We start from the raw sequence: 60,948 nt of genomic DNA, 5'->3' as shown, positions 1-60,948 counted from the left end.
TTTCAGATGTCTCTAGATATTTACCTTCCAAGGGGAGAGAAGGCGCACAAGTGCTATGTGAATATAGTGCCAGTATTGAACTGATTTCTAATTGCTATAAGCATAAAGATATAAACAAATAGATAAAAATAAAATATATTTTGCACTAAAGCAGTACTATTGTACTGCAGGTATTGTAAGAAGATAAGAGAGCAAAGCTTCGAAATCAGGTTTAGCTTATGCAAAGTTTCTACATATTTATTCCAGCAAGAGTTATAATCACTTGGTTGTGTCAAAATTAAGTCCTGATATAGTGAGTCACAGCTCTGGAAAACTGAGATTTACAGCGCCGAATGTCTACTTACATCTGTGGTGAATTTTTTCTGTTGCTCTTATGTTATCTTAGAAAATAATGACTGTCACATCCTGAGAACTTATCATTGTACCATTAGTTCAGCATGGGATCACCCACGTCTGCCATAACACAGAAATATCCACAAAATAAATGCTTGTCATAATAATTCAAAACAGAAGTGTTTGCTGGTGCTTTATTGCCATAATATATATTCACTTTTTCATCTGTTCTCTTTCCATAAACAGTGACACTTTGATAATATCTTCATTTCCTCCTTGCCTTTATCTTTTCTGTACATTGGATTTTTTTATAAAATAAGCACCACAGATGTGTGTGGGACAATTCTTTCATTAATGGATGCGAATTGAATAAAGGACTGTACAAAAAAAAAAGATTTCAAAACTTGCTGCCTGCAGACAAAATTCAAAACTGAGTTTTACAAAGTCCTCCATAACATTTCACCATTTCCTTCCATGTTTGAGTTCACATCTCTCTGATGAGCACCATTGTGTTTCTCTAGCACAAAAAGGATCTGTCTGCTCTAGAACTGGGCAACACTTTGAATTCAGAATCGGGCTTTTGGAGGCCTGGTCTTTTCTCCCCTATGGAAAGAAGAAAAAGTCACTGGAAAAGGTATAAAGAGCTTTCCTGATGTGTTTCCTCTCGTAACTTTCTGTTGGTTTTAATGGTATGGGAACTTGAAGGAAGGTAAAGAATGGAGCTGATGTTTTCCAAGCAGCACAGGAACAGAATGGGTGACAAGTTATTGACTGGGAAGCTACTCCAAGGGATGGAAGAAGATACTAGGACGGTTAGCCAAATTTTCTGCTTTAATTGGACAAAAGAGCAGGTAGAGACTGTGGATTTTAGACTTGGACTGAGAAGGATACTCCATACTCCTTGTCTCCTGAGGACTAACTGGCCATCCAACAGAAGGAGTTAAGTCTGAACAGGATAATTATTTGGAGTTACTGAGCTATCATGTTCATATGCTTCAGTCAGTAAAATTCCTATTGTGATTCACGAGCGGAAGTCTATTTACACAGTAAATACACAGTATTTGAGATACGGCCTCACCAGTGCCGAGTACAGGGGGACGATCACTTCCCTGGTCCTGCTGGCCACGCTATTCCTGATACAGGCCAGGATGCTATTGGCCCTCTTGGCCACCTGAGCACACTGCTGGCTCATGTTCAGGCGGCTGTCAACCAACACCCCCAGGTCCTTTTCCTCCAGGCAGCTCTCCAGCCACTCCTCCCCCAGCCTGTAGCGTTGCATGGGGTTGTTGTGACCCAAGTGCAGGACCCAGCACTTGGCCTTGTTGAGCCTCACACAGTTGGCCTTGGCCCATTGATCCAGCCTGTCCAGGTCCCTCTGCAGAGCCCTCCTACTTTCCAGCAGATCAACACTTCCACCCAACTTGTTGTCATCTGCAAACTTACTGAGGGTGCACTCGATGCCCTCGTCCAGATCATTGATAAAGATACTGAACAGAACTGGCCCCAGTACTGAGCCCTGGGGAACACCACTTGTGACCAGCCCCCAACTGGATTTGACTCCATTCACCACAACTCTTTGGGCCTGCCCATCCAGCCATTTTTTTGCCAGCAAGGAGTACACTCATTCAAGCTATGAGCAGCCAGTTTCTCCAGGAGAATGCTGTGGGAAATGGTGTCAAAGGCCTTACTAAAGCCCAGGTAGACAACATGCACAGCCTTTCCCTCATCCACTAAGCGGGTCACCTTGTCATAGAAGGAGATCAGGTCAGTCAAGCAGGACCTGCCTTTCATAAACCCATGCTGACTGGGCCTGATCGCCTGTTTGTTCTTTATGTGCTGTGTGCTGGCACTCAAGATGATCTGCTCCATAAACTTCCCCAGCACAGAGGTCGGACTGACAGGCCTGTACACCCAGGGCCCATAATCTGATACAAAAATGGTTGTTGTTTTAGATCAGTGCACAGCCATGCTGACAGAATTTGAATTACACTTCTGTATAAAAATCAGTTCCTATGGATCTGACTGCAGGACATGTGGCACGGACTGTAATTGCTAAGGAAAAGGTAGCCACCTTGTCTCAGTTCTGTCATGTACCTATATAAATAAATAATACTGGGGAGGAAGCTGGAACTCCTAGATAACCTAAGAAGTCAATGAAAGGCCAAGAAGAAACCGTCTTGTTATGCATTTGTATTTTTCTAATAGGAAAGAAAAAGTAAAAGCAGACAGCAATTTTGTGGAATTTTGTTCATAAAGATTTATTCTCGAAAGTTTATCCAGAAAGACAGTGGAGCTTAAAAGCACTTTTCCAGTGGACAAACATCACACAATCCTTTGCCTATTCTTGTAAATGTAATTGTTTGTTAGTTTGCATGTGAGATCTCTGTTGGTTATAATTCAGGGAGAAAATGATGAAATTATTTCTCTTAGTTTTCATTTCTCTGTTTCATGCCATATAGGAACTATCCTTCTCACTTAGCACATAAGTATTGTTTTTGATCAACTGCAGAAGAGATAGAGCTGAGTTTTAGCAGTGTCAAACTGGCACGTTAAGCAGCTGTGCCAGAAAACTGCAGATAAGCGTTTTGACAAGAAAAAAATTAAATTACTCCTGCAATGGACAAAGCTGATGTGAACAAAACTTAGTTAATGGTTGACAATATCAATTCTTAACCCTCATGTTTTTTTGTCTTGGAAATACTACTGGGAAGGCAAAAGGCATTGGGAGAGAGGGATTAAAATAAGGTGTTAGCTATTATGGCCTAAATGGGTTCCTCACTGGAGATGAGTGACCTGTTTCTATTTCACTTAACTGCTTTACTGTAAAAATGAAGGCAGTATTTGCAGAGAGATCTACCGTAGCTCTTTAAAATTTTATGACTGCCTATGCAGTCCTTGTTATGCATTCCCAGGATTAATGGATCAGCCATGGGGATGTTCTTGGCATTTCGTAGCCTGACCTTTTGACTGTTATGATTGTGTAAGAATAAAGAAAAATTGTAATAACATAGCAGATTGGCATGTTTTGCCTAAGTGTTACTTCCATTATTCTTCATTTTTTATTCCACTGAAAAATTGAATGTGAAACTGACTGCTCAGGGGATACTCCTAGCAGTCAACCACTCAGTGGACTTTGGCTCTTCAGTTACTGTAGAGTGTGGAGCTTTCTGCTGATAATTTACTGGTTTTACTTTCACTGAATACAGAGAAACAGTATAACATTTGCAGATACCTGGCCACTAATTCGTTCTAATATCCTGGTTCTTACACCACTACTATTCATGGTAACCATGAGTCCCTGATTTATGAAGCATTATAATACTTCGTTTCAAAGCCTGTGGCTTTACATAAAACCTTATTATTTTTTATTTCATGTTCATACATACAAAATCTTGAAATTCCTATAGGGTGATAGAACTTAAAATGTGCTACTCTTTGCCTTAGTTCATGTGTTGATTGTAGCCACTGGATAGCCCTTACTCCGCTTGTTTGCTAAAGCACATTTATCTTGACTGTAACTCTACTCTGTTTCTTCAAAGCAGTCGGTGTTTCCAGCAGTCTTCTGCTTTTATTTTATTGCACAGACTGAAATTAACAGACTGAAAACAGAATTACAAGTTCCAAAAAAAGAAAAATGTAAAAGCAGTAACTACTCATTTGTCCAAGGTTTTACTTTCCTTTTTTCTATAAGAGCCCATCTACTTACTTTTGTAGGTAAAATGAGCTTTCCAGCTTTTTACTTTTAGACCTACGGAGCAGGTTGAGACCTAAGGGGAAGACCAAGCATCCTAACTTGTTTCCCCAGTTTACAGAGGTGTTAACATAGTCTGAGCTGTGGAGTCTTCCTTATCAGTAGTGATGCAGACTCAGTAAGAACCCAGCTTAGGCAGCAGACTGAGCTTACAGGGCTTGGCAATGTAAGCAAAAAACGGAAAAACAGCTGAAACAGAACCCAAAGTAAAAACTGAACAGCGGTGACAGTTTCTAAGACAGTGTCATTTGAGGCAAATTTAACAGAAAGCTCTTCACTGACCGTAAAAAATTACAGTGTCTCAAAGGCAAAGACAGTAGCCTACCAGATTGTCTTGGCAGAGAAGAAGGAGAGAGTATATATCACACAAGTGCTCTTCTGCCAGCAACACACTGAAGCTTGTTCAAAAAATTACTAAGAATCATCCCAACGGTTGCAGTGCAAGTTTTCCTGCTGTCAAAACTCAGATCGAGAAAAGAGAGAGTTACATTTCCAAAACAAATGTCCAAAATCAGATTTTTAAATTCATTCTAGTACAGAGGTGGCCTGACATTCAGTGAGAGCAAGATTCCCGATGTTCCACTGAATTATGTTCTGGATTCAAACACTGTCCTTATTTTAGAGAAACATGTTATTTTTCTTCTATTCACGGATCCTTCTTTTTTACTTCACATCTCTTCAGAGCTTTTTTTTTCAGACCGTCAGGCAACCAAACCCTTTGCCTTCTCCCTGTTGTGATGCTGTGCCAGCATGTCAGTACTTTGTTATTAACATTTTTTTTGCCTCTGTGAACCATTCCCAGCATGGTTTCAAGAAGGGAAGGGCAGTTGTGACCAGGGTCTGAAGATCTGCAGCTCAGGGAACACGGGCTAAAGAAGTGTGCGTGGTGTTGTGCAGAAACCCTGCGTTCTTCTGCCACAGTTTTGTCCATCGAGCACAAGTCAACTTTGTAAGACTGTTTTTGTTTTGTTTCCGTGAGACCAGCGTCAAAGGTGGCGTTAGAATTTGAAACACTGGAGTTTCGATTCTCCCTTTGGATTTCACGCTCTATCTTTTCATTAAAAAGAGCTCCATAACACCAGACATTCACCAAGCCATTTTAGATAGCAGAAGTTTTATAAAAAACATTCAAACAGAAGGAGTTCAGTGGGAAGCAAGAATACACTTGCTAAATATTTGTGTAATTAATGTAAACTCAGGACACCCAAATTTGCTGACAAGCTGATTTAGCTTCCAGTAGAGGATATAATCTCTACCAACTGGGTATACCTGCAGCAAAATTCATTTATATGAAGCAAAATAACTATAGCTCATACGCACTCAGAAATTTTGTACTTATTCAGACAGGCCTTTGTGTACCTAACTTGCATTCTCTGGCACTAATGTTAATATTTAGAAGTGAATTAAATGCATGTTGTTATATGAAAATGAAGAAATTATTGGTGAAAAACAGTGTGAACAGCACAGGCCTTTTCCAGGTCCAAAACTACTTGCTTTGGATTGCAGACAAGAAAAGGCTAAACTGGTGAAAGAAAAATTGGGCTAAATGTGAGAACTGCTTTTCTTTTTACTTTAAATGTATCATTAAGCAATCATAGAACAGGAGGTTGCCAAAAAAGCACTGAGTGGACTGTTTCCCATTGCCACTGCAGCCTATAGCCCGTTGGCAGCTTTTGGCCTTAAGAAGAATGGAGGAGGTCAAGAAGTTTATCTGTCACGTAATACTATTTTCCTTTTTAGCTTCAAGTGTGATTCATCCAATCATATACCCAAAAAATTGCTCTGGGTTAGTCCGTAGGATTATGAATAACTTGGCTAAACTCCTACTAACCTACTATATGAATGCATGTAAAACTTGCCTATAAAGTTTCTGTAGCAGACGCTTCTTTGTTCAGTTTTATGCCTTGCTTTCCTCCATAAAACCTGGGGTTTAATGTGACCTGCTGACCTCTGAGGGAGTCGAATTTGGGCCTTTGAAAAATGGCAAAGTGAGCTGGAGCCACACAGGGGTGCAGCCACACAACAACTTCTGCTCAGGCAGCTTGGGGGCCTGTAACCTCGGGCAGAAGGGGAAGGCAAACAGCAAGGGCCAGTGACCCTGCAAACTGCCACAGCAAGATTTGCCGGAGTCCCTCTAGCGCGTCCCCTAATGGTGTTTACATACCTTCAGCTGACATATGTTGATTAGTGCAATATTTAAAAATACTTTTAAAGCCTATTCCAAGCCTCAAATTATCATCATTTTAAGCTTTGTGCAGACTTCAGGGAAGTGAATCCTTATGTTCAGATCATGTTTTCAAACATTTTTGCAACTCTTGTAACCATTTTTTTCATTCCTTTGAAAGTCTGTATTTCTGCAGCAACGTGCAGCTTCTGCAAATTCAGAAAGTATCTGGAATAAGATGGCCACACATTTTAAAAACATATAGGGGCCATGCAAAAGGGTAAGAGCCCTTCTGGTTCCACCCAAGGAGCGAGACAAGCTGCGGAGAACGTACCGCCTGCCCACGCAGCCTGTGCGCAGCGCTGGGGAGGAGAATCGTGTTAGGTCAACAGAACTAAGTGCTTGTGCCACACACAGTGTAACAACATCCCAAATCCACACTTCAATGTATTAACGTTGAAGCTGCCTTCCTCTGTGAAGGAGAGGCTGAGAAACGGGTATGCTCAACCACTGAAGTTAGAGCTGCAGCTGGGGTTCGGGTAAGCATGGTCTACCATTGGCCAAAAGGCTGTAATTACTTTTGACAGCGGTAGGGACTGCTGGGCTAGATTGCAGTCTGGCGTGGAAGCAGCGCTGGTCCAAGTTGCAGGAGAGTGCTAGAAAGTGGGTTGCATTTAGGATTGGACAGGAATGATCCGGTTAGCTAAGATGAGCCCTGAGCTGTGCAGGGGATGCAGTGCTTGAATACTTTGAGGGATGGCAGGGATCACTAGGCAAAGTCTGGGGTTTGGAACAGGGCTAATAGGTGACTTGCAAACCTCAATTACAGCTTAGTAAACAAAGGACCACTTGATCCTGGTTCAGGGATAACTACATTTGGATTTCTGCCTGGCAGCAGCTATTGGATGCCTGAGACTATGATTAATATTTGGTTCAGGATTTGGCTTTGTGAGAAGCTGAGTTTAAGGCTGAGTGCAGATTGGGGCATTACTCTGTGATAAGACCTTCCACGTGGTTAGTGGCTCTAGGGCTTCAAGTCATTACTGGGCTATGATTAAAATTGAGATTAGGTTTGAGGTTAACGTTTGTCATAAAGAAGGCTGACAAAGAAAGTAGAGACAGAAACGGTGGCTGGGGTAAATAAGGAGCTGGCTAAATTTAACTTTGAATCTAAATTTGGGGTCCAAGGGTTAACTGAATAGTGCTGGGTCTGGAAGGGGGTCCCGAAGCTAATGTAAGGCTGGTGATAATAGGGCCCAGATGGCAATCCTTTATGCTTCTTTATAAAGGGATCACTTAACACTGCATAAATGTCAGATTTGGGTTAAACAACTATGATATGATCTAGGCAATGCAGACACTGTTGTCTGGGCTAAGATTTGGGTTAAGATTTGGTGCTAACTGCAGCTTTCAAGCTACTTTCAGAACTGGGATCCAAAAAGCTTCAGACAGATGCTGATAAACTGGAGTTATTCCTAGAAAATGAAGGGCTGCTTGAGTAGCCTTAGGTTTGTAGCTGAAAAGCCTTAAGACTGTTAAAACCTGAAATAGGCATATGCAATGTCTCATTCCAGTTCTAACTGTTCAGCTAGGCTTATGTGGCTGGACCAAAACGGTTCCCACATGATGCTGTGGCAGATGCTGGCCGGTGTCTCACAGCTGGTTTTAGAGGTGGGGCTTGCAGGAGTCAGTGCGTAAAAGTTAACATGAGAATTAGGCTGAGCTGAAGTAAGGCTGGTAATTCATTGTCTTCCACTTTGAATGCTCAGACTCCTGACTAAGAAATCCGCCTATGATTTCTGTGGGTCAATTAGAAGTTGACCCCAGGGAGACATATTCTATGGAAAGTTCTTTCTGCACGACAAAAAATGGGAAGAGTGGCAGTGACTCCTTGAATGAACGTAATCAATCATTTCTGATCTTCAGGAAGTCAAACAGTAAGAATGTCTCAGCAGTTTATCAGAAAGCACTTTTTTTCATTCTAATTATACTATATTATTACCTTGGCAATACCTTGATATTACCCTGGTATTACTAAGGTAATAATATAGTATAATTAGATAAATTGTGGTTAAATATGAATGTTTTCAAGTTTATGAGCTGAAGATTGTATTGTATGAAAATGCTATTTAAAAATTAGGAAAAGTACAGTTCTTATGCAGGGTTGCAAAAAATATTTTAAAAGACAGCGTTAGCATTGGAGAAACTATCTGTGTATTTCAGCCATGAGATTTTCACAGTTATTGTGAACATCTGCTTTCATAAAGCAGCACTGGTTCCTGTTCTAAAGTGCTGGCATAACGTTTTTCTTTGTTTCTTGCTCTCCTGTTTGCCTGTCCTCATCCCTTCCCCTTTCTCTTTTTCCCTTCTCAATACCTATTTTTATTTCACTTCATCTCATTCTTTTGTTTCTAAAAGCACTTCTCCATTAAATTTCAGTTTGAAGCATTCCCCAAAATGCTGTTAAAAACCACTTCCACGAAACTGTTATAATGCATAAATACCTCATAAAAAAGTGGCCACACACTCTACATCTTTTTGTCCCTCAAAACCTGTGCTGTTTGCTGTGTGAGATCCCAGGAGCTTATTAATCTTTAGACACCAGTCTTGCAATAGCTCTTTAAGTCCTGTTCAGCTATGAACACGTTTTGCTTGTGGCCATCCACATACGTAAAGGAGGTTAAATGGATGCTGCAGGTTCCTGTCCCTTGGAACGGGGAGATGCCTCATATCCTGTGTAAATCAGAAGAGAAGCATCCTGTTGGCCAGATACAGGACAAGGGGTATCAGGGCTCACAGCTGTTGTCTGTAGAGCAGTGGTCTCCAAACTGGGGTTCCTGCACAAGACAATCCAGTGGGGTACAGGAAGAAAGTATTCTTTTACCATTAAAAAATAAAATAAAAATTTAAAATAGTATTTATTTTATCTTTATGTTATCCTTTTTAAATTTCTGTTTTGTGTATATTTTATTATGTACATAACAGTAGTACAGTAGTATATGTATATAATCTATAAATAAATATACATATATTGGAGTGCATACTCAAAAATTTTGTACTTACAGGGGCCTGTGATGAAAAAAAGTTTAGAGACCGCTGCTCTAAAGCATCTAGATCACCGTGAGCACTATGTAGCTATTGCATCTGTCATGAATAAAATACACGTATAGTTCTCTACTTAGGCCTCTATCTGTGGCATGAAAGAGAAATCATATCAGCCATTGTAAAAACAAGTATCTCCTTTCCCTTATAAAAATAGGCTAAATCAACTTACAGCTGTGCCTGGTTGTGCAGCGCTTGCTCGTCCTTTGCAATTAAGATACAGTGGAAGCTGAGGGCAGGATGTTTGGACTCCTGCTGTCTCATAAGGATTTCATGTCACAAAACACACATGGGGCCTATTTAATTGGTTTTGGTATTCAGCTTATGAATGGCTGAACCTGTGATCTGGGCTCACAAACAGAAGGAAGCATGGAATGTGCACGGACAGTTTGCCATCTTTTCTTTATGTAAACTGGAAGAGTTAGGGATGCATTACTTGGCAACCTCACCCAATCTGAGCATTGAAAATTATCTTTTCCAACTCAATATATGTTATTCTTACAGGCTACTTTGTTGGTTGGTTGTTTTTTTTTTTTTTTCCAATTGTCATCGATTTTTTTTTCTTCTGAAGGTGGTATATTCAGCACACACTAGCAATAGTACCAATAATTATGTCTATTGCTACAAAATTATGCCCTTCATAATAAACAACAACTATATTAAAAATAATAATCACAGCCATCACAACAGCAGTACTTAGGGATGACAAGTGCAGAAGGTCTAATCCTGTACCGCTAAAAGAGCTTCACTCACCGCTGGAAACTGCCTGGAAGGAACCAGAGTGGGAGGACTGACACAGCTGGGGGAGTGTGAGGAGTACTCAGCAGGAGCACAGACCTCAAGGGTAGTGAATACACCAAATTATAATTCGGTATTAGCAGTAGGTCCGAAATACAGTGTCAATCTCTTCTCTACAGGTATAGAAGAAAGCCAGCCTTTCTGTTCCCCTCCGTTTACTTAGTCACCACCAGTGCTAAGAGCTCCACAACCTCTTTTGATGGGAGAGACACACGAGGATGCTCAGAGCAGCCTCTGCGCCTCCGGAGAGCTGCCACGCTTTAGTTTTGCAGTAGTTTGGCATAAATAAGCATTGCCATCTGATGGCGGAGCCTTGGTACTGCACAGCAGCTCTCTGCCAGTGGAAAGTTGATGTTAAAGCAAGTCGCATTTTCTCAAAGGAAGTGTCTGTGACTAAACACCAGATTTCATTTTTTCCGACACCATTTTATGATGATTTTCTCATGATGAAAATCCTGTTTTCCTGAACTAAGCAGGGTTTAAGCAGCAGGAAAGGGATCGCTTTAATATTTGCAACATTAGAAACGCTTTTCATCCCTGATCACTGTGTTTCTAGCTTTTCCTTAGAGACGGGATGCTGGAAAATGTTGCTCTGCTTTTGCTTTTTCCTTCTCTGGGCTTTCTGTGGTGTCACTCATGGCCATTCAGACAAGCACAGGGTGGTAGGCAGTGAAACCTCTCTGAGTGCACGTACTGTGATTTTGGATGTTTGGCATTTCCAGGTGCCATGCTATTGTTTCAGGTGGGAGCGTGTCTTGTGCTTGGACAGACACTCTTGATAAAGACCTTAGTGCTGTATTTCAGCTGCCAAGAGTGGTGGTTTCATTCTCCGCTATGCAATTCTGACAGTGATTTGTGTAATTGTGTCTCAGCCTCACCACTGTAAAGCTGATTTTCCAATGCTGCCAGGCTTATGGAATGGCACGGGAAGCCTGCCCTTCCATTCAGAACTCTGCTCCCACTTACAGATCAATAATCATCAGAGGAGACATACTGATGATCTTGGTGCTACTGCTAAACAGAGACAGATTGAAACAGCATTGGATTTGGGACTTGGAAAAGGGAAAAGTTTGATTACTACTAAATTATTTTAGGAAGAGAAAAATAAGTAGCCTGCAATTCTATGTCATATTCTGTGCTGGGATATCAAAGTGCTTTGCTAACTGATTATCTTCACAGCCTATCCTATGAGTGAGGCAACTCTGGTGTATTGCATTTCTCTGAAAGCAACAGCAAAGACCACGCAAATAGTTCAACTTTTGTAGCACACAGCTTTTCAATTCCTTGATTTGGAAGATGGCGCTCACAACTTTGTAGCCTTACCAATTTCCTACTGGGAAGACATGAGGTATTGAGATTATTTCTCCAGTAGCATGGAAAACACTGTTAATTAGCTCATGCAGAGCTCCATGCTGCTAGCAAGATTTAACATAGCAAGTATAAAACCAATGCATATATATTTCTGTATGGTAGTGCAGACGCACATATGCAAAACCCACAGTCATTTGAAAACTGGAACATACCTCAGTCACTTGACCCTTCTAGAACATGACCCTTAGGTTTAGTATCCTTTGTCATGCATGGACTTACTGTTGTTAGAGCTCTCACTGTTTTAATTTGTCACCTGGAAAGCACCATCTCACCTTTGTAAAAATATATTGCATTTAGACGGGAGCAGTGCTGTCTATAAATGCTGGATATCTGCTCATGTCGTATTCAGCATACTGTACCGTATTCTGTAATAATGGCTTTCCAGAGATTGAAAACAGAGGTGTAGGACTTCTGTTCTCATTCGTATGCACAAACATTTGACTTAAGTGGAGATACAATCCAAATCTGTTCAATGAACCTTTTGCCTCAGCCTACTGCAGCCTGCTCCTAAGTATCGTATTGAGTATTTTCTCTAAAGCACAACAGCCCTACTAGATCATGGCTGTTCTCTTGCTTGGTTTTGCAAGTTGTTCCCCTCTATTTAACTCATTTCATTAGTGAAATGCATGACTTCTCCCCCACGTTTTCTGAGGTGTTTCTGTTTCACAGAGACCAGACTGCAATCATCATCATAAGCAATGAGCGGTGCAACTGAAATAATGGAAAACAGGGAAAACAGACTAAGCACCTACTGGCAAGACAGAGCTTTGAATACTATGTTTCAATACATCCAGTCCAGCCTTGCATACAAAGAAAATCCATCTTCATTATGGCCTCTACTCAAAACGCTGAAGCTTTCCTCCACCATTACTCTGTAACATACCTGTTCCAGCGTACTGCAAACTGAACCTTCCTCTTACCAGAGGTCATGCACAGCATATCATGTGAAGACGGGTACAAAACAGGGAATCAGTCAGCTGAATTTATGAGCAATTTCACCAATAAATTCTTAGCCTTAATTAATAACAAAAAGCTCTGCCATTAAAATTAATGAAATTTCAGAGCCATTGATTGATTTGAACTTCCACATGCTGCTTTGTCTCTGTAAGCGCTAGGATCTTGAGCTTCAAGTTTTTAGCCCTACTGATCTGTAGTTATACTCTCCTAACAACACTGCAGAAAAGACTCCCTGTCGAGATTACAGTTAATTTTTATTTATGATTTTGTACCCTTCCAACAGATGGTTCAGGCAAGGAAACTACACCTCGTAGTTACAAACGTCAAGCAGTATTACAGAAGAAAGAGAAAAAAATAGAGAATATATCTTTTCCACCATACTGAATTATTTAATTGCTGTTACTCTTTCTGTCACTAGTAAAATGTCTGTGAGTGAAGCATAGTCTCGAAGGATACAGATGTGTACATGTTACCTGCTTGCACCAGTATCATTATCCATACCAGCATCATTATCCCATTTGTTGGAAGCTGTGAGTGTGAAATTTTCTCCCGCTACCCTGATTTTTTATCTTAGTCTCAGACTGTGTGAAAATAGTGAAGTGTCATCTCTAACATGCCCAGGAAATAGTTACCTACCCGCAGTTTGCAGTGAGTTTTCTCAGCTAGTGCTATTCTAAACAGGAATAAACAATGGTTTACGAATTGGAGCATCTCAGTGCCCTGGACCTTAGGCCAGCCCTAACTGCAGGCACTTCATATTTGTGAGATCATCAGTTGCTGAACAGGATCAAATAAAGACATGAAATACCACTTTCTGCAAGGAAACGTTTAACTTCTGGTCTACAAGGATGGCTTAAGCAGCTGTGTGTTCTGCATGGCAAAGAAGAGCAGATGGGATTAACATGAAAGGTTGTTCCTAATGTCAGCTTGCCATGGTGAAAGCAGTTCTAAATCTCTATGCTGGTTTGCATCTGCAGGCATGGTGCTGTACTATATCCCTATCCTGATTGTCATGGGCACAAATAGACCAAACAGTGTTTTGTGTTGAGTCTCAATTCTTCCTGCATATTAAAAGGATATTTTTCTTGGCAGGTGCATGAAGGCAGCAATCATCTGCCTCAGTACTGAACACAGATATAGTTATCTATATGTTACTCTGTCAAGGTGTGTTTACCCTGAAGAGACTGCTTTTCTCCCCTTCAGTGTTCACGAGGGTAGTTCTTCATGCTAGCTGTTTTCGCCTACACTCCTTTCCGGATTTCCCACTGACCCAGCTGACAGCTGCCATCATCTGACAGCACCTTCTCAGACTTTGGCCTTCTGAGCCACTTTTTGCTCCATCACGTTCTGTCTCTCCTCTGAGATTAGAGATCAGGCTTCCTTCACCTTTCTTGTGATGAAATACACTTTTCATGATCTTCCAGATGCTCTGCGGCCGGGCAGACATCACACATCACTGCCCCAACAGGTCTGGTTCTCATCAACCCAGAAAAACTAATAGGCTTCCAGTCATGCCAGCCCCACTAGAAGTGTGTGCGTGTGCACGTGTGCACGTGGGGGTGCGCACATGCGTACTTCTCCCGTGCTTCAGTGTCAGCTCTGCAGTTGCACTGCCCTGACCCCGCTCACCCCGTGGCAGCATCTGGCCTTAGTGGAAGACTTCCTTCAGTGCCACAGCACTTCTGATCTTTCCTAGTCTCTCCCTCTAATCATTCATACTCGCTCTTTTAAGAAAGGGGTTGGAGAAGCCATTGCAAACGTGTCATCAAAAGTGATATATTTTGCTGAGGTGGATGATGCAACAGCCAAATATCCCCTGTGGAATTAGCGTGCACTGGAAAAACGATGACATGTCTATGTTCCGAGGTAATGGGCTGGCATCCCTTTTCGCTCTTTCCAGTCAATGCTGAATCTCCCGTGGGCAGCACTGAGCAGTCTTGAATACCTCTTGCACCACAAAATTTCTATCCAGTGCTATGGACTCTACAAGCCTCACCCCGCCATTACTTCACATGCTAGCTTGGACAGCTGGCTAATTTTTTTAAGTTGTTTCTAGGGGCAGAAGAACCGGCGGGGAAACCAAGTATTTCTGTGATACCTACAAGGCCATGGTGTTACATTGTGACCAACAATTTTCATCTAGAAAATAAGCATGTCACAGCAATGATGGCCGCCACATGCAGTGCCAAGATCCTGCTGTACCATGAGGCAGAGTGTCTTGGGAGCCACTGCCTCTCCCCTGATCTTCAGCATCTTGTCTCAGGGGACAAAGGCACCTAACTTACACCTCTCACTAAGCCTGGAGCTTAGAAGGAGCAGGGAAACACTGGTACTCAGAGCAGGAAGATACCACCTCCGTAAAAAGGAAGAGATCCTGGGTAAGCATCAGTGCTGAGTTCCCAGCTCAGCTGGAGACACCACCTCATGTGGAGGCTAGATCTTGGCTCTCTTGGTGGCTCTCGCTGGGTGCCACAGGATCTGGGAGCCAGTCAAGATGCCTCTGATACACTCAGAGAAGCGGGGCCCTACAGCTCCTGCTGAGCTTGAGCTGCATCCATGCATTTTTTCCTCTTCTTCAAGCACTGATTGCTATCCTGTTTCCTTATAAAAACCAGAGTAACATTTTGTCTCCTTCAAGAACAGGAAAGGGACTGTGGGATAGTTTCTTTGCTTGTTGTTCAGATCTCTCTCAGCCAGCATGCATATAAAAATCTCTCTTACTATTTCCTCGGAATCACACTAAAAAAGTGGTTCTCCAGCTGGATCCTTGAAATCCTTGTTGCCTTCTCCGTGTGTACATGTTACTTTTCTCAGACTCACAGAAATGAGTTCAACCAGCAACCCCTGCCTTTGTTATCAGGCTCCTATGGTGGCAGGGCCATACCTTGCAATGCGCTAGGGTTTAGGTTATGGCTTCCTATTAGGTTATCTATCAGAAAAATACCTGGACAGTGAACACTAAAGCAACAGGCAGTGATGCACCTTCTAACATCCCTAGTCCAGTTACATATGGAGGGAGCAGGAGGGGAAAGGAGTGCAGGAACGGCCAGGCTCACACGCTCTCCTAAACAGAAGCTCTGGCTGCTACTGCCGGAGGTGGACCCTGGGCTGGATACGCCCCTCGGCTCTCTTACCTATGTTCTGAAATCGGCTGGGAGCCAGTACGCCTGGATACTGGAGGCTGAGCAAACTGAAATATATTTCCCAGTGATCAAAAGCCTGATTCTGACATTGCCATCTGCGCTGGTTTCTCCCTGTCTTGATACATACTATGTTTTGGATATCAGCTGTTGATATCAGCTGATATTTGTGTTGTGTGATGAACGGGCACTGGGAGCTGTACTAGCATATTTGCAAAGCGAGGGCTGGGGTTTAGCCTGCACAGCCCATTCACACCTGCGTGAGTCATGAAACTAAATCAGTCTTAAAAATTGTCCTTTTAATTTTAACCCTACATGTGTACTCATGCAGATGTTAATTTTACAATAGATTGTTTGATCAGAACAAAATAAATTAAGGTCAAGACAAAGTTGCTCAGCATGCATCTCAAGCAAGACTGATGACAGTGCCTCTTCTGTGTTGCAATACTGCCTACAAGGTTCAGTTGCAGAATCCCTCGCATGCTAGAGGCTGTACAAAGCAAGCCATACTAAATGGCTATACATGTGTGACACTTATTATCAAAGGAAATGTTTTTGCTACTACTGCCATCAGTAAAGTGAGCCTACCTGCAGCAACGATGCAAAGTTGTAAGATAAAATCTGACTTTAGAACAGGATTTTATAGCTATCTAATGACTAGTTAATGGAAAAGGATTTTGAGCTACTGCTTTTTAATCCTCTCACAATCAAATGGACTCTATAGCAATCTAAAGTACAGGTTTCTTTCTACCCAACTCTCACTCCCATTTTTAGTCATACCATCTTGCAGTGGTGTCCTAGCTGTATGGGTTGAACTTTCTTGCTACTTCTCCAGAGCTGACCCAGTATGTGCTTGTCATGTCCCTTTTCTACTTTCTTCTGTACTGTCTGTAATTGTATCACCAAAGAAATATCAAGTTAGTAAAGCAAAAGGAAATACGTAGAAATGCAATTCTTGTACTGTTGAGTTAAATGCTTCCTTTTCCCATTTTCTTTCACTCTTTCTGAAACTGTGTGAATTCCCAAAGTAATCAGCCAACTTTTCATTCTGGCACAAATTTCCTCTGTGGCCCAGGATAAAGTTTTTTCTTTGACTTTCTTTACTTGCCTACCTGCACCACAAGGCAATTATATTGATTAGCTAATGCTTATCCAGAATTTTGAAGCTGTGGCAAACTATGCAAACAATGGATAAAATTAATTTTTAAAATCTAATAGTTATCAGTCATTTTAAATGGTTTTATTGCCTGTAGTTTTGACATGGAACAGAATACATATGGTAAAGAACAACAGGGAATAACCATGTAAACAGTCACTCAGACTCATTTGTTGGCCATATTTTTCAGAGGCTTACACAAAAGAAGAATTTTGTGGATATTACGCTGCATTTCTGCATCATGCTTTATAGTATGGATTTCACTAACAAACAGAAGAATTTCAGGTCAGACCTTCCTCACACTGCCAATAAAGTTGGAAAAGCCAGCCACTTTTTCTTCTGTACCTTTATGGAAGAAAACACTTTTAATTGTGCTGAAAATCATAGAATCATAGAGTCGTTAAGGTTGGAAAAGACCCTTAAGATCATTGAGTCCAACCATTAACCTAGCACTGCCAAGTCCACCACTAAACCATGTCCCTAAGCACCACATCTACCTGGCTTTTAAATACCTCCAGGGATGGGGACTCAACCACTTCCCTGGGCAGGCTGTTCCAGTGCCTGACTAACCTTTCGGTGAAGAAGTTTTTCCTAATATCCAACCTAAACTTCCCCTGGCGCAGCTTGAGGCCGTTTCCTCTCGTCCTATCACTTGTTACTTGGGAGAAGAGACCGACCCCCACCTCGCTACAGCCTCCTTTCAGGTAGCTGTAGAGAGCAATAAGGCCTCCCCTCAGCCTCCTCTTCTCCAGACTGAACAACCCCAGCTCCCTCAGCTGCTCCTCATAAGACTTGTGCTCCAGACCCTTCAGCTTCATTGCCCTTCTTTGGACACGCTCCAGCACCTCGATGTCCTTCTTGTGGTGAGGGGCCCAAAACTGAACACAGAACTCGAGGTGCAGCCTCATCTTATGAACATGTGGCTCAGAGGCTGGTGCCAGAGGTGGAATTTTGGGTTTTTCAGTCATGGGGCAGTTTACATGGCACCAGACCTGCTGGAGACAGATGGGGTTCACCTGTCACAAAGGGGGGAAAAGATTCTGGCTCAGGAGTTAGCAGGCCTCATTGGGAGAGCTTTAAACTAGAAAAACACATTATCTAGAAATTCTGAATTGAATCATGCAAAGTTAAAATTACCAGAGCTGAAAAAATGCCTAAGTTAGACCTTCATAGCTAAACCTCTGTGCCACTGTCCATGTAGCTCATCCCAAACAACAGGATCTGAAAATCCTGAACAGATTGTACTTAGAAATACAGCAATACAACTAGGTATTTGAGCCAGCAACTAAATCTGCAAGGATGTTAATGGGAGATCTGTCCCAGCAATCTAACCTAGGATAAGGGTCTGCGAACAGAGCTTGACCTTTTATACCAAGTGTTCTTCCTCTGGCAGCCTTGAATTTTGCAGGCTCCCAGTTTAAATCTAAAAAAGCAATCTTTTTTCCATTTGGTTGCCACACTGACAAATTGTATCATGTAATTATGACATTATGTCACTCAGTGTTGACAAACTTTATTTATATTATATATTTACATATTTATATAATATATTTATTTCTGCAAAGTGAACTGTTAAAAATTATAACTGTACTTTGATTACCTTCTTAGCTTAGTATTGAGTGCACTGAAATCTCTACATGGTTTTAGTGGTGTTTTTTTTTTTAATTTTATTGACAAAGACTTGGAATGATTACTTAAAAGACTTCTAGTTCATACCTTTTACAAGATGAGAAGTGATAGCAAATGTAATATTCAGGTAGCATATTCTTTGCCCTGCTTACCTGGTAGAATCTTGTGGATAAGTAGCAAATACAGAAATTTTAAAATTACAGTTCAATATTTGTATTTCAGAGGCATGTAGACTTCCATTCCAGGATCTACTGTCTGCACCTTAAGTGCTTTCTCACCCTACAGAAAACTGCAAAGGTACTCTCACAAGAGCCAGTCTCACACTAAAACGCTGACAATGTTCTTATTCCCACAAGAGGGCAGTAGGCAAGCACGGTACAGGAAAATCCCTTCGCAATGGATTTTAATTAATATGAACCTTATAGTTCAATTCTGCTTATTAATCATAGCGAAATCCGTAGAAATTGTCAGAATAATTTAATGCATAATATCAAACGAATCACATTTTACAGCTACTATACTGAGAAATTATTTTTTAGCCAAATTATACTCATAATTACATAAGTTTAAACATAAGTTCATGCCTTCTGGTATTTTTCACCTGTGTCCCGAGATGTGAAGTAATTTACTATCACAGTCGTAAATATTCTGGGATGCTGTCCCAGCACAGGAAATTCATGTAGGAGAAATGAAGCACTTTCTGAAGCAAAGAAGACAAAAGATTGTATAGCTAGAAATCAGACTGGTAATTTCCCACATGGTGCTCTGCACGTGTTACTGTATTTCCTCCTGATCCATCTCCTGCAGCAGCCAGGACCAGCCTCAGTCATTCCCTTCACATTGCTCCATCCCTAAATATCATGGCATAGCAAATAGAGAGCACCTGCACTGGTGGAGTGACACCGCCTTGCGAGTGATCTCAGTGTGACTTGCTGGATCTTACTCTCCATCCACCCAGCCAGCACAGAACTGCAGCTGTGAGACTTTTGCACAAAGAAGAATTTTTTCTCAGCAAAAGTGGGATCTAAAGCTGCCTTTCCCACATGGACACTCTTACTTCAGGGAAAAAAAGGCCTTTGTGAAGGGGTTTCACTCCCTTTGTTTTTTTGACTGTCATTTGAACCTACAAGAGGCAACCTTCATAATAAAATACCTGGGGATTTCTCATCAGCATGTGCCTATTTTCAAAATACTTGCACATTTGGGATTTTATGTGCTGGGAGAAACGTTTGTTTCAAAGAAGTTATGTGGGTTTGGATGCTTACTGTTCTAAAACATCTGTGAACCGTGTCTGGTTGAACGTCATCTGTTCGCAAACAAGACTGTGTTTTCTTCTATATAGAAGTGAGCTGTTTCAGCAATGTTTAAACAACCAGAACTGACCTTTCTTATCAAATGCCTCAAATTCGTTTTCAATGAATGTTTAACTACTGATTTCTAAAGGGAAAGGTTCACAACATGTAGAACCTACTTTAAATCTTACACTGATTTTATAGTTACCACGCAGCATGGTTGCTGTAGGGCTGCATATGTGTTTTAGGAGGTTAAAATTTTTCATCTGTATTCCAAATGTCTTTTGATACTTGTATTATCTCCTTTTTCATTTTGCTTCTCACATCTTTCTTTATTGTCCTAAGATATGTGAAAATACTGACAAAGAGGAAAAAAATTAAGCCTATAGTATAACACTGGGTAAGCTAGTGATCTTTTCTCTTAACAAATGCATGTTTGAGAATTGATCAGAATAATCTCAGAATATACCTATACTGCAGTCTCTGGCTCATACAGACAAACTTAGCTTGGCTAGATAGCCAGTTGTCCCAGCAGGGAACTCACTGCAGGCTGCAGATCCTGCCCAAAAAGTTGGGTAAGTATCACACAATTTATGGCACTAAGCTTTACGTTCTCACAACTTGTCTACCCTCGACCATTAGATCTCAATTATTTAATGTCAAGTCAACTTTCTACACTACAGTGAAATCCTAGAAATGGCCAATCTGTGTACATATTCTAAGGCCAGGGCTGTGGAAATGGGTTAATCTATCGTATATTGAGTTGCCTTGACTGCAGAAAATTATGAACATGCTATATCTGCTAAAAATAATTATGCTACTTCCCCACAGTGGAAAATGCAGATCTGGAGGGACCAGTGTGGAACCAGCATCCTTTCAAATGACCGCTATTTCAGTTCGCAGCTTGTTTGTTTCTACCTGGCTTCCACAGTAGGAATGGAGGAGTAAAACTCTTGTCCCACTCTCCCCACCAACTCCAAAAGGGCAGGGGTTTCAGCTCAGAACTTGAGGAGAGTATGCATAGCCCTGTGAGTAAAGCAAAAGAGGTTAGTTCTCCTCAGGCATGGATACCAAAACCCTAGGGTGCAACAATTTTGAACTGATCTTGGCTGTTTTACACTGAAGTACAGCTCTTCCTGCAGGCTGCTGATATATTTGTTAGGGTCTTCACAATTAAGGTAAATTGTGCCAAATCAGCAGCTCTGGGGTTTGTTACCATAACTCATATATTCCCAGGCTGTTCTAGTCTGCTTGCTTCCACCCAGCTGAAGTGCACTCATCCAAAATTTTATGGGATCTTTGCTGTTAATCGTTCTCAACTATTCAGACTGAAGTAGCTGCTATGGGTGGTTGTAAAGCATTGTTTACCCTTAAAGAAAGAGCTAACTTCAGTGTTTTGTAGATTTTCCAAAATCCACCTGCTGCTCCAAGAACATTTTTATGATGCTGGGCTGGTAACCACTTGCCAAAGACTGAAATATTTAATTCAGAAAAGCATTACAGCTACTTATATCTAGTATCTTCAGGATTGTCTATAACTCTGGGCATGGCTAAATTAGGCCAAAGTTGTGTGCGCTTGCAGGAGAAGGCATTTACACATACCTTTGAAGTATGTAATGTATAGATATGCAATGATGTGCTTTGCATGAAGAAAGAACATCTATATGCAAAGAGGTGCACTTTTAAAAATATGTTTGTCCTGCATTTGACACCACCTGGAATGATTTCAATATGCAGTTTCAATTTTAGGATTTGAGACTGCTTATCCAACTCATGGATGTACTCTACTGAAAAGTAATCAAAATTTCTTGTATTTGTCTCCTTAGATAATGCAAACATAAACCGATGGGTAGTACAACAAATCTACCCTGTATAGAGTAGATCATCCATATCCAGATTTTTATTTGTCAAATTATTGTGTGAAAGGGTGTATCTAGGGTCAGGTGTTGGGTGAACTTGGTTTCACTTACTAGTGCCTGGATTCTTCTGATCAAAGGTTAGCAGCAAAACATATTGCTTGATTTTGCTGTACAGTCAGGAAGGCTGGAGCCAAAAGCAGTGAGATTCAGGAGGGTCTACATTGATGCAGGAGGGTCTACATTCCTAGGTGCGTTTTGCAGCAGTATTTGTATGAGGTGCATTAATTTCTAGCTTTTGGGGTGGGACTTGAGCTACATCTTTCTATTGAACAGGTTTGGAGAGTTTGCTATAAAAATCCCATTGGGTCCAGCTGCCAGTGGCAGTTTCCCTGCCGCTTTTGTGCCATTTTATGGTGTTAGACACATCGGTGCACGTGGGGTTAGCATGATCTCTTTAAACAGAAGTTAATCCTTGATAGAATTGGTTACTAAATGTGTGTTTTTCCTGTGCCGCCGGGTCAGGATAAGAGCGATGCTGTGAAGCGGTGATACTAACCTCGCTCTGTGGCTTGTGTGCAGTTCACCGTAACCCACATGCCAGTCTCGGTGTTTTGCAATCAAGCGATGAAACAAAGCGGACTTCTGAATTTTCGGGCAGGCTTTAAGGAGCGCGAGCACTGAAGTGTGAGCACTGCGAACATTAAGAGCTACCACGACCCAATGTCACGATTCACTTTCTGTGCCATTCGCATATCGGGTGCCTCAAGCGTGGGGTCCCCGCCCCACAATGCATGGGAATGAGTGATGGGTGAAAAATAAAAGGATGATTGCGGGGGTTTTTTAGGGGGGTCGGGGGGGGGAGGTGGGGTGGGGCCTTTCTCCTCATCCTCATCTCCATCCCCGCCTTCCTCCGGGACCGAGCGATGCGGGGACGGCGGGGCGGGGGGAGGCGGCGAGAGCCCGGGGCGGGGGGTACCCCCCGCCCCGGGCTCTCGCCGCCTCCCCCCGCCCCCTGCCACGCCCATACCACGCCCATGCCACGCCCCACCGGGGCTAGTGGCGGCGGCGACGGCAGCGGCTCCACTCTCCCGGCGCCGCCACCATGACGGACCGCTCCGCCTTCGATACCAATGTCATCACCATGACCCGCTTCGTGATGGAAGAAGGCAGGCGGGCGAAAGGCACAGGGGAGTTCACGCAGCTCCTCAATTCCCTCTGCACGGCCATCAAAGCCATCTCCACCGCCGTCCGTAAAGCGGGCATCGCCAACCTGTAAGTCCCGGTAGCATCCCGCACCTCCCCGCATCCCCACCGGTCCAGGGGATCCTGCCGCCTCCGGGGTGGTGAGGATGGGGATGGGGGGTGTCACCCGAAAGGCGTGTGAGTAGTGTCGCATCCCCCTTGCACAGAGCTGTAAATAACTCCTTTAGCATCTTGGACTCTTGATTTCCTCAAGTGAAACGTATCCTCTGACTTTTTAATAATATAAAGCATGCAGTCTTTGACAGATGTCTGCAGCTGATGGAGCTTCATGCAAACCCTCAGCAGGTTTGGGTGCTTTGAACCTTAAGACCAAACACACAGACTGAAAGACAAAGCCTGTCAAAATACGGCTGAATTATTGCTCATTGCAGTCAGTAGCTTAATATCAAAGCACCATTTTATGCTATGAGGCCTTTAATCAAATTCAGTGGGGTTTCTTCGTATGGCATCATAACAACTTGAGTTCCTCTATGAAGCTTTGGATGTCTAAGGCTTTTAGAAAGAGCATTGGTTAGGAGCAGTAGTGTCTGTAGTCAGCCAGTCAGAGGCGAGTTGCTCTGGAGATGCATCAGAAGGAAATCAGAGCTCTTGAAATGTTAAAAACTGAAACTGGTTGTACGTAACTAATCCCCCTAAGTATTTTACATATTGTTGATAAGCCAAAGTGTATGCTGATCAGGGCTTTAGGCATGGGCTGCTTCGTTACTTAATGGAAAATGTAGTAGAGAGAAAATTAATTTGTCTCTACAAACTGCGTAGTGGAAAATATAATAAGCAAAAGGCTTCTGGCAATACAGAGTAACATTTATTACAAAATGTCTCAGAGAGCTGAAAAATTTGGTGACTAAAGTTAATAAAATGGAAGCAACTGCAAGAGAGAATAAAAATCCTCCACTTTATGTATATTTGAACTGTTTTGCTCTGTCTTGACTTCAGACTTTATACAAATGTGATAGTTTTTTAATCACTATGTGCTAACCCTTTCATGTGCCTCCTGTGTCTATCAGTAAAGAACAGGGTTTCCCACCTGTGGCCTGATTTCTAATGTCCCATTCCTTATGTGTCCTGCATGTGTGTGTCTGTAGACAGCTGCCCCTAGGTTCGATAGCTGTGCTGACAGCCTTGCCTTATGATCCCCTACAGCGGATTTGACTCTCCACCAGTGCTGGGGTAACCAGCTTTGGACTTGTGAGCCTCCTTGAGCAGTACATCTCCCACTGTGGGACTGCGCTTTATAACCGGTGGTGGGATTTTCCTTGGCTATCAGGGAATGTGAACAAGCAGGGATCGTTGGGGCCCATTTCTTCGGGTCGTCCCCAGGCTCAGCTGTATGCTCAGTGCTAGCCAGCAGAACAGCTGGGGAAGCCACGGTCCCTTCCCAGCTGCAGGCTCTGTGCAGGGCACCCTGCCATCCCCTCCCAGGACTCCCCAAGAGCCGAGGTGTGAGAGCTGCAGCTGCTGGCGGTGCGGAGTTTTTGCTCTGAGGATGAGGACTTGTGCCTCCACTCGCAAGCGTGGTTTCAAAGTACATTGTTTTCTAAAAGCACTTCCACACTGGCAGAAAAATGTTCAAGCCACTGTAGCAGAGAGAGAAAGACAGAGAATTATGCTAAGTCTTTTTCTCATGCATTAAACTGAAGAAATGCAGTACATTAGAAGTAGTGTGTTCAGCGTTATTACGAAAACCTGAAATACCAGTATTCAGCTTAATCAATGAATCGTAGCTGAAGTAGGTAAGAGCCATCTGAATGTGTGCAGAGCTGGCTATTGTTTTCCCCTTCTAAGAGCTGAACTTCCCCTCTCTCTGTTTTGTATGCTTTCGAAATCACCTATCACAAGGTCTCCTGGTACTTCCTGATGCCAGATGGTTTGATTCTGACTAGCTGGCAGGGTTTTATTTGTGTTTCATGTTTGTATTTCTCAGTTTTATTACCAACGAAATGTTTACTGCTTGAAATCAAAACTGAAAACATTGAACCATAAAAATGTTGATTTATCTGTGAGCAAAGTGTTTCTACTGCAATTTCTACATCATATTGCTAATCAGGAGCAAGTTACATAGGAAGTTATAGAGTAACTAGTGTTACCAGATTCATTGTTATAAGTTTTGTAATGAAGTCTTAGCTTTTAGGGTATGCAGCTGTATAATCAGAGCCTAGGATTCAGGGGCAGTATTTAGGTCTTAAAGTTAAGAGCTCATTAAATAACACAACTATTGTAATTCAGCCTTCAGAGCCTGCTCTGACTGTGTTTGCCTATAGTGTAGGGAATACTGAAAGGTTATTCCTTGTTTTGTGTTCCTCACGCGCCGTGTCTTCTAGATTTGCCACCGCAGCTAATGTTAGCAGGTCTCAGCAAGAATCCACTGCACAGTAAATAAAAAACAGGCTTAGAGAACTGAGATATCATCCAAAAGTGCTGTTTGTTTTGCAAGACGCTTTACAAATATAAGGTTGTCAGGGCACTTTGGAAGACGTGGTGCCCTGTTCTCATGAAATGCTTTCTTGCTGTTGCTCTAGCTATGGAATTGCTGGGTCTACCAATGTGACAGGAGATCAAGTAAAGAAGCTGGACATCCTCTCCAATGACCTGGTGATTAACATGCTCAAGTCATCCTTCAGTACATGTGTTATCGTCTCAGAAGAAAACAAAGATGCTGTGATAGTGGAAACTGAAAAAAGGGTTAGTAGCTTCAAAGGTTCTCCCTGTTTGATTTCAAATCAGCCTTTACAGGTGTATTGCTTCAGATCTGAGAAACTGAAACTGAGATAAAAATTTCAGAAAATATGTACTTTCCTATATTGGCAAATTGAGGGGGGGGGGAAGAGGGGAGTGCAGGTGGAGAGAGCGTCAGTCAACATTTGTCCTTTCTGTTATTTCTGCTCTCAAGACTGATGTTTGTTGTTTTTATTTTTTTTTTCTCTGTTGTTCCTCCCCACCTTCTTTTTTTCCCCACCTTTTCCTAATTGTGGAGGAAACTTAATCCCATCTGATCTCTGGAACTATGCTCTGAGTCAATCAAGCCCTTCTGTAAAGTGGCTTTGTCAGTAGGACACTGAGGAGCTGTTCTGAGCAGGTCAAATCTCAAGTTCTTTAATTCAGGCAAATTCTCCTTGAAGCCCATGAAAGACTTAGCAACAATGAAACAAAAATAATTTTAACTTATTTATTATTTATTATTATTTATATTCACAAGTCTGCATGCACTTGTTGAGTGATAGTTCCTTTTTTCTAGCTAAGATTTTGGTGTCATCAGGTAAACATCTGAGTAAAAATTTAGTGAAAACAAACAACTAAAACAGAATTCAGAAAGTATAATAACGTTTGCTTTGTCAAAGCAGTTCTCTCTTTCTCTCCCAATTGAGAAATCTTCAGTATTGATTTTATAGGTATTGGATGCACAAAGAAACTTAGATCTGAACAAATACGATTTTAGATCCTCAAAGATCACTGAGGGAGCTTCAGTGTTAATGATTTTCTAAACTAAATGTGAGCTAATATGGTGTTTTTATCAGAATTCCTACCCAGAATTCCTACCTGCAGAGTAGAGCATTGCTGGACTTTAAGTTTTTGGCATGCAGGGTGAAATCAAGCAAAAAGTGAATAAACACTTACTGTTGTTATACATGATTATTAAAATGACTGTGGATAAAACAAGGGAGAAACAAGCTATTTAAAAGGTACAGTTGATTCAGCTGTTTTCCCTGTACTTAATACAGTAACAGGCAGGGACTATTGGGGGGGGGGGGGGGGGGGGGCAAAAAAACCCAAAACCCAGGATAAGACCACAGACTGGCTAAGGTAATTTCTGAGCATCTGCCCATTCAGAGCACAGAGTTTCATTAAGGAGTTTAAAGTGGAACATGCAGTGAAGTGAAATGTATAGTTTATGAATATCAAGTGTTAAAGGCCTTTTTAATCTCTCTAATTTTAGCTCTACATGAAAAAGGCTGATCATCTTCGTTTGCCTTTTTCCTTATAATTCAGAAAGACGTTTTGTTAGAGATGAGAAATTGTTGCCTAAATGGTAGATATTACAGGATGTCGATCAAACTGAATTGGCATTAATTAGATGAGGTTAAACTAATCATTAAAAAGTATTCTCTTTTTTTTTTTTTAATTTTAAAATTTTTGTAGGAAAACTTCACCTTTCCTGTCTCATCATCTATTACTTAATTTAAAGATTTCCCAGCTTCTGCTGTGGCACAAATCACACAGTTGTAATCAAGAATGAAATCTGGGCCAAATAATTTCTAACATTTAAATTCAATTCCGCCATAATTTATAACAGCCTTTTAGTTTATATTGCTTTGAAAGTCTCTGAGAAAATTTACTTATTGATGTATTTTTATTTGGGGGAAGTGGGTAAACAGTGTCACTAATCTAGTTGCTCTCTCTTTTGTATTTTCTAGGGTAAATACATAGTCTGTGTAGACCCTCTAGATGGCTCATCGAACATTGACTGTCTTGTTTCCATTGGGACCATCTTTGCCATCTATAGAAAGGTAAAATGCTTTCATGTAGGATAGGAAAAACTATTATTGTGCACCTTTTGATGGAATATAATTGCATGTGAAGACTTAATAAAATCTAACTAAACTTGTTTGTGAAAGACACTTTCAGGACCAGCTTTAAGTTAAATCTGCTGTTTCACAGGCACTTGTATAAAACATTTGTGAGCGATTTGCATTACTCTCTTAGAAGATGAGGTACATATAGGTACATGGAAGCCTGGCTGATATTTAATGAGCCAGCTAAAGGAATTGTCTCTTACAAACAAATCAGGTCTTAGATTTCATGAATATTTGTGTTGAGACAAAATACCATGTGGTTGTCATCTACTTGGGGAATGTGCTTTCAGGTTTTCTTGTTCCCTGTACTAATAGTCCTGTTAGCCTGAGGACAGGCTTCAAACACAAACCAGAGCTGAAACATGGCATGTGCATTTGAAGTGTCTAATTCACTCTGAAAGGCAGAAGCCTTGTCTGAAGGAGCTTGAAATACCGGACTTATGTGTCACAAGATGGGGGAAAAAGTAAGTCAGATAAAACACACCCAACTGTCCATTTTAATCATCTTGTGTTTGCTGTCATACATCCCAAAGTAACTATTTTCAACTGCGTTTTTGTATGAAGCGAAAGAAAACAAAAAAATCCCAAGTACTTTTGATCAGCTGTGAACTCCGTGAGTCATGTTTCATTGCTTGCTTTTCAACTGTGCCTTGGAGTTTTCCTCCAGGCTGTGTTCATCATTGCCTACAAGGAGGTACACAGCTCTATATTATCTCCTTAATCCTTTCCTGCTTCCTGCATTCCAACTAGGCTTATCCAAGAGCATTTCTAGATCAATGTGTTTGTCTCCCCCATATAATTTGTATTGGCGCATCCAGTAGGAATGTCAGTTATGGATCATGGCAGCATTTGTGCCACCTCATGCATGGATATGGAGTAGAAGACGGTCCCTCTCCCAGAGAGTCCAGTTATGTACCAAATGAAGTAAAGTTGACTCTGCTCCTTCTTATTCTAGATGTCCCCTGATGAACCTTCTGGGAAAGATGCTTTACAGCCTGGGCGTAATCTTGTGGCAGCTGGTTATGCTCTCTATGGTAGTGCCACAATGCTGGTGCTGGCCACTTCTGCTGGAGGCGTCAACTGTTTCATGCTGGATCCGGTGAGAACGGCTTCTGTTCCATTGTTTCTTTATTAGGGATAACAAGGTACTGTCTATAAGAACTGTTTGTCCCCCAAAAAATCAAACAAAGGAGCAATTTTCAAGCTAACGTGGAGAAATGAAGTACACTTAATAACCCATCAGCAATAACGTCAAGAGATTTTTGCATTCTGTCTGCCTGCCACAGCAGTGCTATGTGTGATTCAACAACAGGAAGACAGCCGAGTCAGTGAAGCAAATATACAGCATGTGCCAAATCATGTGATATTTAAAATGAGCTGTTTTCTGCAATGCAGAATGCCCTTTACGACTTGTTTGTCTTTTCCTTAATGCTAGGACCTTAGTAAACCAAAGAAGCAGAAATATTTAACCTTCTTCTGTGTTTTCAGATCCCACCATGGTGTGTAAAAGAGTAAGTGACGTGTGTGGGTGCATTTGACATTCTAGCATGCGTTGACCCTATGAATTTTAAAATAAAAGCCATCTTGATCATAGCAGAAAGTAGTTTGCTATAGTGACCCTTTTTTTGTAATCAGTTAGTCAAGCTGTGCCACCTGCCAGTATTAAATTTTCAGAACCTGCAGTGGTCAAGCAGCAGGCAATGTAACTTGGTGCTCCCTGTTAAGTAACAGCTTAAGTAGCTGCATGTATTTTTGTCTATATTCAGATAGCAGATTTAACTTTGAGCATGCGTGCATGTTATTTTGTTTATTTTTAGCACTAACTTCAAAATTTACTTTAGTGAGAACTAAACAGACCAGCCCTTGCTCACAGAGATTGGCTCTCTTGACTCCAGGCTTCCAGTTAGCCCAAGCTAAGACAAACTGGAACTTGTTAATATCTACAGCTATTTGAATATGTTTATGCATTGCTTCAACTGGCAGTCTCAGTTTCCAAACTCCTCAGAGCTGTACTTTTATTGTAAGTCCAGCAAAAGCGTGGAGAGCTAAATAAATTTACAGGCAACAGCATTTTTTGGCATAGAAAAGTGACAGAGAGCTGGGAATGGTAGTATGAAGAAACTTGCATGACCCCAGGATTCATGCTTTGTCTGTGTTTTATGGATAAACAAAACACTTCGCATCTAGACTGCAAGTCCCACTTTTTTGTAGGTACTGAATTATTGAAGAAAGTGGCAGCTGTGGTAAATTTTTCTTAAATTCTGTGTATGATTCAGTTTTGCCTTGGTTTGTAAATAAATAAGCAATTAATGTTAACAAATTGTTTTTCTTTCTTATTGTTAGGCAATTGGAGAATTCATTTTGGTGGATAGGGATGTGAAAATCAAAAAGAAGGGAAATATCTACAGTCTCAATGAAGGCTATGCTAAATACTTCGATCCTGCAGTGACAGAGTATCTCAAAAAGAAGAAATTCCCTGAGGTAAAGGATCCTGTTTCAGAGAAACTTTCTGATGACAAGCAACACTCATCATTTCCAACTTTACAATCAATCACTGTCTCATGCCCTGTTCAGAGCTTGTTTTCCTTTCTTGTCTATTTAAAATGTATCTTCATGTAGGACTGATAATTAGAGCAGCAGTTGATGTGACCAGATATTTCCCTATCCTTCAGTATTGCACTGCACCTCTTTCATATTTTTTTTCCTTGCTTTCTTTTTTTTTTTTTTTTTTTAATCTTTCTTCCTGGCTGGGGCCCTGAGTAACGGTGCTGGAGGCAAAACTGGGTGTTTGGTAGTGAAGTAGAGAGGAAGTCTCATCTGGTGATAAAGAAATTTGATTGGGATGTGTGTTAGATTGCTGCTTCCTCACTGCGCCGTCCAAGCAGGCAGAGAGCTGAGTGGGGATGGCGGTGGGACATCGCTCAGTGGTCACACAAGCTGGGTCCTGAGGGGGACCTCTCACTTGGAAAGCTAGCATAGTTTCAGGGTCTGCTTTGCGGTTGTGCAGTTTCCTGGTGTCAGGAGGCCTGAAGCTCTGAGGAGTGCCCGTAAAAATCACATCCGTTCTCATGTCTTACGCTTGTCATCACTGGAGTTATTACATTGACAATGAAGTGTAAACATTCACTGTTGTTAAGTGTTCGTGTCCCTTCTTGACTTCCTGATCTTGCTTTGAACACAGACAGGTGTTTTCATCTGGCATTGTGCCAGGCTTAAGGTGTTGTTTATTTAGATATTAAAAAGCACTCTCTGGAGTATAATAAGGAAATAATGTTAGTAGTCAACTATTAATTTTTTTGTACCAAAAAGGTTGTAGAAGCCTGCAAAAATGGGTAGAAGTAGGAAAGGTCACTTCTTTTGCTCCTTGATATATTTTTTCCTATAAAAGAAAAAAACCCAGCATCAATTTGTAGCATTTGATCTTTTTGCTACTAGACAAGCAATATTTTCCGAGGGTTAGAGCACTGATGGAGAGCTGGGATGCATTTTCTGTTGTTGGCACTATCACTCATCTATCCTGAAATCTTCTGTCAGTCCTTTTCCTTGGATTTTCCCAATTAGAGAATGAGGAGGAAACTGAAGTTTCCTCCAAAAGTACTTTGAATATTATTAATGAATCACAATGTTACGACCACTAAGGGGGGGAGTGGGGGGAGATTACCCTGATGTGCTCGAAAGTTACATTTATTTAAATATCTTTCTATAGGACGGCAGTTCACCATATGGTGGGAGATACATAGGATCTATGGTGGCTGATGTGCATCGCACGCTGGTGTATGGAGGAATCTTTCTGTATCCTGCTAACTCCAAAAGTCCCAAAGGAAAGGTAAACCTGAATAAGCCCAATAATAGAAAATGTTACATTATCTAGATATTTCACTATCACAGTATGTTGATTGCAGAACATGTTTTTTATAACTTGGTAGCTTGCATGTCTGGTGTGTGGGTATGGCCACCCCTTGCACACTGTCACAAGTGACAGCAACCTGTTGTCAGACACCTATCTTAGGCCTGCTGCTAACCTTTTTCAACTGTACTGACTTTTCTTTATCCCCAAACATATTCAGATTACGGAACGTACCATGGGATGTGCTGTTCAAACAGTCTTCTCTGTACCATCTCAGCCCAAACCATGCTGGTCCCAACTGAGTGAAACGTTACAAAGCAAAATAAACATGCCACATTACCCTAAGATTCCTATTACAAGCTATTATGTAAGAAACCTAAATGTAGTGTGCCCCTTACAAGAAGCTCTGCCAAAGGAAAAACCACTTGCATCTCGTACTTGGTAACACTGCCTCATCTGGAGGAGCTATGCCTGTCTGCCTCTGCCAGGACGACAGTCACTCGGGGAAGGTCGCACACTTACAGGGTGACAAGGGGACTGTTTATTCAGCAAAGACCTTTCATCTGTTTTGTAATTGTCCGTAAATTATTGCTTCAGGTTGCAGATAAGATGCAGTTATTCATTAGAGAAACCTAATGGCACACTCAGGGCCAGTGTTTTTCTTTCTTTTTGCACAGGCCTATGTGGTCTGCTGCCTTGTTAAAGGTTGTGTCTTACATACGGGCTTTATTTCTGTGTAAAGAGCACAATGCAAACATGAGCTATGGAGAAAGGACTCAAATTGGGCAAATCCAGTATTCACTGTGTTTCATTTAAAAGAAAAACCCACACAATTTCATTCTTGAATCAAACTTTACATGAAATATGGAGTACTTGGCGTCTTGATTGGTTTTAAATCAAACGCCAACTATTTCATGATTCTCAGCATTGCCTGGGCTGACCATTGCCATTTTGATTTTTTGTCTTCTAGCTGAGACTGCTCTATGAATGCAATCCTATGGCTTTTGTTATTGAGAAGGCTGGGGGAATAGCAACAACCGGGCATCAAGCAATACTAGATATAGTGCCTGAGGATATCCACCAAAGAGTGCCTGTTGTCTTGGGATCTCCTGACGATGTGAAGGAGTACCTTGAGATAGTCAAGAAGCATTCAGCTAAGTAAAGCAAGCTTGCTGCAGTCACTGTGCAGACAGGAAGAAGTGCCTTACAGCTGAACCAAAGAACACACTGCAGTACTGCAAGACTGAACTGTCTGACCTCTAGCAAGAGAGCAAATGAGCCATATTTTCATAAGATTTTTTTTAAAGTGAAATCTTGTGCAATTGCATTGTGCAATGAAAGGCATTAAAAGATTGCATTAAAAGAAACATTAAAAGTAAAAGCAAGGGAAAAATGTTTGCTTTTTCATTTATCATTTGTGATTAGACAAAAGTCACTGTGTTACAAGAAACTACTGTGTTGCATTCAATAACTAGGGGAAGACTCAACTTTCTCAGACCAGCTACAGACTATCACCAGAATATCTGACTCTGTCCTATTCTAAAAATCTTGGGGAGAAGACTCAGAAGCCTCTTACAGTGTGTGACCTTTCCTAGACTAGTCTCTAGTTCTTTGGCAATAAATATAAATGCTAATGTGGACACCTTCACACATCGTTTCTAGGCCCCAGAAGTTCCTCACTGTACTTCAGTCTCGATTTATTCTGACTGAGAATTAACATTTGTGAAACATGTATGTTAGCGTATGTTAATTCTCACACATACTGTTAATATTGCCAGTTGACACTCTATCAGATCCAGTTACACAGGGATGGAAAATGACATTTTGGAGGTGGATTTTGAATTGGATAAAGAGCATGTGCAGACAGCTTGGTACCATTCTGCTGGGTATATTTGCCAGAAATTAACCTACTTGCTTGATGAAAAAATGAACCTGGGTGTTGCCAGCAACACCCACCAGGTGTTCTTTGTGTTATTTTGGGAGTGTGCCTTACCATGGAAAAGGATTCTGCTGCGCAAGCAGAAGTAAGTTGTGAAGATCCCCACAAAGCATACTGACATTTAACATGCTGATTCAGAGCGTGCTGCTGGGAACACGATGTCAGTGCTTGGGAGCTAGATGGGCTCTCCACCTGTCTGGGTACGGTTTACGGCCATGGCTCACAAGCTTTTTGAATCAGTCCAAATCTGCCGATCTTTGATATTTCTCACTGCCCATTTACCTTTGCCAAACTCAAACTAAGGGATGCATGGATGTCGCTGTTGGGTAGAGTGCCACTGAACATTCACTCAAGCCATAGTCTGGGAGCCCCTGTCTATGGGTGCAATGAGCTATACACCTGCCTGTCTGAGGGTTTTGGATACATCAGTGCAGATAGCCTGTCTGAACTTGGTTCTTCTTGTAAAACAAGAAGAAAAGAGTGTGGGGGAACCTGGACGCCATGGTGAGAAGGCATGCTCTATGAGGGCTCACACACAAAAAAACCTGGGGGCCCTTGTTCTGGCACAGGTTGCATTTGGGGCATGTAGAGGCATGCTGGCAAACCTTAGATGGGTGTATATGTTCAGCTGTGCTCTGAAGTGATAGGGGACAAAGCGTTTCTGGCAGGCACTGAATTCAGTTTCTGCTAAAAACGCTATTTCTGATGAGGCTTTGTTAATGAAGACAGGGCTTTCGGGGACCTGAGCCCTTAAAGGATTTGACAGTCCTGGAAATCTCCACTGAGCTCTCATTCTGCTGTGAGGGCCTAACTCTCGCCCTGCACAGGATCGGGCTCCTCTGTGGCCAAACTCTGCTCTGGGAAGCGAGCAGACCATGGCTTACATACTTTGCTTCATATGCACCTGCAAAATCAGGCACCCCATAAACAGCAACCATGCAGAACACTGCCTAATTTCTGATTAATTCCCCTCTGGGAGGAGGCCAAAACCCACATCTCCCGGTGGGGTGCCCTTTGTTGCCAGCCTAGGGCCCAGCCTGGAAGGAGAGGGTTTACCACCGTGACCTGTGAGCGCTGTGCCATGACATGGGAGAGGACTTCATGCGACCAGACAGTGAGTGGAACAGCTATGTGCTGGGGGATTCCTGTGGCCCAGGCTTTTCTTCACAAGCTGCTCTTTCTTGTCCTAGGACCAGCGCTGCTTCCTCTGCCTCTTCATGTGAGCAGCCAACCACTGCAATATGGCCATGCTCTCGTTTCTGTAAAAGAAAAAAAAATGCAATTCTTACATCTGTTTTGTCTTTTTTTTTCCTCTCTTCTGAGGGGAATGGAGGGTCCCATATGCTGACCGGACCCAACCCACAGGGAAGTCTGCTGCCTCCCTGGAGCCAGGATAAGAGATGTCACTAGAAAACTCCCTAGTCTGGTAAGGTCCTCAGACTATTACCCACTATTAGTTCTTCATGTCGGCAGTGAAGAGATAATGAAGAGAAGTCCTAAGTCAATCAAAAGGGATTTCAGACCCTTGGGGCAGTTGGTTGAAGGATCAGGTGTTCAGGTGGTGTTTTCTTCAATCCTTTCAGTAGCAGGGAAGAACATTGAATGGAACAGGCAGACCCAGCTGATCCACATGTGGCTCCGAGGCTGGTGTCATTGGAGAACTTTGGGTTTTTTGCTCATGGGATGGATGGTCTATTCATCATCAGGTCTACTGACATCCGATGGGATGCACCTTTCTCAGAAGGGGAAAAGGGTTTTTGCTCAGGAGCTGATTGATAGAGCTTTAAACTAGATTGGAAGGGGGAAAGAGACAATGCCAGTCTAGTCAGTGACAAGCAACGGGATGGCATGCCAAAGTTCGAGGAGCTGCGTGCTAGTGAGATTCCTCAGGCTGCTCCATGAGGTAATGGGCACAATGAACTGCACTTGAAATGTTTCTACACAAATGCATGCAGCATGAGGAACAAGCAAGAGGAGCTAGGTGCCTTGGCCCAGTCCCAGAGATATGACGTCATAGGCATAAATCAAACCTGGTGGGATGGGTCCTGGGACTGGTGTGCCATGATGGACGGTTACAGGCTCTTCAGGAGGGATAGGCAGGGCAGATGAGGCGGGGGGTGGCATTGTATGCAGCATAGGGGCTGGAATGCATGGAGCTAGCAGTAGGCGATGGCACAGTTGAGAGCCTCTGGGTAAGGGTTAAGGGACAGACAAATAAAGTGGATGTCATTGTGGGAGCCTACTATAGGCCACCCAGCCAGGATGATGACATGGATGAGTTATTCTTTAAGGAACTAAGGGATGCTTCCAAGTCATCTGCCCTTGTCCTTATGGGGGACTCCAACTTGCCAATGTCAACTGGGAATACCACACAGCTGGTACAAAGAGGTCCAGAAGATTCCTAAACCATCTGGATGATAACTTCTTGGTACAGGTACTGAGGGAACTGACCAGGAAAGGTGCCTTCCTCAATTTGTTGCTTACTAACAAAGAGGGTCTCATGGGTGAAGTGGTGATTGGTGGCTGCCTTGGCCACAGTGACCACGAAGTAGTCAAATTTAAAATCTATGAAAACGGGAGAAAAACTGCCAGCAAGACCTCAACTCTGGATATGAGGAGAGCTGACTTCAGGCTGCTCAGGGAACTACTTAGTAAGGTCGCCTGGGAAAAAGCTTTTGAAGGTGCTGGGGTTGATCAGTGCTGGTCACTTTTTAAGTGCCACCTCTTAAGAGCACAGGAGCAGGCAATTCCAAAATGTCAGAAGTCAAGCAGGCGAGGTATAAGACTGGCTTGGCTGAGTAGGGATCTTCTTCTAGAACTAAGGCAAAAAAAGAAAATGTATGGCCAGTGGAAGCAAGGTCAGACGACATGGGAGGACTATGGAGATGCTGTTCACCACTGTAGGGAGGAAATACACATGCCCAAAGCTCAGTTAGAGCTGAAGCTGGTCAGTACTGTGAAGGACAATAAAAAGGGCTTTTTAAAATATGTTAATAGCAAAAGGCAGGCCAGAAATAACATTGGCCCATTACTTGATGAGCATGGTCACCCACAAACAGGGACATAGACAAAGCAGAGACATTTAATGCTTTCTTTGCTTTGGTCTTCAACACCGATGATGGGCTCTGGGGGTCCCAGTCTCTTGGCTAGAGAACCATGACTGTGAGAATGATAAACTCCCAACCAACCCTGAACTTGTGTGGCATTTGCTGCTCCAGCTAGAAGGCAATGGGGCCCAATGGGATTCATCCGAGGGTACTTAAAGAGCTGGCTGATGTCATAGCGAGACCTCTCTTGATTTTTCAGTGCTCTTGGGAATCTGGAGAGGTCCCAGTTGACTGGAAGCTGGCCAACATTGTCCCAATCTTCAAGAAGGGCAACAGGGATGACCCTGGTAAATACAGGCCTGCCAGTCTCACCTCTGTGCCTGGCAAAATTATGGAGAAGATTATTCTGGGAGTTATTGAAAAACACCAGAAAGACAACGCAGTCATTGGTCCCAGCCAGCACAGGTTGACGAGGGGAAAGTCCTGCTTAACAAACTCAGTTTCTTTCTATGACAAGGTTACCCACCTAGTTGACCAAGAGAACCTAGTCGATGTAATCCTTTTGGATTTCAGTAAAGCTTTTGATACTGTCTCTCACAGTATCCTCCTGGACAGAATGTCCAGCATGCAGCTGAATAAACACATAATGCACTGGAGGAGCAATTGGCTGACAGGTCGGGCTCAAAGGGTTATAGTAAATGGGGTTACATCGGGCTGGCGACCAGTCACTAGCGGGGTTCCACAGGGATCCATCTTAGGGCCAGTGCTATTTAATGTCTTCATAAATGACTTGGATGCAGGACTTGAAGGACTACTAAGTCTGCCGATGACACAAAATTGGGAGGAGCTGCTGACACTTGAGGGCAGAGAGCCCCTTCAGAGAGATCTAGACAAATTAGAGAGCTGGGCAATCACCAACCATATGAAATTTAACAAGGGCAAGTGCTGGATTTTGCACTTGGGACATGGCAACCCTGGGTGTATGTACAGACTGGGGGACAAGAGGCTGGAGAGCAGCCCCGCGGAGACGGATCTGGGGGTTCTGGTCAATGGCAAGTTGAATATGAGCCAACAGTGTGCCCTGGCAGCCAGGAGGGCCAACCGTGTCCTGGGGTGCATCAAGCACTGTATTGCTAGCCTGTCGAGGGAGGTGATTGTCCCGCTCTACTCTGCACTGGTGCAGCCTCATCTTGAGTACTGTGTGCAGGTTTGGGTGCCACAGTACAAAAAGGGTATGAAGCTACTAGAGAGTGTCCAGAGGAGAGCCATGAAGATGGTGAAGGGTTTGGAGGGGAAGCCGTACGAGGAGTGGCTGAAGTCACTTGGTCTGTTCAGCCTGGAGAAGAGGAGACTGAGGGGACACCTCATCGTGGTCCTACAGCTTCCTCACAAGGGGAAGAAGAGGGGCAGGCACTGATCTCTTCTCCCTGATGACCAATGATATGTCCCAAGGGAACAGCAGGAAGATATTCCAGGGGAGCTTTAGGTTGGATATTAGGAAAAGGTTCTTCACCCAGCGGGTGGTGGAGCACTGGAACAAGCTCCCTTGAGAGGTAGTCACGGTGCCAAGCCTGACAATATTCAAGAAGCATTTGGGCAATGCCCTCAGACATATAGTGTGAATTTTGGGGTTGTCCTGTGCAGGGACAGGAGTTGGACTCGATGATCCTTGTGGGTCCCTTCCAACTCAGGACATTCTATGATTCTATGATTTTCATTGTGGTTTCAAAAGAAACAGCAAGTGTCTCTCTGTTTTCACAAGGAGTGAAGGTGCTAGGAGTGGGTGGAGATGCCTACCTAGCACACTGAAACACTTCCCAAGGGAATTGCATGTTCCTATTCCACACATTTCTTTACTTGCTGGCTTTACTTGCTACCCCATAGCACTTTAAAAGGCTCCAAGCTCACTAAATCAGCTACAGCAGGCAGCATGCTGAGAAGGACTCTAAACCTCTCTGAGGTTCTGGATGCTGCTCCTAGAGGAAGGTGCGTGACTGTTGTTGTCATGCATAACTTTTTTAGATCCTTAAGTTTTTAATTTGACCTCTCCCCAGAGCCATAGCTGGACACATTTTTTTATTTAATATACTAAGCAGAGGATAGATGGAAGCCCTTACAGCTTTTTTCTGGCTTTCCCTATGTCAGCTCGGACTACAGTGCTTCACTGGTCTGTTGGCACAACTTGACAGACAGTACCCACAGCAGCCATTTTTGTCTGGTTATAGTACTTCCTCGGCTGCCTTCTGCCCTCAAGCTCTTCAGGAATCCCTGGGCTGCGTATATCTATTTTTAAGACACCATACTGGCAGCAGGTAAAGGTTATAGAAGGAAAGGCAATACTGCCCATGTTTGCTGGGTCAGTTTCCAGTGTTTTGGTTTTGCCTGTAGGCTGACATTTTACAGTCAGCATTTTTCACATTGTGAGCTGGGTTTTTCTTTCTATCTGTAATACCTAAGCCCACATTTGAACGGCATCCTCGGGTAGCCACCGGCGGGGAAAACTATTCAGCGACCTCCTTCCACAGCCCCTTCCAGGGCTCGCCCTGTGCCTGGACGTGGGGTGGGAGGGTTGGCGTGCCACAGCGTCCACCTTCAGCCCCTGTTGCAGTACGGCCCGCTGCCCCGCTCAGGGGCTGAACTGTGGCATTTGGTGAAAGGTCGCTATCTCCAATTTCAGCCGGCGCCATCCAAGCGACTAACATGTCAGATCGGTTAGAAGAGGTGTCACCTTTAAGGCACAGAGCTAGCCTATACGCCAGTGGAAGCGTGAATCATCCCTGAGAGTTCTTGTATAATCTTTATATTAGAGGGTAAATCCCCCATAGATCTGTCAAATTGAGTTGTGGCTTTTTTAACCTTTCTATGCTGTTCCAACCCATCTTACTGAGCGGTTCTCAGGCTTATAAAGAGTCATCACATATTTTTGAAACACTCTGATTTCTCCCCCTCCCCTATTAAATGGTAATTATTTATATAGCTTAATCATTCACTTCAACCATTCAGGTATTTATCATTCAGTGGGATCACAGCATTTATCAAAACAGTTTCAAAACTATCAAAACAGGTAAAGTTTTCATGCAACCTAGTCTTGTGCCTTTATCAAAGTTTTATTCTTTTTTTTCTCTTCTTGCTCCACTGTTGGCTGCAATATTTCTGGAAAGCTTGGGTGTAGACTCTGTGTTCTTTACATGTTAGTGTAAGTTAAGTTCTTATTGAGGGAGTGTTATTTGAGCAGCAGCTCAAAGCATTGTGCTTTATACATACTCAAAAGTATCCAGTACCAGTAAAAAGCATTTGGGGATGTTTCAGTTAAAAAAAAAAAAAAAAGAAAGAGGCAAATAATGGACTTCTTAGCTCTGAGAAGACCTTTTGAACCACTAACTTCAAAACAAACTTTCTGTTAGAAGATGATCCGAACTTTGTCTTTTTGACCAGTATAAAAGATCACTTGGAATCAACAGTAAAGAAGACCTGCACGTGATGTTTTGACAAATGTTAGAAGCCATAGGCCAACCCTCACCCTATTTCTTATTTGCTAAATTGATTGAGTATCCACATGGTATTCTAGCTACACAGTGGAGAAATTTTGCATTAAAAGCATTTTAGTACTGGTCAGGCTGACAACTGCCACGATGACGAAATAATGTGCAGAATGTAATGGCTGTACTTTAAGCCAGTAGATCTGTTTGCACGTATAATGTGAAACCTGTCCCCTACTTTTATTAATAGCACCATGTGCTATCCCAGAGCTCCCTAAATATATTTCGGTTTTGTACAAAGTCTGTTTGAAGAAAGAAAGTCTCCTAACCTGGCAAAAAGTCCTCTGGAATATTTGTCCCATCATGTGAATGGTATTGTATACTTTTAACTAGATCACACTGGTAGAAAAGAGAAAAGGAAATCTTCAAGATCACTTTCTTCTTCCACCATTGCCTTAGAAGACATAGTGCAAAATCTGCCTGTTGCTCCACCTGAGGAGCTCTGCTTGCCAGTGCTTCCTCCTCCTTAGAACGAGACTTGAAAAACATCCCCACAGCTAAGCACACGGGATGCAAGCAGCACTGAACTCTGTCTTTCTACTTGTTGCTAGTGTTCAATGCTGTCAGTCTCTGAGACCCTTGCTTGAGGCTGATTTCAGAGTAGAAAACCTTAGCATTCAAATCCCTTTACAACTCTCCAAGTAATCGTTTGTTCATAGATGAGGAGATGCTTTTAGGAAAATCCAAAGAAATGCTAAAGATTAAAAAAAGGAATGCAAAAGGAAATCAAAACTCTTTGCCTACAGCTGCAGTTCCTATTAACAAATACAAAGCTAGGTATTTGTTTTGTTACTGAATTTTGTTTCTGTCTTCCTGGCATGATTTTAGTGCAGTAATTTGGGTTAAATGAATGACAACAATGAAATTTAATGAAACTTTTCTTCTTTAACTCCAGATTGTCTTGTTTTGCTTGTGGGTTTTCCAGATCTTCTGCTTAAAAATGAGAGAGTGCTGCTAGTAAGTACAATGAAGGCTACAACATATAATTGTTCTTACTGCCTTATCTGAGTGGGAGAATAGCGCTGTAATTAAAATCCGTAATTTCAATGTTCCAGATAGCATGTACCTAGTTCACTGACATTTCTGTCTACCTTCACATTAGCATCATGTGATCCAAGTATATTGCTTGTAAGGAATTACTGGCAGTATAATTGCAAATTTGGACATACCTGTATTTACATGTTGCACTACAATAACAAATCTGATGTAAAATTTCATTTTGTGAGTTATGACAGAGACATGCTTAAATCAGTTAAGCCTCATTTGTAAATTATTGAAGACGTAATTACTTTGTAACTAATCAAGCCACAGCTCACCAGTACTTCTCATTCATGCAAGCCCTATAATATTACAAGTAGCGCAGACTAGGAATGAAGTCATTAAAATGGGATTGCAGCAGACCAACTAGCAACATAACACATCTTTAATAAATGCATGTCTAGGTGCACCCTGCACCTCCTGTTGATTCCCCTGGGATGTGCCATACACCTTCAAAACCCTCTTCGATGGACGAGGCCAAAAGCGGGTAAGCAAGCAGGGATGAAGGTGATACAGAAAGGGAACTTCACCGTCTGGAGTCACAGCACAGTGGGTGCTCTGCTGCAGGGCATTATGGCGTGCGTGGTTACTGATGCTCTATGCTTTCATTTCTTGTACCTTGCAAATTCTGCGCTTTGCCTTGGCTATGTTGAGCTCTCTGCTGAGCAGCAGCTACAGAAAAGCAGTTTCCAGATAAGCAGCCAGCAAGAGCTTTGAGTTATAAGCAGTCTAACGCACAATTAGAATATGTTACTAGAGATGCACATCACTAATTCCAGTGCGTGGGGAGGGCAGCTGAGCCGCGGTTGCTCAGCTGTAGTCCCGTCTCAGGCTCCTTTCCTGCACCTCAGAGGAGCCGTGGAGCCAGCCTGGGGTGCAGTTATTCTGAGCACTCAATCACATGGTCTCAGAAACATCTGAATAAACTCTGACCAGCAACGCAGCCAAGAGCTTTGCCTCAAAATAAACCAGCTACCCAGGATCTCAACACAGCAAGAAAGTGCCTCGTCCAGCCGAGAAGATAGCAACTCTGGTACCCAGCAAAAATGTCCGACAAAACCCCTTTCGAAACAGATATGCTGACGCTCACACGATTCGTTATGGAGAAGGGACGCCGCGTTAAAGGAGCGACAGGGGAGCTGACACAGCTGCTCAACTCCATGCTGACTGCCATAAAGGCCATTTCCTCTGCAGTCAGAAAGGCAGGCCTTGCCCACATGTGAGTCCTACCTAGCAATACGGGGAGGAAGAGGAGGTAGAGAGGCAGCTGCTTGCACAGCAAGGCTGGGGAGAGGGCAGGGATTCGTAAATACATTGAAAGTGTCTTTTTTAAGCCGAATGACTGTAGGCATGAGGTCAGAGCCTGGATTATCAAGAGTGGGAAGTGGGAGATCTTTCTTTCTGGAGCATTTTAATATTGGGCGCAAGATAGACATTTAGACTAACTGCTGTTCTGTAATATTTTACTCTAAAAATGTAAGTCGGAACTTCAATGACTGCTCACCTCATTATCCCTTGTGAACGTTGATATTGATACATTTTTAAATCTACTGTGAATTTGCAGAATATCACACCATGATATTTTTAATGCAGAATATCACACTGTGATATTTTTTGCTAACATCCAAGCCCAGTGCTGAGCTGTGCAAATCAGGGCTTGGCTTGTCTTGGGAAGCTGATGTTCTGCCTGACTGCAGCTTAAGTAATGGTCTAAAGCCGCAGCCCCGTGAGAAACGCCACATGCTGTCATGCAGGAGTGCATTTCCCCTCCTTCCTTCCTCAAGTAGTATCAGGGTTACAGGTGGGCAGTCTTAAAAGGCTCTATATGAAAAATAAACGTAACTATGTGGCATCTGGTGGTTCAGCAAATGGAATAAAGAATTGCCTTAGCAAAGCCTGGAATGAACCGAGCTGTTCGTCACACAGCCAGGTGAAACAGACATCAGTGTCATTCTTTTAATGGTGACCTATCTGAAGCAGTTCAGAGAGCTGGAGCATCCTAATAAAATTATGCATTTAAAATATACAGGTTTTGTTATGTATTGAAATATATGCCTCTGTACATGCCTGTGTATGCACATATGCACACACGCATAAATAAGACCAGGAATATATTTGTGTAAGAAAGACAACATTTGTAATTTTTTTGCCTTGGAAACACCAAAATGTATGACACTGAGGTTTTTTGTGTTTACTATTTGGTCAAAGTCCTCAATGATCTTTGCAAACCATGAATTCAATGTCTCAGTACTATCACCCTCACTTTACAGGCATGGACCATAATATGTGGAGAAGACATCAGACATACATACTCAAAGTTAACAGCAGCGTCAGGCTCCCATGCCCTAACTGTTGGGCACTTTGTCTCTGTACTTACTAGGTGAAGCTGAGCCGTTTTGCCTCCCTGACTTAGAGGAACAGTTGATTTTATCTCATTTTTATCTTTCAATATGCAACCTCTGAAGTATTTAATAAGTGGGGAGAACCTCTATTTGATAGACTAGAGGTAGAATAGCCACCTAGCCTACAGGACACACAGCTACTGTGCTCGATGAATCTTCCCTTCAGAAGGAAAACATCCATTATGTTAAGGAGCGAATGTCTCTTTCTCTAAACAAAAGTTTCAGATGATGAACCAGAAATACCTCTAAGTATCCAAACACACAAATGAGTAACTTGCACCATTCAAATTACTGCAACTAACCATGAAATCGCAGAAATTCCTGTGGCAAACTTTCAACCACGGTGACTGGCTTGCATCCATCTACATTTGTGAAGTTAGAGAGCTCTGCTTTTTCTAGCCCCTCCAAATAGGAGACTGTGAAGTGGCTTCTTTAATGTTAAAGAGCTTGGCATGAATTTTTAACAAATTCGTCATTCAGAAGTAAAGGAGGACTTTCTCCAAGCCATAGACTTGAGCTGGGAATGTGCCTGAAAACACACTAGCTGGAGAATGGGTGCTTAGCATTCCCTGAAAATCACAGTCCTTTCCAGTATCTCAAACTTGGCACTCCAAAATAGAGTGCCCAAAATGCTCAATACTTCTGAAAAGCTCGGGCAGCTTTGAGCTTTGAGTAAGACAAAAGACCTACCCTGCCCCCAACTAAGGCCTGCTGCTGACCAACATCCTAGGGACTAATTAGTTGCCCCTTTCCCCTTCCTTTTTTTTTTTTTTCCATAATGAATAAAAATGCTGTATCTATTCCCTGTATGATTTCTTATACTTCTAAGATGCCCAGACCATGCATATTAGGTCTAAACAATGCTTCCTCAACTGAAAGTGTCAGAAAAAATGTATGCTACTATATACTACATCATTAGTGTATTGCTAAAATCGGGATAAGGAATGGAAGCATCATCCTAACTCAGCTGAGGATCACCGAGTAAAACAGACCTTGATCCTAAGATACAGTTCACCACAGGGAATTATCTGGAGGTGTCTTGAAATCTTCTGATTTTGGGGAGGTGTTGTGGTTTAACCCCAGCTGGCCACAAAGCAGCTGGGGACTGAGTGGACGTGGGTTAGAGGACCATCACGGACCTCTGAGCAGCCAAAGGCAGAAAATAATGCAGATGCTAACGGCCCCTTCTTCCTCGAAGCTGCTGCCAGCTGCTTTGCGGGGCTGCTAGGGAAGCCTGGCACCCAGTGGCCTGGCTGTGGGCTCTGCTCCTGGCCTGGAGAACATCCAAGCAGGAGCAAAATGACCCAGGTAAAGCCCAAAAATGCTGCCATCACCCTTTCTCTTTCTCACGCATGCTTTTATTTATTTTCTAGTAGCAGCAACCATCTCCTAATGCACCTTAGCAGTTTAATCGAAAGGTTAGACATGTGGGAAGAAGAGAGGAAGGAGTCACTTGACTTGTTTTTTTCCTAAAAACCTGTAACATTGGCCTCCCTCAGGGTTCTTGATATTTTTACTTTTCTGTAGGTTTGGTATAGCTGGCACTGTGAACGTGACTGGTGATGAAGTGAAGAAGCTGGACGTATTATCCAACTCCCTGGTGATTAATATGCTCCAGTCCTCCTACAGCACCTGTGTCCTGGTCACGGAGGAGAACAAGGAGGCCATCCTCACCCCGAAAGACAAGCGGGTCTGTGCAGCTCCTGCCTTCGGGGGGGTTATCGGCTCAGGCAGCAGCAGGTGGCACTCGTGTTTCAAGTATGAAACCTGGGCCTGGCCCAAAACCAACCCTTCCCAGGGGAATTCAGAAAATTTGCACTATTACTGCATTGTTTTGATTAATAACTGTGGTGGATGGCATGGTTTCAACAGCTGAAGGAGCTGTGGAGGGTAAAATTATTATTAAAGTTTTGTGAAGGGGGGGGAGAATAATTATTTTAGCATTTGTTAACACACCCCAGACCCCAGGTATAAGTGTACTATTACATTCCCTGACCGCTGGTGTAATGGTTTTGGATTACATTAACATTTAGGCAAGATAAAATGAGATGAGAGGCTGGCAGAACTGGGTTTTACGTTACACGTCCAGAGGAAACACCTGACTGCTTCATCAGGCTTCCCCCAGGAGGGGATCCTATTGCAGCATGATACTGCTCATGCTGATGTAACCTACTCTTTCCCCAAGATGTTTTCTTTCTGCCTTCTTGCCCTCAAACCTCACAGCACAGGCAAATCCTTTTGTTCGGAACAAAACGTAACAAACCAAAACATATTTACTCGAGGAAGATGCTCGCTTCCAGAATGAGTCACTCCTTTTGCTTTCAAGCGATTTCTTGCACTGCTTGGCAGCAGAGGACTGCTCCTTTCTATCATCAGATTTTGTGCTGTCTGAGCAGAAACATAGCCTCTCCTATTTCTCTGGTAGGCCCTGCAGGGAGTGGGTGTTGTGCTGAAGGGCCAGCTGGGTCAACAGCACAGCTTTCTCCGACAAGCTGTGTCAGGCGTGCTTGGAGGGCTAAGCGCAGTCAGAAAAACATGGATTTTTTCAAGTAAAAGGAAATGATGGTGCCAGACTGCGTATCATTTAATGCTTCCCTTGCCACTTCTGTTTTAGGGTAAATATGTGGTGTGCTTTGACCCCCTTGATGGCTCATCCAATATAGACTGCTTGGCACCGATAGGAACGATATTTGCTATCTACAAAAAGGTAAGAAAGAGGATGAATGAAGCACGCATGACACGATTCACTTGGTGAAGGCAAAATGTCTTGGGTATATTGACTTTCTTAGTTTCTTTCCTAGGTCCTTTAGGTGTCTTTGGGATCAATAGAGCCTTAGAAAGAGTAGAAGAGGTAGCACTTGAGATTCACTTATGCTAAAATGTTGCCTGAATTCCCAGGAAGGAGACACTCAGCTCTGTGAAATTGATAGGTGGCAGCACTTCCCTCCTCCAGACACACAGGCACAGAAATAAAACCCTCTCACCATCAGGCATCTGATTAGCTCCGTCAGCGATGCTTTACTCGCTGGAGGAGAGCTGAGGGGTGTCATGGTGCCTACGAATCACAGTATTTGTCTTCCCGGATACCGACTGGGGAGGGCTGACAGTCACTGCCGGGACTGCATCACGGTTAGCAGTGTGGTGGCCTCCTGGTGCGAGTTGCTATCCCTGTTACAGATGGGGTTTATAAGCATGCTAATGATGGAGGCCACCTGAGACTGAAGGAAGCAGTCACCTACAACCACCAGCGCCCCGCCAGCATGTCTGCTCCCATGGGGCTGCACAAAACAGCAACTGCGCGGCCAGTTAACAAACGTTCATAGTTACAGTCATGCTGAATCTTGTGATTTGATTGCTAATCTCCCAGCAGTTGGTGTTTTTCCCAAAGCCTGAGCTCACAGTCATATGACTATGGCAGACCCTCAGACATCACGATTGTGAAGTAATATTTACAGTACTTGTGACTGCAAAGAAGACTTTGCAGATTCAGATGCTACACTTCAAACATACGAAGATACGTTTTTAAAGTCTGCTCTCATCTTTTAACTCATAATTTTCAACTGGCTAGTCCTCATTTTTTACTTTTCTGGTAGGCGATACACTAATCATCACTGTTGAGAATATACATCTACTAGTAAACCAAATAGTTATGGCACAATCTCAAGAGGGTCATGGCACAAGCCAAGTGCTGGCATATGGCTGTCCACACTGTTAATGGTTAGTGCAAACGCTAATCACAGATACAGCCCAAGCCAGACAACACTGAGATGCTGTCCGGATATGGCTTGTGGAAAGAGCAGCCCAGGGACTACCTCCAGTACCATCTACCACCTTGCTTTCTGCAGGGAAGAGAGCTTAGCTGTATGGATGCAAACCATGTCATGTGCCCTTATGGTAAGCAAAGGGACCCCCAGCCTTTTCATTTATGTCTCTAAAGTTAGCCTAAAAGACTACAGCACGTCTCGACATTTACAGTAGGCAATAGCTGTGTTGTCCACTCTTCTTAAAGGTGGTAAGCACTATCTTACAAATATGAAACATTAGCTTTCTGTTTAGAAGTGTTGTGTTAAGTTACTCTGCGTAACTGTAAAGGCAAGAGCTCAGTGTGATAAATATAGCTTAGCAGATTGAAATACAGATTAGATTTCTCTACCATCTTTAACTCACCTGTTAATGTGTGTAAAGACTGCCCAGTCTTCTCTAGGTTTCTGCTTCAGAATAGAAACATTTCCCAAAGAACTCATGTCACTCCCAAATGCTCAAGGTTTCAATAATTTTCTGATCCTTCCAGAGTTGTTGTTGTTCTAATGTATATTAACATATTTGTTGTAAATACTGTTTCTAAGTTACTGGTTTTCATGTGGGTGGATGCCCTTCAGTGCTTCATAAAAAGAAAATTACATTGCTTTGTAGAAATGCTTCATACCCAAATGAAAACCCTGCTGCTAGGATGAAGCACGGTTTGTCAATTACAAGAACAACTTATCCATTTTCCCTGGAAAGTTAGAAACAATGTTGAATTTACAGACTTTCACTTGCATCATTCTTTCCATTAAAATGCTAATTCCAAAGTATATGTTAATTCATGCACCTTCCTCTCAGACAAGACAATTTCATAGTGACACCTATTAACTTCAAACCCTATTAACTTCAAACCCTTTGAAATAATGAAATAATAAGTGCTTTATTTATTGTTACTGAAGGGTAGTGTGAAAGGAATAAAAGTGGGATGTTTATCCCAGTGGCTTAGAGTCACTTAAGAAAGAAAACATAATTTCAAGCCATTTAAGGTTCATGAACATAATTTCAGAAAAGCTAAAACAATTGTAATTCCAAAGGATGATCCTCAGCACCTGTCTAATATTTGGTACCTTCCAATTCTTAGAAGATTGCATGACTGATTTTCTCACCATACCAGCACCTTAACTTCATTTCCGAAGGCACACCCTCCAGAACTGAAATATTTCCCTCATTTTAGGAAAAAAAAAGATAATCAGTACTTTTCTACAAAGGCCAGACTGGGCCAATATGTTTCAAACCTGAAAACGTTTCTCTGGCTGCTCCCAATCCAGAGCCACCACCATGGTGGCAGGTACCATTGCCTCCTGCCAGAAAAGCACTGCATCAGTTTCTTAGAGAAAACCACCAGGAAATAAATGCCATCTTAGGTTTATTTAATTTTCCACCTGGCTTTTACTTTCTGAAGCATGGGTGGTATTGTTAAAAAGACCAGAAACATCAGAAAAGTGAGGCTGAGGGAGGAGCCTTGCTGAATCAGCAGAAGCCAGAGCAAGGGATAGGACCTTGACAGTCACTGCTGCTGCGGGGGTCTCCGCTGCTGGAGTGTCAGGATGTGGTGACAGTAAGTATTTTTTGCTTGGATTCTTCCCAAGATTTCATGCCACTGAGCTGAATCTGCAACTCTCAATTCATACTCCACGTAAATGCTATGAAACGCTGATGCTTTGTTTCTTTCTGGTTTTAATTTGTAACGTTGCCTAGTGCCTCAGATGTATTTTGTTCTCCCCCCCCCCCCCCCCATTGTCAAGAGGACAATGTCCTCCCCTCCCTGTGGTCCCTCACAGAGAAGGTGTAAGAATTCAGGGCAAATTCAAAGGATACTCATGAAACACATGATACAAACGGAGACGTGGAAACCAAGTCCTTCCAGAGCTGCTCCCAGTGCTGATGAGAACTCCCTCATGTGATGTGGGCAAATCATACAGGCAAAAGTTTTCAAACTCGGATATCACCTGAGGGTACTCCTATAGCCAGGCTCTGCGGACCTTGTTTCATCTGCTTCACTCCAACAACAAGCCAAAGTGACCCTGCCACTGCTTGTCAGAGCTTCTCTGCAATCCCTCTGCCTATTTCAGTGCTTTGCATAAAGACCTCTAAAGAGGTTTCACTACCGCCATCTCGTAGTCAAAATATAATAGAAAGGAAATCCATCTGTGCACCAGAAAGAAGTGAAAATATTCAGCAGCTATTAGAGTCTACTGGCCAGCTTAATTCCCTGGTTTGTCTCACAGTATATGGTACTTGGCAGGACAAAACTCCTGCAGTCCTAACAATGAAATATCAGCTGATCTCTAGCTTTTTTACATTCTGACAAGGTCTGCAAAATGTTTGTCTGAGACTGAGCTTTTTTCCTTCCTTTTGGAAGCTGGCTCTTGGAAACATAGATGTGAATAAGGATGGAAAAAACAAGTTAATTCTGCCCAACTGTCCATCTCCCAAGGGAGGAGTTCATCTGTTTTTTCAGAATAGTCAACAAATATGTGTTTTTTCAGCCATATAAACATAAAAAAATGCATTTAAGAGATAGGACTGAAAAGCTCATTTCAGAAAAATCTATTTTAAATCCATATCATATGTAACCAACAGCTGCATATACTGTATATACACCATATTCTATAAAACAAACCTCTTTACTGTATTTATCCAAAATTAATCTTTATTTAATGGGGAAAGCATACAAAAAGCTAGGAGAATCATCATATGTTTGTGACTAGTGGTGTAAATGTATGTTTAATTCTGCATTTAATGTTGCAAATAATTAGTCTACTATAGACAACCGTTGCTTTTGATGTTGAGATGTATGTGCCATGGGGATGTATTTTTGAAAGAGAAGATGCTATGTAGGGTATAATAGTTGGTTCTGTAAAAGATTATTTAGCAAAGGATTAGCCACTCATAGTCAGTATTCAAAGCTCTGGAATATACAAACAGGAGTTTTAACTAGTCTTCCTTCATTACGTGCATTGTAACGTCTCTGAATAAGCACCTTGACATAAAATAATTCCAAGGGACTGCATACCAGATGTATTTGTACATGCTATATTTCAGCTCTCATGCAGAGCTGGTTGGCAACCGGATATTTTTGCACAGAAGAACTTGGCAAAATAATAATAATAAAAACTTTTGAGCAAAATACAGCTAAAAACTATAAGCGAAAGTAAGAAAAGTAACAAAATCTTTCAGCTGAAAATGAAAACATTTTGATGTGGAATTACTGTCTTCATAGGCCATGAAAGATGTAGTTTTGGTGTCCCCCACCCCATTTTTCCTCTAGATGTTGGCATACAATGATAAACGGGATCCCCAGGTTACCCTTAGCCTTCCACCTAGCTAGGACCCTGATGGGCACCCTGAGAGCTCCGTGCCATGGGGAACAGCAGAGAATTTCTCTGTTTGTTGGAGGAGAAGTGTTTTCCTTTGGAAAATATCTGTGGAAGGCATTCTTGATTTTTTAAGGGATTTACTCAATATTCATCATATATTTTATTTCCTACACAAAACAGTGTCCACTGATATTTATTTTTTAGCCAGATATTTTGGGCTGGACCTGCTATTTCTATTTAGCTGTTACTCAATCTAATTAAGCCCATCCAATCACTGAGAAATTGTCTGAGTTTGGAGCAATGAAATGCTAAACCAGGGCCTGAAGAAAGGATCTGAGGGGGTTCTCATTTTAATTCTTCGGGAACCACCATCAAAACATCCACAGAAGACCCACCACAACCAACAGGCTTTTAAAGAAACATTAGTATCAAGCATTCCCTACACATTTTGTAGTCCCAGGAGGTGAAGGCTAGAGCCAGCCTTCCCAAGTACTCTTGGCTGTTCTCCTCTCTTACCCCACCAGTCAAACTCTTGTAAGCCATGGCTGAGGCACTCCCTCAGAGCTGGCAGGAAATATTTGCACCAGGTCTGCTGGGGCTATTGTTGTTCAGTGATAACCAATGTGTCAAATCAAAATACGAGTGTCGGAAATTGATTAAAAGCCTGAAGTAAAAAGCCACGTGAATGTTCTGTGTAGAGTTATATATGCATACCTGCACACACACACACACATTACATACACAAATGCATTTGTTATTTTATATGTAATATGAACATTTATATCACTTCAGTTACCTACCTCTTCACCAGCAGAAACCAATGCACAATCTTGGTTCCATCATGTTGCACTGTCTACCCTTAAATTCTGCATTACTGGAAGCAATTTGTCTGTAATGTTAATTACTGCATTCACCTCACAGTTACTCCCTCTGAGGGGTGTCAGTATGATAGCTTATGTTTACATTTACAGAAAATTAGTACCTCTGTTCTGTCTCAGATTTCTGATGATCTTGATTTAATAGACTGGGCTGTAATGCTAAGGTATCAGCTTTGTTACAGGTATCGTATTGATTGCATGACATGTATAAAATAACAAACTCTCAACGTCCTGTCCCAGCGTGCACATGTACTTGTACCAAACTTGCCCTGAACTAGTGGGAACAATCTCTGTTTTGGTTGTTTCAAAGGCCTGCGTAGACACAAAAAAGAAATCTGCCCCACATCACTACTGAAGTGTTGTTTTTATTGTTTCTTATAAGAATTTAACCTTCAATCCAATGGTAATTTTTCCTCAGGAAACAGATGAAGAGCCCTCTGAAAAAGATGCTTTGCAGCCCGGACGCAATATTGTTGCTGCAGGCTATGCCTTGTACGGCAGTGCTACACTGGTTGCCCTCTCCACAGGGCAAGGAGTGGACTGCTTCATGCTCGATCCGGTACAGTCATGGTGTTAATCACATTGCCACTATCTTTTAGAGCTTTCTGTGCTTGGATTTACTCATTTTTGTTACTCCTTGTCTCTGTAACCTAGGCAATCTATGCAATTCTTTTTTTCACCCACATCCTGGAGCATCCCATGTCCACCTTACAAGTATTTAATAATACATGAATATGTTGGTTGCAATACCTCTGTTTGTTTTTTCTACTCAGTGGCAGAGAGTTTAAGTTAAATAGCATTTGAAACCCTGCCTTTGACTCCACTTAAAGGACTCCTGCTTTTTTCTTGTTCTTGCTTTTACTGTCTGTAGAAGAACCTCAGCATGCTCAGTGTTTAGCCTGGGGCAAGGACCATTTGTTGATACAGTTCATGCAGAGCAATGTCTGATTTCCTGAGTGCAATTTAGTTTCATGGCCAAGTCCTCTAAGCTGTATACCCCCAACAATCTCCAAAAGCACAACCATACCCATAAAATCAGACATGTGCCACCCCTCGGTGCCCAGCCCAGGAGCCTAACAAGTGCTACTGGAGGAATGCAGGAAGGAGATGGCTCATTTGAGAAACCAGCATTAGATGTGGGCAATAACATAGGAGTTCTTTTTGATAAAAGGATGCATTATTATCAAAGCTCCTTTTAACTTTTATAAATAGGCTCATTCCAAGAGGGAAGAACTGGGAGCTGAACTGCTCTGGTTAGAGACAGAGGAAGAGAAGGTGGAAGTTGCACTCAGACTGCAGACAGCAACACCTGGGGGTAGCTGACCACATTCACTTCAAGATATTTAGACAAGACAGGCAAGAAGAGTTCAAAAATCAGAAGGCAGTGTAATTTATTAACTTGTAACCTTATGATTTGTGGACAGAGATCCGTGATCCATCTGCTTTAAGGGCTGACTGGTGTTCATTGATATGCTAACTATTATAGTCAAATTGCTTTTTGTTTATGCTACCAATGTGGCAAGTTTTCATGAACTTAACACAGATTCTGTGCTTTCTGCTCTGTTTGAAATACTGTGAAGTTATACACAAGACTGGTGCTGAAAGGACCAAGCTGTGCGAGCGTTTCTGCCATCTCTAGTGCGACAACTGTTACAGAAAGTCAACAAAATGTTCTGCTGCCTGCTAATAGCTGGTCTATCCTGTTCTCCTGTAGGCACTCGGTGAATTTATTTTGGTGGACAGAGATGTTAAAATCAAGAAGAAAGGGAAGGTATACAGTCTCAATGAAGGTTATGCAAAGTATTTTGATCCTGCAATGACAGAATATTTACAAAAGAAGAAATTCCCTGAGGTAAGAAAATATTAACACTGTACCCAATGTACTGTGTGCTGGCAAGCCTGCCTTCCATGCAGCCCTGGCTGATGGGAAAGGATTTGAGGGCCTCGCTGAGTTCAGCCCCACGTAACCCTTTCATGCCATCAGGTCCATTTTGGGTATGTATCTGATGCGTTGGTTTCTGGTGCCCTGACATCTTTTATAACTTAGACTTCAGTAAGTAAATTCATAGCTTCTTTGTCACTGTGTGGAGGAAAATGTGCTGTACATGAAGAACCAAGATTTTTGACAAAGCTCTGAAACTGCCAGCAAAAAGTGGGTGAACCCTTGTTTTCTAGCTTATCTGAATATGCAGCTCAGTCATATGTGCAGCTGGGCATTTGGGTCTAGATTCCACGTACTGCCCAGAAGGTGCTTGCAGGGATCTGCGTGGCATCACTGTCTCCTTCGTGTACATGCTTGCATCTGAGAAATGCAGTATCACTCTTGCACTGTCTACTTGCACAATATGGAGCACGAACCAACTCATAGGTTGGAAAAAAGAAAAAAAAAAGGTGTGAAGCACAATTTCACTATATTCTGTTGTTAAGAGGATTATACTGTATCCTTCAGAGAGATAAAGCTGAGAACATCCCATGTCTGATGAACTTCCTCGTGGGGACATACTAGTCAATGCTAGGAGGACACAAGACAAGCTCTCAATGTGGAAAGTTGGACGCTCTCTAGAAAGTGTGGCTATGTGACCAGTAAGTCATAACGAAATATGGTGATGTGTAACAGCTCAGGGCTGAATTTGGCCAGGAAACTGGTTTTAATGCTCTTCTTGTTAAAAAAAAAGCCATAGGATTATTTTTTAAGCTATTATGTGTTGAGAATACTTTTACAGGGGTCATGTAAAAATCAATGTATCCAGTAGAAAACTTCAGGGTGCTGTATAAAGGAAAAGTAACAAGTAAGATTTTAAACCATAGTTCTATGAAAAGCTCCTTCTGAGCTGAAAATCTGCATTTATTACATTGGATATAACTGCAATCCTGACTTCTTATGAAAACCTCTTTTCCATATTACCCCGATTTTCGCTACAGAGGGTGTCACATCACAGCATTTAAAATATATTCATTTTGAATATTTGAGGTTATTTTGAAACTTCAAAGTCTGCTTTCAGTCCAGCTGTGAGAGAAGCAGAAACCCATGACACAACTTTCATACTTCCTGAAAACTAGTCCAGCTGGGAAAGAGAAAGCCATCCCTGCTTCTCATTCTGCTCACATTATGCTGAGCTATGTATTCAGTATAATGCACTAACACTGGATTTATGAATTTGTGTTTTTGCAAACCAGCCAAGTGTTGTTTAAAGTAAAGCTCTTAAACAAATAATCAACCCTAGGCAACTGTAAAAAGACTGAGGAGATTTCAAACTCAGTGGAAAGACCAGACGGAGATATTTCACCACAGGCTCAGTGAGAACAGCTCTATCATGTGATTCACTAAATCCTTAGTTTAGGACATAAAGGTAAAACCTCATTTCCAAACACTATTTTATCTCAAATCTGTGCTTCATTTGACGAAAACCTATTGAAAATATTGTTGCGCTAATGCAACAGAAGTTTGCAGAAGGTATTTTTGTTACTTTAAAGCAAGCAGCACAGCAGTGCACAGGTTATTTGGTGCAGGAGAAGCCTCCTAAGGGTGCTGAGCAAGCACATCGCTTTGCTGCTCTGAGACGTAGGGTTCTCTGCGTCAGAAAGGCCAAGGCACCAATGTTATGGCCACAAAGCACAAGGAAGTGCCCTGCCCATCTGAAAGCTTGTTATGAACGTGAGTTTTGGAAACAGCATAACTCAGTTCCTTGATTTAAAAAGGACGTTATATTTGCATTGGGGGAAGACAAGAGAGAAGGTGTTGCCGCCCTTCCATAGCATGAAACCTGCTTCCTGGCATCACCCTATCAGCTACATCTACATTGGTGATGTTCCTACTTTCCCTGCAGCGCCCAGGTGGAGCATTGCACAGCTTTGGTCTTTGTTTTCCTCTCTTCAGCATGGAGAAGGGCAGTGGGGGGTATCTGCTGGATATACCCTGCCTGTCATTTGAGAAGGAACTGATGTGTGGGGCATGGGGGACCCCTTCTTACTCAGGTGGACCACTCTCACCCTATGGCCTTCTGGCCACAAGAAGCCAAGAGACTAGGCATTAATTTCAGCTGCTTGTCACTTTTTTGTCCCTTTTTTTTCCTTTGATCCTATCTCTATTTCCTCCTTCCTGTGGTTCTTGGTCAACATGCTGTTCAGATGACTTTCAAACATTGCCACAGAAAACTGAAAAGCTAAAAACAAAACAGGCAAACAAAGTAGGATGTTGTCGACAGCATGCCCCATTTTCTGTATCACTGTCATTGACGACCAAACATTACAAATCAACTGTTTATGTGGAGAGGAGAGATTTTCCCTTACTATCTAACAACAGCATCCCAGATCAGACAGTTTGGACTACAAAGCCATGTTGACCCGCAGAGTTTCTTGTGGACCACCATTCACCTAAGGCATCAATTCTGAATTAAAAGCACTGGAAAGTGCTGCTGTTCTGCAGGTCAGCTGTAAACCTCCTGCCATTGTCATGTGGATCTTAGTGGGAAATATTTGTCTAGACACATCTCTTCTGGAATGAGAGTCCAGAGTAAAGCTAATTTTTTGTTAAGCATCACAACATCTCCTGTTGCTTAACCAGATATTGAAAAGCAAGCTGCTATTTGCAAGGCTGCCTGTAATGCAACACATTTACTGCAGCCTGCACTGTATAATGGGCACTGCTGGGCCAGGAACTGTTTCTGCACAAATTTCACTCTAATTCTTTCCCAAAGTGGGTTCTTCCTCCAGTAATGCTTGCAGGGCCCTAGAATCTAGCTGGCACTAGTTCACTGACGGTAGAACTCAGAAACATGTTGTGAGCACTGTCGTACTTTCCTGTTCTACCCATTTCTATCTTTGCTTCCTACGGCTACAACAGAAGTTGAGTCTTTTCACAGCTTGTTGATTGAGAGCCATGCAATGGAGACTCCCTGGTTAAGGATTTGTCTTAGCAATGCTGTCAAAAACTTATCATCAACAGCACATTTCAGCATGAAGCATTCTTCTGCCAGCCAGCCCAGCTGTGCTGGAGTGACATACAAAAGCTGATAAAAACACTGTGCTCTTGCCACCATAACTGTAGGTGAAGGGAGGGGATGCAGGATGTTGCTGCTGTAGTCTGTAGAAAAGACTTTTCCCCCCACTCTCCTATTCATCATAGTTATGCAGGAAAAACATGGTCTTGTTCTGCTGTGGAGGAACATAGTTGCCAGAAATCAGTAGAATAAAGAAGTGAGAAAGTGACTTCCATCACTTTGTGAAGAAAAAATCACAGGACCTATCTGTTATGAGTCATTTTTGTTCCTCTAGGTTAAGCAAAGAAAAGCAGTGGAAAGGGTGAAACTAAGAGCGATCACAAGTTTACTCCATGGATGCTCACCAAGGGAACATCAAGGTTCTCCAACTCATTCATTAGCATCAGCCGAACCAGTGTGAAGTGCTCACTGGACAAACACACAGCTTGGCATTACTCAGAACTTGGGATGAATTTCCCTAGCATTCATGCTCTCTTATTTTGTTTGAGAAGAAAGCCTGGGCAATATGCCAACACGCATGCAACACCTATTAACTTTCTCATCTGTAAGAAAAATGCGTGAGTGACCAAACTGGAGAAACAAGAAGTAACATTTCTAGTAACTAAAAAGACTCTTTATTCCTTCCATGCAGGTAGCTGGACACTAAGGAAAGTGAAAATTTTATTTCAGTCTGTGGTTCAAGTGATAACTGTACTAGAATGGAGGAATTTCTCCTCTGTATTTTTTCTCAGCACAGTCTCAGCACTGTGTTTCTAGCAGGTGAATTTATACCAGGGTAAGAAGCAACTAAAATTGTCAGTGACATCTCATCAGCTTCACATAATACTGCCCATGTACACATAAATTGTGTAAATGACCTGCACGTGAATAGGAAATCCAGCACATCCAAAACATACCTGATGATTTGTACACAGGTGGCTCGGCTGTGCAGCTCATGGACAGTAAATTTTATACATGAGTGTTGCAGACTCCTTATTTGACAATGTCATAGAAGCTGTCCTTTGCAGTCTGTTTCTGGGCCTGCTTATGATTGATATGCTGACTTTTCTTAATGTTTAACAAACTTCTCTTACAACTTGCTTCATCACCTTCTGAAACCATAAAAGAGGTTCCATCACCTTCCTTTGATTGTATTTTTAAAGGTAATTTTAGCTGTAATCACATCTTTCCCTGAAAATTGTCTTTTCTTAAACTGCAAATGTGCTTTGGTCTCTCTTTAACACCTCTTAAGGTGTGTTTTTCTGACCTCAGATTTTTACAGTTGCAAAGTCACAAGTGCAAACAGCTGTGAGATGGAGAAGCTATCATTTGAAGTCTAAATATGTAACTCTTTGAGGGTAAGCCATGAAAAATAAGGGATCAAATACTTAAAAGTATTGTTCAGTTGTGCCTGGAAGTAATAGGGACAGGTTTAAATGAAACTAAGTATAAAAACTCCAGGCTATGTCTTATTCATCATGTCTTTCACACTTTCACAGAATCACAGAATGGTTGGGGTTGGAAGGGACATTTGGAGATCGTCTAGTCCAACCCCCCCGCTAAAGCAGCTTCACCTAGAGCAGGTTGCACAGGATAGTGTCCAGGTGGGTTTTGAATATCTCCAGAGAAGGAGACTCTACAACCTCTCTGGGCAGCCTCATCCAGTGCTCTGTCACCCTCGAGGTACAGAATTTTTTCATCACATTCAGATGGAATTTTCTGTGTTTCAGTTTGTGCCCATTGCTCCTTATCCTGTCACTGGGCACCACTGAAAAGAGTCTGGGCCCATCCTCCTGACACCTGCCCTTAAGGTATTTGTAAGCATTAAGATCCCTTCTTAGTCTCCTCCAGGCTAAACAGACCCAGCTCTCTCTGCCTTTCCTCATGAGAGAGATACTCCAGTCCCCTAGTCATCTTCGTAGCCCTCCGCTGGACTCTCTCCAGTAGTTCCTTGTCTTTCTTGAACTGGGGAGCCCAGAACTGGACATTACTCCAGATGTGGCCTCACCAGGGCAGAGTAGAGGGGGAGGGTAACCTCCCTCAACCTGCTGGCCACACTCTTCTTAACGCACTCCAGGATACCATTTGCCTCCTTGGCTGCAAGGGCACATCGCTGGTTCATGGTTAACTTGTTGTCCACCAGGACTCCCAGGTCCTTCTCTGCAGAGCTGCTTTCCAGCAGGTCAACCCCTAACCTGTACTGGTGCATGGGGTTATTCCTCTGTAGGTGCAGGACCCTGCCCTTGCCTTTGTTGAACTTCATTAGGTTCCTCTCCGCCCAACTCTCTAGCCAGTCCAGGTCTCGCTGTATGGCAGCACAGCCTTCTGGTGTATCAGCCACTCCTGGTTTTGTGTCATCAGCAAACTTGCTAAGGGTACCCTCTGTCCCTTCATCGAGGTCATCAAAGAATAAGTTGAACAAGACTGGAACCAGTACTGACCTGTGGGGAACACCGCTAGCTACAGGCCTCCAACTAGATTCTGCACTGCTTATCACAACCCTCTGAGCTCTGCCATTCAGCCAGTTCTCAATCCATCTCACTGTCCACTCATCTAACCCACATTTCCTGAGCTTACCTATGAGGATGTTATAGGAGACAGTGTCAAAAGCCTTGCTGAAGTCAAGGTAGACAACATCCATGGCTTTCCCCTCATCTACCCAGCCAGTCCCGCCATCACAGAAGGCTATCAGATTGGTCAAGCATGATTTCCCCTTGGTGAATCCATGTTGACTACTGCTGATAACCTTCTTTTCCTCCACATGCTCAGAGGTGACATCCAGAATGAGCTGTTCCGTCACCTTTCCAGGGATGGAGGTGAGGGTGACTGGCCCGTAGTTTCCTGAGTCCTTCTTCTTGCCCTTTTTGAAGATTGGAGTGACACTGGCTTTCCTCCAGTCCTCAGGCACCTCTCCTGTTCTCCATGACCTTTCAATGCTTAGCAATAACATCTGCAAGCTCCCTCAGCACTCGTGGGTGCATCCCATTGGTGTCCATGGATTTGTGGGTGTCCAGTTTGCCTAAATGATCTCTAACCCAATCCTCCTCGACCAAGTGAAAGTCTTCCTTTCTCTAGACTTTCTCTCCTACCTCCAGGATCTGGGATTCCCAAAGGCCAGCCTTAGCAGTAAAGGCTGAAGCAAAGAAGGCATTCAGTAACTCCACCTTTTCTGTACCCTCTGTCACCAGGACACCCACCTCATTCAGCAGTGGGCCCACATTTTCCCTAGTCTTCCTTCTGCTACTGATGTACTTAAAGAAGCCTTTCCTGTGGTCCTTGACATCCCTTGCCAGATTTAATTCCAGGTGGACTTTAGCCTTCCTCACTGCATCCCTGCATCTTCTGACAACATTCCCATACTCCTCCCAAGTGGCCTGTCCCTTTTTCCACATTCAGTAAACTTCCTTCTTCCATTTGAGTTTTGCCAGAAGCTCCTTGCTCATTCATGCAGGTCTCCTGCCCCCTTTCCTTGATTTCTTTCTCATAGGGATGCATCGATCTTGGATTTGGAGGAAGTGGTGCTTCGATATTAATGAGCTCTCTTGGACCCCCCTACCTTCTAGAGTCCTGACCCATGGGATTCCTCCAAGTAGGTCCTTGAAGAGGCCTAAGTTAGCTCTCTTGAAGTCCAGGGTTGTAATCCTACTTATTGCCCTGCTTCCTCCATGAAGGATCTTGAACTCCACCATCTCATGGTCATATTGTTTTCATGTATTGTTTTCCTCTGAATTTTCAATAGTTCTCCTAATGTGTACAAGAAGAAAGGATCATGGAAAACAGTATAAGTACGGTTGAACAAGGGTTATTATGTAGGCTGGAAGAGTTCTCTCTTCCAATTTTACTACCAGCTGTATCAAATATCCAGGTCTTATATCTAATGGCTTAGGACTCAACTTCCTAGCATTGTGTTGCATTATATTGTGTAATTTCAAGAGAATCTCTTCCCGTTTTAGAAGAGAGCAAATATCAAAATTTCACAGTGGCATAGAGAAGTTTGAAAAAGTGATTTCAAAACAAATTATGTTTTTCTCTATCTGTGTTTTTTCATCCCACCTCTGTGTTTTTTTCTCCCAGCTAACTTTATGATTTTGCTGGGAAGGGTTACTAACTTGTGATGTCTGAAGGTCTTAGAGCTGGCAATGCTGAACAAGTTCTCTATGTATTTCTCTGGATCTAGTATCAGCACAAGGTGAGCTTTGCAGAAACCACTAAGATCTTTTATTAGACAACTGATCCAGACAGAATAAACATGCAGAGGTCTTTTCAAACTTTTAGCATTGCAATACACAAATATATATGAGTATTAAATGTATAGAGAGTCCCAGTCTCTAGTAATTTTCTGGGGACGCAAAAATTCTTCCTCTCCTTCATTGAAGACAGAGTGAGAGATATCAAAAGACCAACAGACTTCTTGGCACACTAACTTTCAAAAAGCTTTCCTTCAGTTTACATTTGTATTGTGTAGTTCCCCTTCATAAAAGTATGGTACCGTGTCACTTTTCTCAGGTGGAGCTTACTTGATGTATATGACTTCTATTTGTGCAAGACACCTTGAGTGTCTTCTGTATTTCCTACCTTACCATTTTCATGACCAGCAGACCTGAGACTGATATGAATACTTCCCTGACTGCTCTCACTAAAATGACTTATCCTTCAACAACATTAATTTCTAAGCTGAGAGCAAGGAAAACTGTATTCATTAATAAATTGCTATCTCCCCAACTAAGCTGCAGAATGAATGCTATGACCAATTTCACAACTTGACAAAC

The 60,948-nt window shown here is 42.4% G+C and overlaps 2 protein-coding genes across 2 annotated transcripts in view; both read left to right on the top strand.

The window, feature by feature from the left end:
* Nucleotides 1-22,654: 22,654 nt before the first annotated feature.
* Nucleotides 22,655-32,479, top strand: LOC309602438 (fructose-1,6-bisphosphatase 1; the record flags this gene model as incomplete). The annotated part of the gene is made up of 7 exons (XM_082336009.1): nucleotides 22,655-22,824; nucleotides 25,335-25,497; nucleotides 27,228-27,320; nucleotides 28,342-28,485; nucleotides 29,730-29,867; nucleotides 31,093-31,212; nucleotides 32,204-32,479. 7 exons carry the CDS (start codon nucleotides 22,655-22,657, stop codon nucleotides 32,393-32,395), a joined length of 1,020 nt encoding a protein of 339 aa, XP_082192135.1. The 3' UTR covers nucleotides 32,396-32,479.
* A 9,363-nt stretch (nucleotides 32,480-41,842) lies between these two features.
* The window catches only part of LOC309602485 (fructose-1,6-bisphosphatase isozyme 2), a gene marked incomplete at its 5' end in the record, with an annotated part of 23,634 nt that continues 4,528 nt past the window's right edge, over nucleotides 41,843-60,948 (top strand). The window contains 5 exons of the mRNA XM_082336082.1: nucleotides 41,843-42,015; nucleotides 44,726-44,888; nucleotides 45,813-45,905; nucleotides 51,619-51,759; nucleotides 52,915-53,052. Of these exons, the coding sequence (XP_082192208.1) occupies nucleotides 41,843-42,015; nucleotides 44,726-44,888; nucleotides 45,813-45,905; nucleotides 51,619-51,759; nucleotides 52,915-53,052 (708 nt within the window). The remainder of the gene's footprint in view (nucleotides 42,016-44,725; nucleotides 44,889-45,812; nucleotides 45,906-51,618; nucleotides 51,760-52,914; nucleotides 53,053-60,948) is intronic.

The sequence above is a fragment of the Platalea leucorodia genome (assembly GCF_965183815.1).
Source record: "Platalea leucorodia genome assembly, chromosome: Z".
Lineage (NCBI taxonomy): Eukaryota > Metazoa > Chordata > Aves > Pelecaniformes > Threskiornithidae > Platalea > Platalea leucorodia.
The sequence above is the reverse complement of the archived record's forward strand: the minus strand, read 5'-3'. Positions and strand labels throughout refer to the sequence as shown.